This window comes from Miscanthus floridulus, chromosome 14, assembly GCF_019320115.1.
Source record: "Miscanthus floridulus cultivar M001 chromosome 14, ASM1932011v1, whole genome shotgun sequence".
Classification (NCBI taxonomy): Eukaryota; Viridiplantae; Streptophyta; class Magnoliopsida; order Poales; family Poaceae; genus Miscanthus; species Miscanthus floridulus.
In genome coordinates this window covers 73130393-73191340 of record NC_089593.1, presented here as the reverse complement: position 1 = coordinate 73191340, position 60948 = coordinate 73130393, and the positions used below count along the sequence as shown (strand labels likewise).

Sequence of the window (60948 nt, the reverse complement as noted above, 5' to 3'; positions counted from 1 at the left end):
AGACGATGTGAACCCACAGCAAGAAACCGCGCGAAGTTCGTTTTTAAGGCTTCTCCTATGTAGGCAAAAAATGGCTCCGGCTCTTGACTGGCTGCCCATGCAGAGCCCTTTCCAAAACAGATGTTTGGCACAGCTCCTGTAGGAGCCGGAGCCCTGATACTGACAAATCCCAAAGATTTGGTTCCCAAACCGTGGCCGGTGCTGATCACCAAACAGTCACCAGAACCTCACCTAAACCGCTCGTTTTATTCTAACAACAAAGCATCATGCCCAGCTCTTACTCTTTTCTTACCCGTAATCCAAACTCGTTTCATTTGATCAAACAAAGCAAGGAAGCCACACATCGGGCACCACCGCCCGGGTCATCTCCACTCTCCATCCTCCACCTCCGACCCTGGCATCTCGCCATGTGCGGTGGGTACTGCCGCCGCCAACGCGGCCCCGACGGGATGCCAGCCGTCGGTGGCCGGCGCCGGGGCTGCGGGACCGTGCTCGCTGTGCTGGCCCTGGCGGTGTCCGCGGCGGTCGCTTTCCTAGAGAGCACGGCTGGCGGGGTCTCCTATGTGGGGGACGGGTGGCTACACGAGTGTGCCAAGTGGGACGCCGAGGGCGGCCCACTACTACAGAATGGACTTGTTGTCCCAGGCGGTAACGGCCTTTAGTCCCGGTTACCGCGCCGGGACAACGATCCCGGGACTAAAGGTGCCACCTTTAGTCCCGGGTCATCGAGCCGGGACTAAAGAGGGACCTTTAGTCCCGGTTGGTGTTACCAACCAGGACTAAAGGCCCTCCAGCCGAGCAAACGTGGCCGCACCCTTTAGTCCCGGTTGGTAACCCTAACCGGGACTAAAGGTTCCTTTTCTTTTTCTTTTTTTTTTAATTTGTTTTCAGTTCAGTTACACATATTTGTTTAATATATAATATGTTTTTATATACATATTCTACGCTGCTAATATAAATACACGCACGCATATAATTACATCTAATTCTCATCTCGAGCATTATTATATTTGAATAAAGTATGAACATATATATATTATAGATATATATATGTATATATACAACACTTTCATAATCTTATTCTCGAAAATAACGATATCAATAAACATTTAATTTACATCATTTATTCCTTAGGATCAAAGTAGAACTCGCCGTTGGGATTTAGCACTTTTTCTAGAAGATATCCTACTATTGACTCTTGAACTGCTTTCAGATGGTCTTTTTGCATGACCCTTCGTTTCACCCATTCAGTCTTGCATTTGAAATAAAAGGAAAAGTATTAATACATATATATATATATTCATTTAAAAATAAATAAAAAATCGATATATACATACTCTGAGGACATCTTTAGGAGTTCTTCTTATGTGCGCAGTGATAAATTCACAAACGTAGTATACACACAAGTTATTACCTGGTTCCTGCCGCAAACACCACTGTACGAGAAGAAGATTATTCTCATCATCTCACACGTAAATTGAAGTACAATATAGTAATTAAACACATGGGGAAGTGTATATAGTACAACTTATTGGTATTTCAACTACATTAAGTGGTGCCTTGCAATCCTTGCGATGTTGCCGAATAAACTCTTTCCAAACCCTGTGCGACCAATAATGTACGATCGTTAATAAATTATAGCAAAGTCTATTCAATAATAGTTGTGCGTGAGAGATCGAAATTACCCCTAGATAATGTCTATCATATCTTGGTATAGTGCCCGCTCTTTTCTCAACGAGTCAAAGATTACTAACCGACTTGAGTTTAACTCAATGACAATGAGTATCCAGTGAAACCTGCATTGGTTTATACACACACGTACATGCATATAAGTTGTATTGATATTACATAAAATGTGTAGACTACATTATTATTAACACTTACTCAAAGTTGTACGGGAAAAGTATTGTTGTCTTGTCGTGCTGCTTCATGAAGAACATCATGATATTCTCCTGTGCTTCAGATACCCACTGCTCCTTGACAATAATACCAGTTTTAAATACGATATAAGGATCAATGAAGCCAACACTGGTGTCTTGTATTCTTTGGAGCTCTGACATCTGGAATCTGTATATAAATATAAGTTACATGTGAGGATAATTATATACACGTACGCATGGAAGTGAGTTTATTAAATAAAAGTAAGAATCACTTACAAACAAAAGGAGCTAATGATTGATTTGTCCAGAGCGTCAAGTGGAATAGTTGATGCAATTCTTCGAAACTAATATGTAAGATGTCATCGCCATGGAAGTAATGATGGTCTCTAAATCTGACAAAGATCAACTGCTCACCCCTGCCACACGCCTGCATGTACCACTTGTTGAGCAAGTACATTTGCGTACCCAATTCATTCAGAGCCACAGGGTTGTACAGACTTTTGCCATATTTATAAGTCTTCCAGGTATCAACTTCCAGGTTCTAGATTCGAGCTTTGCCCGTCAATTGATCCAAGGTTAAACCAGTATCTTTAAAAAAAGCATTAAGGGCTTGAACCAACACTTCTCCAGAGTTGTCTGGTCGATAGACTTCTATGTTGGAACCATATTCATTAGCAACAACAAGATTTTGCATTGGTTGCTTCTGTTGTCCGAGCTGTGGGACATCCTTCCCTGATGCTCTTTTCCTTTTCTTATCTGCATCATGTGACTTCACGAGGGAGCGGTCATAGTCTGATAGTGGCGAAGGCTTATGAAGTTCAATCATCTTTTTCTTGTGAGCATCGACCTTCTGCCTCAGCACCTCTCGTGGTAGGTAAAAGTACGGCTTCTCCTTAAGCTTCGCTTGACTCTTGTTTTTGGTATCTATAAAAAAATCTTTCACTTTTTTGTCTTCTTCAGCTGCTATTTGCTCATTAGTCTTTTCAGGAAGTATTTCTTGAGAAATAACTCTTTTTCTTGGGGTCTTCTTTGCCACTGGGACCTTAGACGGGACCTTAGATGTCTTTGTAGTGCGTCGCTGTGGAGGGGGTAGGGGCGGTGTTGGAGACCGGCGTGGAAGCGATGTGGCCGGTGTTGGTGGAGACTGGTGTGGAGGCATTGGAGATCGTTGTGGAGGCGGTGGGGCCGGTGTAGGAGTTGGAGATCGTTGTGGAGGCGATGGGGCCGGTGTAGGAGTTGGCGATCGCCGTGGGGATGAAGTCGTCTCGCCCCCCGTGATGCTGTGATGAGATGGGGAATGAATGATTAGGCTAGGCTAGGGGGAGACCCTGCTACAAAAACAAGTTGTGTGTCAATTATTTTTGAAGCCAATAGAAAATTAATGGAAAATAATATTTCATTCACTTTCATTCGTACCTAGGGTGAGGTAGGGGAAGCGGTGGCGCCCCAGGAATGATGATGAAGCGTTTGCGCCATTGAATAAATGTCTTCTCTGCTTCTCCTAGTGTCTTCTCCCCATCACCGCCTTCAATGTCAAGAGGAACATTGCTGTAACCTTTGAGCACTCTATCGACCGAGATGCTAGCATATCCAGGTTGAATAACTGACCCATGGATTCTTGGTGTCTTTGTTCGGTCTATTGGAGATACAACCCCGACAGCCACCATGATTGATGCATTATTACCATCTGGAATGTGCAGCTCACATGTTGTTAGAGGCTCGGTAATGTCATCAACAGGGAAGCGCAACCCAGCGTCGTCTTGAATAACTGGTATCTCCGTAGAAGCACAACTGCTTTTCATCTGACCAACGGGGCTAATGGTGACTCCCGGCGTTGATTGCAATTGCATTTGACTCATTGCTAGCTGCACTTGCCTCTTGATCTCCTCCTGCATTCTTGCCTCAAGAGATTTTTCTCGTTCACGTGATTCAAGCAATGCTTGTCGTGACTCATCAACAAATTGCTCTAATGCACGTATTTGTTCTGCCTCCTCATCCTTCTTTCTCTGGCGGCTTCTGTAGGTATCCTTATCTGCTGGGAATGCGTGTAGCCACGGAACCGCCCCATAGCCTCTTGTTTGACCACCATGTTTGGGATTCTCTAAGGCATATGTCAATTCATCCTTCTCTCTGTTGGGCTTGAAAACACCACTATCAGCTTCTTCCCTAGCATGAGCTAGTCTCTGTGTTGCTCTCTCAATTTTTTGGCCGAAAATTAGCTTGCCAGTGTCTGGGTCTAGGCTTCCCCCATGAGCGTAGAACCAATTCTTCGTGCGTTGAGGCCAGTTCTTCTTTATTGTTTCAGGTATGATTCCCTTGGCAGTAATCTCTGCTTCTAGGTTCTGCCACTTGGGAATAGCACTCCTATAACCACCTGATCCCATGCGATGATGGTATTGCTTCTGTCGGGCATTCTGCCGATTCCTCATCACACGTTCCTCACTGTCTTGAGATGTCTTGTATTCTATGAGGGCATCCCAATGGGACTCCAACTTGACAAACGCCTTAGCATTGAAATTCGACGTAGCATTCTTCAAGATAAACTTTTTATACAATGTCTTCTTCCAACTCTAGAATAATGTTGCCATCTTCTTCATTGTCCAATCCCTCACTAGCTCCTTCAAAGCATCATCTGCTTGTAATGTAAAATGCTGAGTGATATCTCTCCAAGCTAGGTTCTTGTCACGATCAGATACAAAACTAACATTAGGAGCGGATATCTTCTGCTTCCATTCACGAGCACTAACTGGGATCCTATCCCTTACAATGAACCCACATTGATTGACATATGTCTGAGCATGTGGTCCTAATGGTTTGTCGGTGTCGGTGTCGAATTCTGATATTATGAAACGGCCCTCTAATGGCTTTTTTGGCCCTCGGACTTTCCTACTTTTATCGGTGGTTGATGTAGATCCAGAGACCGGCTACATGAGTAGAAACACAACAATTAACAATAAATATACGTACGTATGCATCTATAAGAGATGATAGATAATCGAATATACCTCGCCAGTATTTTCTTGCGCGACAATTTGTTGATCTTCAACCACCGACATATTCAGGATATCCTCATAATCAGCAAAGTACTGACTCGTGTCATCTACATCCACATTGGTGCCAGCGTTGATAATATCCGCCATTATGTCATCACTCAAGTTATCATCCGGAGCAGCCATTTGTATCTTCAAGATAACACATAGATAGAATTACTATGGTACATAACATAAGTACATGTGATAACACATATAGAATTACTAAATCCAATTAAATATAATAACACATAATATTTCATAAGGATAAACAATAATAAGGTATAGGCTTGGAATCGAATCAAAAACACTTTCGATCCAAAAACATAGAAATAAGTACATGTATATATATACACATAGAATGATACAATATATTTTCTCTCTCTCTCAACACATAGAAATAAGTGCATATGTCTATATCTCTAGATATGCATGTGATACACATAGAATGTCTCTCTAGATACAATTTTCTCTCTCTCTCAACACATGAAAATAAGTACATCTATATATACATATAGAAATAATTAAGTACATATGTATACATATAGAATCTCTCTCTAGATATAATATATATAGAGAGATAGAATATATAATTACTAAATCTAATTAAATAAATCGAACATGAAATTAGATAAACTAGTAATAGATAATACATTTTAATCTAACATATATCAAAAACTATAATAAAAAACTATCTAAAAAAACTATCTAAATAAAATACTAATTAAATTTTAATACATTTAATCTAATATATAAAAAACTATCTAAAAAATAACTAAAAACTAACGATAAACTACTAATTAAAATTTAATACATTTTAATCTAACATACAGCCGAGACTTTGTAAAAAAAATCTAAAAAACATGGCCGATCGAGAGCATGCAGCAGATCAAGCAGAGTACTCGACGGAGGCCGTACGGTGGGCGTGCGGGAAGCGTCGGCGACGGAGGGTGGGGTCGGGTGCGGCGGCGGAGACAGGATGCGGCGTTGCGGGCCGGGAGAATGGCGCGACCGGGCGAGGGTAGACGACGGCGGCGCGGTAGAGACGAGCTCGACGACGGCGGATGGCGCGGCCGGGCGGGGCTGAGCGACGTAGGCGAGATCGAAGATGAACAGAACAGACGTTCGATATATATAGGCCGGGACCCTTTAGTCTCGGCTGGTAACACCAGCCGGGACTAAAGGACATTTAGTCCCGGCTGGTAAGACCAACCGGGACTAAAGGGTTGAACCTTTAGTCCCGGTTGGTCTTACCAGCCGGGACTAAATGTTAGTCCCGGCTGGTGTTACCAGCCGGGATTAAAGGTATTTTTAGGCGGGCACCGAAATTGCCGCCCACCCTTTAGTCCCAGTTCTTGATCTGGGCCGGGACTGAAGGCCTGAAAATTTTGGCAACCCACCAGCGTAATTGGAAAGGCCTGTGATTTTGATTTTGTTTAATACTAGGTTAATCAATTAATTCCATAGCAACTTCATTACTTTGCAATATTTATTTTAAAAAATAATATTGATTAACTAATTATTTATTGTAAATAGGAAAATTTTGTAACCTAAAGTTTTTAATTTCTTTTATGAATATAGAATATAAATGTTACTAATACTAAGTATTTTGTTAATGCAAAAATATATTTGTAACTTAAAATTAATAAAACTAATATTATTCGATAGGAAATTTATTATCACATTATTGTAACGTCAATGTTTCAATTTTGTCTCGGTTTTTAACCAAAATTGACAGGAATTTTTTGTTGAACCTATAAAAATAAAGAAAATATAGTATTTTTTGTTTTACAACTTTTTCAAATGAAAAAATGGCCTATATAAGGATTGTATATATTGATGAGCTTAACAAACTTGGTATTCAAAACTTTTCAATTTGAGACAATCTAGGGTTCCGAAAACTAGTTTGTAGGCGTGAAATTTAAAAATCACAAATTTGAACCATCTAAACTTTCTCAAATGGAAAGTTGACCAAAACAACAATTGTAGATCTTTTTGAGTTTAACAAACTTGGTATTCAAAACTTTTTAATTTGAAGTCATTTAGAGTTCATAATACTAGAGTCAAAGTGTTGTTTTTTCATTTGACCAAATTTGACTTGGTCAAACTTGCTCAAATGAGACACTAAATGACCTCAGATGAAAAAACTCTGAATACCAAGTTTGATCATCTCAACAAGATCTACAATTGTTACATAGCTCATTTTCCCATTTGAGAATTTTTTATCAAACACTAGTCACAACTTCTTGAATCTCATATAGACTTTCTAAAACTATGTCACACACTTGTGAAATTTGAACTATATTTTGTTCAAGCTTTCTCAAATGAAAAAATGGCCTATATAAGGATTGTAGATATTGATGAGCTTAACAAACTTGGTATTCAAAACTTTTCAATTTGAGACAATCTAGGGTCTCGAAAACTAGTTTGTAGGCGTCGAAATTTAAAAATCACAAATTTGAACCGTCCAAACTTTCTCAAATGGAAAGTTGACCAAAACAACAATTGTAGATCTTTTTGAGTTTAAAAAACTTGGTCAAACTTGCTCAAATGAGACACTAAATGACCTCAGATGAAAAAACAATTGTGAAGTCATAACATATTACATAATATCCGTCTCTAAAACATAATATATTAAACATGCATCGTTGTATCATGCGGGCACAACAGTGAATTTCTTCTTGACGTATGACCCTTGGTTATGATCTTGTCGTAACCATGGAGTGTCTTCATCATTTAACATGATGCTTGGATCTTTCTTCACTATGAAGGGTGGAATTCAGACATTTCTTTCGTAATCTTCTAACATGTCTGACTTGTCTTCAATTCCCACTATATTTATTTTCCCAGAAAGAACTATGTGACGCTTTGGCTCATTGATCATTGAGTTGATGTCTTTGTTTTTTTCCTCTCTTTGATTTTGTAGACATGTCTTTCACATAGAACACCTGACTCACATCGGCAGCAAGGACGAATGGTTTGTCTTTGTACCCAATATTGTTGAGGTCCACTGTTGTCATTCCATACTCTTTGTCGACTGTTACCCCTCCTCCGGTCAGCTTCACCCATTGGCACCGGAACAAAGGGACTTTAAAATTAGGTGCGTAGTCTAGTTCTCATATATCTTCTATGCGGCCATAATATGTTTGTATATTCTTATTTGGATCTGTGCCATCTATGCGAACACCACTATTTTGATTGGTGCTCCTTTTATCTTGGGCAACTGTGTAAAATGTATTCTCATTTATCTCGTACCCTTGGTATATGAGGATATGCCATGATGGTTGCCTAGCCAATAAATATAGTTGCTCATCAATATTGTCATCGCCTTGACATTCTTTTCGTAACCAACCACTGAAACTTTCCATGTGCTGACGCCTAATCCAAGCTTCAGTCTTCCCTGGAAACTTGGATCGTAAGAACTCCTTATGTATCTCGATGTACAGATGCACCAATGATGAGTTCTGAAGAACTGTGTAGTGTGCTTTATTGAAATAATCATCTTCCATGCTAATATATGTTTTCTTCCCTAAAGTTCCTTTACCACTGAGTCTCCCCTCGTGTCGTGATTTGGGAACGCCAATCGGGGCAAGGTTAGGAATAAAGTCAACACAGAACTCAATGACCTCCTCTGTTCCATAGCCCTGGGCGATGCTTCCTTCAGGCTTAGAATGGACTTTCACATATTTCTTCAAGACTCCCATAAACCTCTCGAAGGGGAACATGTTATGTAAGAATACGGGTCCAAGAATACTAATCTCCTTCACCAAATGAACTAGGAGGTGTGTCATGATATTAAAGAAGGATGGAGGAAACACCAACTCAAAGCTGATAAGACATTGAACCATATCATTTTGTAGAGTAGCTAGTTCCACTGGATTGATTGCCTTCTGAGAAATTACATTGAGGAATGCACATAGCTTCACGGTGGCTAGACGTACATGTGGAGGTAGAATTCCTCTTAAAGCAACTGGAAGCAATTACGTCATAAGCACATGGCAGTCGTGGGACTTTAAGTTTAGGAATTTCTTATCTGGCACATTTATTATACCCTTTATATTGGAGGAGAATCCCGATGGGACCTTGATGCTGCTTAGACATTCAAACATGCCGTCCCTCTCTTCTTTGCTAAGCGTGTAGCTAGCAGGACTTAAGTAATGACGTCCATCATCTGTCTTCTCTGGATGAAGGTTGTTTCGTTCTTTCATGCCCTGCAAGTCCTGGCGTGCTTCAAGTGAATCATTTGGCTTCCCGTACACACCCATGAATCCTAACAGGTTCACATAAAGATTCTTTGTCAGGTGCATCACATCGATTGCATTGTGGACCTCTAGGACTTGCCAATAGGGTAGCTCCCAAAAGATGGACTTCTTCTTCCACATGGGTGCGTGCCCCTTAGCATCTTTGGGAACAGATTTGCTGCCTTGTCCCTTTCTAAATACTACTTTCACATCCTTGACCATTGCGAGTACATCTTCCCCGGTTCGGTTATGAGGCTTCTTCCGGTGGTCTAGCTTACCTTTAAAATGCTTGCCTTTCTTTCTTACTTGGTGATTCAAAGGAAGGAATCGATGATGGCCAAGGTACATGATCTTTCGACATCTTTTCAAATATATACTGTCAAGGTCATCAAAACAATGTGTGCATGTATTATATCCTTTGTTTGTCTGACCTAAAAGATTACTTAAAGCAGGCCAATCATTGATTGTTACGAACAACATTGCTCGTAGGTCAAAGTGTTCTTGTTTGTACTCATCCTAGACACGTACACCTGGTTTGTTTCATAAAACTAGAAGTTCTTCAACTAATGGCTTCAGATAGATATCAATGTCGTTGCCAGGTTGCCTCGGACCTTGGATGAGGATCGGCATCATAATGAACTTCTGCTTCATGCATAACCATGGAAGAAGGTTGTAGATACATAGAGTAACTGGCCAAGTGCTATGACTAGTGCTCTACTCCCCAAAAGTATTCATACCATCTGTACTTAAGGCGAACCTTAAGTTTCTAGCCTCATTTGCAAACTCTGGAAATTCCCTGTCTAACGCTCTCCACTGGGACCCATCAGCTGGGTGACTCAGCATATTGTCTACCTTATGGTCTTCTTTATGCCACCGCAACAACTTTGCATGGTCTTTATTTCTGAATAAACGTTTTAAGCGTGGTATTATAGAAGCATACCACATAACCTTGGCAGGGATTTTCTTTCTAGGACGTTGTTCACCCTCGACGTCACCAGGATCATCGCGCCTGATCTTATACCGCGATGCTTTACATACCGGACATTCATCCAAATTCTCGTATTCATTGCCATGGTAGAGGATGCAGTCATTAGGACATGCATGTATCTTCTAGATTTTTAATCCCAATGGGCAGACAACCTTTTTTGCTTCGTACGTAGTAGTGGGCAATTCATTTGGCTTCGGAAGCATTTTCTTTATGAGGTTCAATAAATTCCCAAATGCCTTGTCGGATATACCATTCTTTGCCTTCCACTGTAGCAATTCCAGTGTTGTACCCAACTTTTTTTGCCCCTCTTCGACCGTCGGGTATAGCAACTTCCTATGATCCTCAAGCATGCGCTCGAACTTAACTTTCTCTTTTTCACTTTCCAATTCTTGTTGTGCATCACGAATGGCATCGCCAAGAGCATCACCGAGATCATCTTCTACCGCTACCTCTTCTTCATCTCCTCCCATTGTAGTATCATCAAAGGCACCATACTGAGCAATAATGTCATCAATATCTAAATCTTCTCTTTCACCTTCTTCCATCATTACCCCGCTTTCTCCATGCTTAGTCCAACATATATAGTTTGACATGAAACCTGACTTAAGCAAATGTGAATGAAGACTCATTGAGCTTGAATATTCCTTTAAATTCTTACATAGGGCACATGGACAGCACATGAAACCATCCCGCTTATTTGCCTCGGCCACACCTAAGAAATAGTGCAAGCCCTCAATAAAGTCTTGGGAGCGGCGATCGGCATTGTACATCCAATGGCGTGACATAATCTGTATTACACGACAAATTATGAAAACTTTGAACATAATTAAGTATTTTATTACACAACATAAATGACACATACACGGTTGATTAATTAACTAAGCCTGGCTACAACGTAAGCAATCCCAACTATCACTAAACAAACTAAAACTACAATGCACTTCAGTAACATAATTATTTCGTGATCGTACGCAACTAAAACAGACAAATCATTCTTCTGTTGAATATCAATAAGCTTCTCTTGCTGGCTCACTGACTCATCAGCAGCAGCCGCTACCTCAAGCGCACCCAAATTCTGCACGTATGTAGCATAATCTTCCTCCCAGTACCAACCATCGCATCCATTGCCCTCCCACTGAAATTAAAGTCAAAAAATATTTAGTCAAAAATATTCAAGAAAAGCAGGTCAATTAGCCATAATTATAAAATGCGTAAGAAACTCACATCGCGATCCGGGCACTTGTAGAAAACACGACCCTTGTTGGGTCCCTGTCTCTTGACTCGGTACTCCATCACAATCTTCTGCTTACACTTGCCGCAGATAATGAGAGGAAGTTCTGGCCTCAGTCGTTTCGCAACCGAACGAGAGGCCGAGGATCCGGTACCAGTTGTCATCTACTTTCTATACTTATTTTTGCAAACTAGTGTAAATTTCATATTTTTTAAAATGATATATTTAAATAAAACTAGTACGGATTTCACATGTTTCAATAAATAACCATCCGTACTAGTTGACCTTGCTTACGTGATCATCTTGGTCAGCATTTCTCCATCGGACGGCACCGTACTTGGTCAAGGAAGAGCTCTGATTCTACGAGAAAGGGAACACGGTCTTCCACGACCGTTGCCGCTCTCCCTCGTAGAATCAAAGTTCCTTCTTGACGTCCGTTACCGCTCGGCAGAGAACATGTTGGCCGAGCTGAACACGGTCCGCAAGTTCAACTAGTACGGATTTTCTATAATTTTCTAACTATATACTAAGTTTTCATTTCATGAAAAATTTAATTCTAAAAAAAGCATAATTTCTAAGTAGTTCATTTCATGGAAAAAATAATTCTAAGTGACCTGCTCGATATCGGCGAGCTCACGGACGTTTAGGTTGCCGAGAATAGTAACATTTGTAGATGACATTTATAGGTCTGAAGTTATCAAATATTCATCAAATTATAGCTCAAAAACATGTTTCAATAAATAACCATCCGTACTAGTTGACCTTGCTTACATGATCAACTCGGCGAGCATTTCTCCACCAGACGGCACCGTACTCGGCCAAGGAAGAGCCCCGATTCTACGAGAAATGGAACACGGTCTTCCACGACCGTTGCCGCTCTCCCTCGTAGAATCAAAGCTCCTCCTTGACGTCCGTTACCGCTCGGCAGAGAACATGCTTGTCGACCTGAACACGGTCCACAAGTTCAACTAGTACGGATTTTCTACAATTTTCTAACTATTTTCTAAGTTTTTCATTTCATGGAAAATTTAATTCTAAAAAATAAAAGGCATGATTTCTAAGTATTTCATTTCATGGAAAAAATAATTCTAAGTGACCTGCTCGATATCGGCGAGCTCGTGGGCGTTTAGGTTGTCGATGATAGTAATATTTATAGATGACATTTGTAGGTCTGAAGTTATCAAATATCCATCAAATTATAGCTCAAAAACATGTTTCAATAAACAACCATCCGTACTAGTTGACCTTGCTTACGTGATCATCTCGGCAAGCATTTCTTCACCGGACGGCACCGTATTTGGCCAAGGAAGAGCTCCGATTCTACGAGAAAGGGAATACGGTCTTCCACGACCGTTGCCGCTCTCCCTCGTAGAATCAAAGCTCCTCCTTGACATCCGTTACCGCTCGGCAGAGAAAATGCTCGCCGAGATGAGCACGGTCCGCAAGTTCAACTAGTACGGATTTTCTACAATTTTCTAACTATTTTCTAAGTTTTTCATTTCATGGAAAATTTAATTCTAAGATCACGTAAGCCACCGGGGACAAGGATAGCACGTGCTCCAGCGAGGACGAGCGAGGCGTGATTTTGATGAACTAATTTAACTTTTGTTTATCCAAACATATATGCAAATCATCATGTGATTTTGAGCTAAAAATGACATAAAATCATAATAAAGTCCAACATATAAAGTTACACATGCATCTACATCGCAAAATGAGATAAGCTACTGATAAAACATAAGAGGATTAAGTTTGTTACCTCCAAAATCGAAGAGCAACACCAATGGAGGGGGAGAGAGCAAGAACAACAGCAAGCTGAAGAACAGAGGCAGTGAGTTTGAATAGAATGGCTCGGGCTCGGGAAGGAAGAAATGAACTGAATTATAGGCCGTGATGATTAGTCCCGGTTAGGGGTTCAAACCGGGACTAAAGATTAATCTTTATTCCCGAGGCATCACCCAAACTAGGACTAAAAGCTTTAGTCCCGGTTGGTATTACCAACCGGGACTAAAGGGTCCTTTAGTTCCATGAGCAAAAAATGCCGAGGCTAATGCCAAAAAGTCTGTTCTCTAGTAGTGGCCGGTTCCTGGCGTCCACCTCCTTCGGCGGCGGTGTGGCGGAGGTGCGCGCCGGCGAGGCCGAGGAGCGGGTGGTCGTGGCGGACCCCGACGCGGCCGGCCGCGTCTCGCTGGGGCTCGCGATCGACGCGCCCAGGCGGCGCCTGCTCCTCGTCTACGCCCACCGACTGCCGCGCTTCGGCTATGCCGCGCTGGGCGCCTACGACCTCGGATCGTGGCGCCGCCTCTTCCTCACACGCCTCGACGTGCCAGGTGGGTCTCTCGGCCGCACGATTTCCCTCCCTGTTTGCTGATTACTGTAGGATCGCGTGCCCTGTTTGTTTGGCTAGAGGGAGCAGCCACCACCCACTGACGGGTGGGCCTCCGTCTGCGCCGCCGCCAGAATTCGTTCGGTTGGATCACAGATTTTATCCGGAATGTTTTATGGAAGGAATTAAATTTTGTCTAGACTTCCATGAATGTCACTTGTTCAATGCTGGACAGTACGTAAAAGAGAAAAACAAACAGCAACAGCAGAAATTTCTAGTGAAGTGAAACTCACGTATCAGTATAAATTTGGAAAGTTTTAAGAAATCATGTTAAAATTTTCGCAGAATGAGCGTTATTGTTCAGGACACATGAATTTTGTTTTTCAGTCGTTTTCACGTATCAGTGTACTGGTATTCTAGATTTTCTTCGGTGGACAAAAAGTCCAAGCACACATTCAGAAAGTTAGACCGCTCGAACGTCTCTCGTTTCCTGTAGATAAATCGTTTCGATTCCTCTGATATTTCGACAACGGACAACCTATCCTGTCATTTTGGTACTACTAGAGTGAAATTCGTAATTCCAAACGTGCAGACTAATTTGGTACTTTTTACGCATCAACTTCATCGAATTCCCTAGCATGTTCCTAGACTTCATGATGAGCGTATATAGTGCTAGTTTAAACCGTGCAGGAATGGTGTGATTACGCCATCATTCATCGAGGGAACGGACATCATCGTTTATGTGGTTGTCACAACGCTGCATATGCCTGCATGCTTTCTGTTCCCCTTTTCCTCCTGATCTTACACTCCCCTAATGAAAATTTGGTGGTTTCAGCCAGCACATACTTAAATTTTGTCCATAACTTGCGTACCTTCATGACCGATCCTGTTTGATTTGCAGGTGAATCTACATTCCCCGACGATGTCGCCGCCGACGATGACGGCAACGCCTACGTGACCGACGCCAAGGGAAGCAAGATCTGGAAGGTCAGTCCGGACGGCGTGCTGCTCGGCGTCATCAAGAACGCCACGTTCGTGCAGCGACCGGGGCTGCGGCACAACTTGGCCGGCCTCAACGGCATCATACACCACCCTAACGGCTACCTTCTCGTCGTCCACACCTCCGGCGGCGACCTCTTCAAGGTCGACCCGAAGACAGAGACCGTGCGCGTCGTCAAGGTGCGGGGGTCGCTGAGGCAAGGGGACGGGCTTGAGCTGCTCTCCCCGACGAGGCTGGTTGTCGCCGGCATGCCGAATCGGCTGGTGGAGAGCTCCGACGACTGGGAGACCGCGAGCGTCAGCGGGCAGTACGTCGGGCCGATCCACCGGGTCGGGTCGTCGGCGACGGTAAAGGACGGTGACGTGTACATCAACCACATTGTCGGGTTCGGGCTCGGCAAGAAGAAGACGCACGTCCTTGCGAGGGCGGTGTTCTCGCCGTTGGCCGCAGCGAGTTGACGGCCGGCGCCTCCGCGCGCGCTCCGTCGTGGGATAAGCAGTCGCTTTTTGCTTAAGCGGCAGTTCATAGTTCCATACAGTTGCAGACTATACGTACTTCAGTGTGATATAGAGATGCTCATACTTTTATTTTGACACGTTGCTCGAAGCTGCACGATTGTTCTGTTTGATGCATGCAAAACATGTACATGAATCCTTTCTTGGGTCAATTCAATTCTGAATTAGCTGCCGTGATATGTAATCGACGTCTTGGGTCTTGAAGATTGTTCAGCCCGCCGGACACCCAAAAGGGTGAATTGGGATGTGTAACTTGGGTCAGTGGCAACTGGTAAACATCCGCTGCAGGCATGCAGCAGTTCGAGTCAGTTCCCGAATTGCTTTATTTAGGTCCTGTTTAAATCCCTCCAATTTTTAAAAAATTGGTTTTCAAAAACTGAGTGGGATCCAAATAGGCTAATTTTTGTCTAGTTTCTTGTGTCAGTTTTTGACATATTCTTAAAAACTAAGAAGCTATTGATACCCAACTTTTGTCAGTTTCTTGTGGCATGTGAGCAATAAATGAAGTCAAATTTTTAAAAACTGAGGGATCCAAACACCCCCACTAATTTTTGCTCAGAATCTAGATTTTAGAAACCAGAGACAAAAACTAGTTTTTAAGAATCTAAAACTCATCCAAACATGCCCTTATGCTCAGTGTGCAAAATAGTAGGCTAAAGCGGCACTATATAACATATAGTAAAAGTTCGTATTCCACAAGAAATGCTATACAACACACATGTGTTTTAGCGCAAAAAACACATGAATTTTTATGTCTCTCTCTCCCTCTCTTTTCTTCTGTTTTCTGACTTGTCTGGTCGGAGAGAGATACGGATACGGATACGGACATACGGTCACGAGCGCTGCTGCAGGTAGAGGCAGGCGTGCACCCCATCCACTTTCCTGCCTTGTGGGCCCCGCGCACTCTGGAGTCTGGACGGCGTGGACGCGCTTCAGGGCCGCACGAACCCACCGGTCCTCTACGTATACGCGTGCGGCTGGACCCGATTTGTCCTTCTGTCCTTGCATAGAAAAAAATTTATTTCTTGTAATCTGTGGATCCGTGATCTTGTGATTTGTGATTGTCTGAAGGTAGAAGAAGGCTGGAGGTAGAAGGAAGCTATTGGATTTTAATTCTATAGTGCAAAAAAATTCATGTGTTGAAACTGCATAAAACACATGCAGCATGTTCGCTTGCTCGTATACGATCGTGGATTATAAGCTAAAATAGTATTTTTCTCTCACACCAAACCAGTCAACAGTAAATAATCCACGATCGTTTATGGCAAAACGAACAGGTTGGTTGTTGGGCAGAGAGACTCTTTATCCACTACATCAACCACGGCAGCTTTTGCAGCTAAACAAAGCTTCAGGGCGAATGAATTAAGCTTCACGGCAACTCATGCTACAGTGTTTGAGAGGAGGTGAAGAGCTTCGCAAATCGCCACTGTTGTGGCTGCAGCCTTAAGTGCAGCGTTAAATTGCATTCTTACTGTTGTGAATTGCGACTAGCTCCTGGGGAAAATATTGCTCAATTATTTAACGAACACATCTCTTATAAACCGTATTTTCACCTTGTTTTTTCGGTCAGAATAATATTTTTCTCTCACAACAAATCTGTTGGAATAGTGTTTCGACTTGTTTTTTCAGCGAAACGAACGGAGCATAATCGACGAGTTAGGCTTTGTTTAGTTCCTCCTAAAAGTTTATATCCTATCATATTAAATGTTTGAACACATGCATATAGTATTAAATATAGACTAAACATAACTAATTACACAGATTACGACTATTTTACGAGACGAATCTTTTAAACCTAATTAGTCCATAATTTAATAATAAAGTGTTACAGTAACACATGTACTGATGACGAATTAATTAGACTTAATAAATCCATCTCATGGCTTAGTGACGAATTATGTAACACGACACACCACATGATATTTGATATGACACCTCCGAGACTATAGATCTTAAGAAACTAAGGGCCTGTTTAGTTCCCAAAAATTTTCAACCTAAAATGTCATATCGAATCTTGCTGCACATGCATGGAGTACTAAATGTAGACGAAAAAAAAACTAATTACACAGTTAGGTGAGAAATCGCGAGACGAAACTTTCGAACCTAATTAGTCCATAATTAGATACTAATTACCAAATACAAACGAAATGCTACAGTATCCAAACAGTAGCCGAACAAAAAAATTTTTGCAACTAAACACGCCCTAAACAAGGCCTTGCTTTCCGTCACATATCCTTCCTGTCGTATGAACTGATCATGCTAACTCGCCAGCCGCCAGCGCAGCACCACAAGTCCACAAGCTCCCGTTCATCTGCCGTCACCGCAAGATCCACAGGCTCACGGCTCACTTCGGTCCCTCGCCAAGGCCCAAGAGTCGCCATTGCCGTGCAAGTGCAAGCAACTGCTTCCCCGTCCTGCCGTCCCCCAACCTTCCCAGCCGCCCGCAGTCCCGACCAATGGAGAGGCAGAGGAGCCCCTCCACCTGCTCCAGGTCGTACCACTGCCACCACCTGCTGAGCCCAAAGAGGCTCCTCCTCGTCTCCTTGGCCTCCTTATCCCTCCTCTTCTCCTTTCTATTGGCCTTCCACCACGGCCGCCCGCTCCGCCTTCCCATCGCGTTCGCCACAGCCCCAGCGCCGGTTCTCGTTGGTGGTGGGGGTTACTGGGGCGACCCAGCGGCGGTGGAGGTTGAAGAAGCGGTTCTCGGGCTCGGGAGAGAGGATTCGGTCGCGGGGGGAGCCCGCCCCGCTGTTCCCGGAGACTTGTCGGTGCAGGAAGCTGTTACTCCAAGACCAAGAGGGAATGGCACAGCACCCTCGAACGGTGAGGTTTTCAAAGGGCAAAAGATCGTGGATGCTGGAAACCACTCTTTTGGTTTTGGAGGCTTGGATTCGGCTGTGGAGGTGAAAGAAGCTGCTCCTGAAGGTGGTGGTGGTGGTGGCGAGAGGATGCCAAAAGATTCGATTTCAGAGGGACCAATCTTAGCAGAAGGCAAGAATCTTAGCAAAGAAACTCTTGGTTTGGCAACTGCATCAGCAGAGAAATTGGAGGGAACGGGGTCTGCGGGAGCTGTCAATTTCTCCATACAAGCTTCAGTTCCCGCAAAGGGGCCGAGAGACGAATTATTGCAGGATGGACATGCTGACGGTAGTCCTAATTCCTCTGTGCATGGAGCTTATGCTTCTGAACAAGGGGAACGATGGGAAAGCTCAGATCATTCAACAGTGAGGTACAAAGCAGCTCCAGCTCCAGTCAATCCAACTAAACAAGACCCTAATCTGAATCCAGAAATGCCCGCGAGCAAAATTGATTTTGGGCAAAGCAATGCTGTAAAGTGTGACGTTTCTGACGGGAGTTGGGTGTTCGACGAGAGCTATCCCCTCTATGCGAGCAATGCGTGCCCATTTATAGATGAAGGATTCAGCTGTGAAGCTAATGGGAGAATGGACCAGAGCTATATGAAGCTGAGGTGGCAACCTAAGCATTGCAGCATTCCAAGGTGTTGTTGCATTAGGGTATTTTTCTCGCTTCTTTGGTTGCTTATTAGGAATTTAGGTATTACTAGAAGTTTGCCATTCACTGACTTATGTGATAATTTTAGGTTTGATGCTAGGAAATTGCTTGAGATGCTGCGAGGAAAGCGACTAGTGTTTGTCGGAGATTCCATTAACAGGAACCAATGGGAATCCATGATGTGCTTGCTGAGTATGGAAATCTCAGATCCTGCAAGGATTCATGAAACTCGTGGCCGCAAGATTAAGAAAGAGAAAGGATATTACAACTTCGAGTTCTTGGTTCGTATGCTCTGTAGCTGATGCAGAACTAGTCTGCTCAGTGTCTTGACTAGTGCATAATAGCCATCTTGGTGTCATTGTTGCAGGACTATAATTGCAGTGTGGAGTATCATGCCACACATTTCTTGGTGCATGAAACCAAGGCAAGAATGGGCCAGAAGGGCACAATGACGCTACGGATCGATACCATAGATCGGAGCTCATCAAGATGGAAAGGTGCTGATGTGCTTGTGTTCAACTCTGCTCATTGGTGGTCACGTCACAAAACAAATGATGGGTGAGGGTTGACTAATGTGAAGCAATGAATATAGTCCTTGATCAAAATGAAATAAAATGCATTCTTCAATATTCTTGTTTCCTGTAACCTTGCAGAGAAACCCTAGCACCTGATGATTACATATCTGTTGCAGAGTGAATTTCTATCAAGAAGGAGATCATGTTCATCCATATCTTGATGCCTCCACTGCTTTCCAAAGAGTACTAATGACGTGGGCATCGTGGGTCGACCACTACATCAATCCACGGCAAACTCGAGTGTTCTTTAGAAGCACATCCCCATCGCATTTCAGGTTTGCTCTTCTACTGTTCAATCTGACAGGAACAACTTGAGAATTGCTGCTGTCTCCTTTATGGAGCATTTGGTTGTAAGATTTACCATTGATTTCAGCGGAGGAGAGTGGAATTCAGGGGGACACTGCAGAGAGAGCACACTAGGCCCTAATGACAGCCGTGTATGGCCAATGCCTGAGATAAACGTGATGCTGGAACAAGTCTCAAAGCAAATGAAGAATCCTGTGACAATTCTGAACATCACTGATCTATCCAGGCTAAGAATGGATGGTCACCCATCTGTTTATCGACGGAAGGGAGTAGATTTAACAGCTTCGAGTGCCCAGGACTGCAGCCATTGGTGCCTTCCTGGAGTCCCAGACACATGGAATGAGCTGCTGTTCTACCATCTAGTGTCCTCACGAGAATAGGATGCAGTAACAAGGGGGTGACCACTGTCTTTTTCCTTTTCTGGATAAGCCCTTATATGTTTTTTCCTCGGTAAATGTTAAGTTGATTCACTGATTGTGAAAAGATAGCAATTGGTCAGAGATTCAGATGTCAGTTGTAATTGTAAATGTAAGTTTATTCATTGACTGTAAAAAGAGAGCAGTTGGTTGGATGCCATATAGAATTCAGAGATTCATTGACTGTAAAAAGAGTGCAACTGGTTGGATGCCTTTTAGAATTCAGAGGTTTGTTACAACGTTTATGATCCTCTCCTCCTCTCTTCTCTTTAAGTACTCTATCATATACTAGTATATTGTCCGTGCTAACGCTACAGTGATATCAGGTAATACAAATCAAATTACTAAATGTGCTATATATGTTTTGCTACTCAAACATGGAATGAGATTGACTTGTGATTCAAAAAATGATACGAAGACAACAACAACAAAAAAAAGTCAAGCCAAGCCTCATAACTATCCAAGCATGTAGACAGACTCAGAGATAGAAGCTCGAGATGCCAAGCTTGTCCATAGAAGCTAGAGATGCCAAGCTTGGACAAGGTCGTTTACAGGCATGTTTCATAGAGGATTTAAACAGCAACAACATCTTTTGTTTCACAGACTTGGGAAACCAAGGCAATGATCCCAAATATACAGGAAAGCAGATCTTTGAGAAAGCATGCTTAGGAGTCGGAATTGTTTGACAATGGATTAAAGGCCACCTGGTCACCACAATCCAAGTTATCTCCATAGTAGCAGGACAATCATAGTAGCACCAAAGCCAGGATATCTCTTGGACAAGTGTCATTCTTGGTGGGGTTTCCAATTATCACAAAAACATTGCTTCCTCCAAATAGTTGCTTCAAATGCTAGGGTGACATTTAGTTCCAGTAACTCTGGGTGGTTCAACGTATCCTGTTTGAAACTCTTACTGATGATACCATAGTTGTAGTTCCTGGGTAACATAAACAAGCAAATTCAAAAATCGTCAATCACATAACCTGCTGAACTCTTAACTGAAACTATCTTTGCTACTGCTACTGTGCAATCCAGTGATCCAACAACATAACTTCTATACTTAAAGAGATATATATTCAAAGATATACGTGTAAGATGGAGGCAGAAAGATGGAGAGCTAGACTGTCAAGGAAAAAGAAGCCAATAGCAGATAAATGGTGTTCGGTTTTTCACCAGGCATTGCACACTTAGTTGTTCTGGCTGCGTATACTTATAAAGAAACGGTGTTCAGATGGACACCAGCAACAATAACCTTTTTTAGCAGAAGAGTAACCAACAAACACACATTTAGGGCTTGTTTGGCAGGGCTCCTCTCCGGCTCCGGCTCCGGCTCCTCCAGAGGAGCCCTGCCAAACGTTTTCTTGGAGGAGCCGTTTTTCAGTAAAAAACAGAGGAGCCGGAGCCGTTTTGGAGGAGCCACAATTTGTGGCTCCTCCAAAACGGCTCCGGCTCCTCCGGAGGAGCCCCTCGGGAGGAGCCGTGCCAAACAAGCCCTTAACAGCACAAGGGTCAAGTTTTCTAATATTATTTATGTAGTCATCAATAAAAGTCACAAACCATCTGTCGGGTTCATAAACCCGGGTGAACATAGCGAGACTCTTTTAACAGCACAAGAGCCAATCGGCGATTTCTAATATTATTTATGTAGTCATCAATAAAAGTCACAAAGCCATCAATAAAAGTCACAAACCATCTGTCGGGTTCATAAACCCGGGGTCCCTCGGGGACCGGCTTTCACGCCAAGGCTTGGCCCAAGAGTCTAAAACAACAGACCAGAAGGGCGGCCCAGCCACCGACCGGAAGGACCGGCCGAAGAGGAACAACGCCCTCTCGTCACGCTGCTTCGGCCCACCTCTCCGACCGGAGCGTTCGCTTCGACTCCAGCCGCCACTGGATGGCCTCTCCAATCGGAAGGCCTGGTCCAAAACACTACTTCCGGCTCCAACCCCGCGTCTCCGACCGGGGGATCGCAGGAACCCTGCTCACCGCTCTTCTTCGACCGGCGCACTCAGAGCCGACTGGAGCCATCCGACCGGAGACGCCCACTCGGTAAGAATCAGAAGACGTGCGGAGAAAGGCAAGGCAAGGCTCACAAGTCAAAACCACTGTACCAGGGACCATACCCTACATGGAACAGTACTCTGTAGCCACCCTGACACAAACAGTATTGTAGGCGCCGACATCTCCCTCTACAGTATTGTAGAGGCCGCTAAAACTCCCATACGGTAAGGCCCCCCGCGTGCCTCTGGACATCGATAGCGGTATGGGCACCAAGATTTACCATACCGGGTGAACATAGCGAGACTTCTCACATGCCTCTAGGCATCAAATAGTATTTGCAGGTACCGACGTCCACCATCCCTGAAAAAGGCAGCACGACCTCTCTGTCATTCTACAGTAACATCAACAATGTTGTAAGCGCCTACCATTATCTTGTACCCACCAGTGTGGGCAACAAGGCTCAATAGGCGTGGGCAACAAGGCTCGGTAACATACGCACCCTTTCCTTCTCACTTGTAAAGCCGTCCCCTTCATCTATAAAAGGGGGTGCGCTTCCTCCAACAAAGAGAGACCAATTCTAGTTGATCAGAGTTCCTTAGATTGATAGCTCACAACCACAGAACCGCCAGGTTCGGACCTCAAGCACCCGCTTGAACACTTAGCTCATAGCGAAGTTCCTATCACTCTCGGCCCTTCCGACCTGAGCCGACCGGACCTCTTGTACACCCCATCTTTCTCCTTCTTGTTTGTAACCCCACTGCAAACTTCGAGCACCTGGGCTCAGGAATAAAGTCACCGACCGAAACTTCGAGCACCTGGGCTCAGGAATAAAGTCACCGACCGACCCCGACTGGACGTAGGGCATGTTGCCTGAACCAGTATAAATCATGTGTCATTGAGTGCTAGGCCATCTTCGATCACAACATACAGCAAAACTACAAATATTCACTAGTTGGTCATTTTCTGCATCGACAGTTGGCGCCGTCCGTGGGGAAGACGCTGTGCGTTCAACACTTTTTGGTCATCGGATGGCCCATTTTTCCACCACCCTTGCCGTGGCGGGCTCGGACGATACGATTCGCTTCGGCTCGCTGGAGTTTCCCGCACTCTCACCCATTGGGATGCAGGTTCCACCCGTCTTCGAGCCATCCTAGGCCTTCCTCTTTGGAAGCCTGAACATCGTCGTCGACCGGCTCGGCGTGCTACATCTCCGCGAGGAGGCTCACGACCTGGCACCCGTCGGAGGGACGTCCTCCATTGACTTCAGGACGCGCGGCTTCAACGACGCGGCATCTACGCTTCTTTCCGAGCAAACTCTCTGCTCAAACCCCGCTGTAAGCAATATGCGTACTGTTATTTACTCTTTGCTTACTGCCTCCCACCGATCACCCGGAGGGACTGTATCACCCACACCACAAACACTGTACGATCGATTCTCCAACGGCCTCGTGTCCTCCGCGGATGCGTACGCTCAGGGGCTCTGAGGGATGCTGGCGTCATCCCCCCTCGCATCCGAATTCTTGGAAATGGCAGGCTATGCTCCTGCCGAACTCCCAGATGGCGAGGGCGAAAGCGACGGTTCTAGCATCGGTGACGTGGCACCCCGCCACCATCCGTCCTGGGAGTGCGCTATGGCGGATGCTCCGGGACAACTGCCGGTGGTTATGGAGTCCGCGTAGACTCACACCCCTCCAGACCTGCGTGCGGGGGCCCTCACGTCTGTGCAAGCGCACGCCAAGGAATTACGACAACGGTGACAGAGCTAGCTGCCGCCTGCGCCGACACAGTCAGTGCAGCACGTTGCGCCCCATGCGCGTGGCCCGGCGGGTGGCGTTCGTGGTCGCGCCCGTCAGGTCCAACACGACATCGTGAATGAGGGGAACGATCTCCCCCAATTCGCCCGGGCGGGCCAGAACATCGCTGCTGCGATAATGCTTCTGCGCGGCGTTCTCGAGCCCGTCGACCCTCGGGAGCGCGCAGTCCACCGGAACCTCTGGGTTCTAGTAGAAGCCGTTGCCGTCCAACAGGCGGAAAGCTCTACGTCACGACTCCGACCCGTACCCTCTCTCCCCACCGGGTGAACAGGGACGCGCCAGACGGATCGCTCCATTCGCTCGCTGCTACAGCCGTCAGGCACGGCTCGAGGGACGGTAGCCCCGCCACGGTCCGGCCTAGCGCCTGCCCCACACCAACCGCCGGTACCCGAGCGGCCCGATCCGCACCAGGACGCACGTAGAATCGTCAGCAACCGGCATCAGCCTCGACACGATCATGACGTCCACCGTATGGCGGCAGGCGACACGGATCCCGGCCGAACCCTCGAGGGGAGCGGTGAAACGTGCCCCAGGCGCGGTCGCCGGCCAGATGACCGGAGCCCCAGCCCTGAGGGCCTGGGAACACGGGCCTTCAGCCGGCATATCCGGAGAGCACCGTTCCCACAACGATTTCGGCCACCCACCAACATAGCCAAATACACCGGGGAGACAAACCCAGGCATTTGGCTCGAAGACTTCCGGCTCGCCTGTCAGGCCGGAGGAGTGGATGATGACTATTTCATCATTAAGTATCTTCCCATCTGCGTGGGGGAACATGTTCAGGCATGGCTTGAATTCCTTCCGCACGATAGCGTCTGCAACTGGGCGGATCTCAAGAGGGTTTTCATTGGGAATTTCTAGGGGACGTATGTCCGTCCTAGGAACTCCTGGGACCTCAAGAGCTGTCAGCAGGAGCCCAGTGAGTCCCTATGGGATTACATCCGTAGGTTCTCCCAACGATGCAATTCCCTCCCTGATGTCGTCGACGCAGACGTCATCAGCGCCTTCCTCTCCGGGATGAACTACGAGTCCTTGATCCACAAGCTTGGCTGCCTAAAACCCCGTACCACCCGTGACCTGCTCGACGTCGCCACTAACCACGCCTCTGGCGAGGAGGCGGTCGGAGCAGTTTTCGACAGAGGCCGGGACAAAGGCAAGGCTAAGCGCGTAGACCCAGACGAGGGCCCCTCCACACAGAGGGGCAAGAAGAACAAAAAGGATCGACGTCGATCGGACAACACCATGATGGTAGCCACGGCTGATCACACGGGCAAGCAGCCCCAACAAGGGCTACCTGACCACTTCAACAAACTCATGGACAACCCGTGCACCAACCACGCCTACCCCGTCAAACACCTCTACAAGAACTACGAGCTCCTTAAACGTTTCCTCCGACAGACCAGCGGGCCAAAAGGAGGGAGACGGCAAGGAGACGATGGCCAAGAAAGGAGGCATGACAGGCAAGGACAGGGATGTTTTCCCCGACCCAGACAAATGCATCATGATCTTCGACGGGTCCGACGCCATCTGGTCCAAGCGACAGCACAAGGTTCGCTATATAGAGGCATGCGCCGTCGAGACGGCCATCCCCTCCTTCCTCAGCTGGTCAGAATCTCCGATCACCTTTGATCAGAGGGATCATCCCCCCCATGTCGCAAGACCAGGATGCTACTCGCTCGTCGTCGACCCCATCATCCGCAAAGAAGCGCCTTACCAAGGTGCTGATGGACGGAGGCAGTGGCCTCAACATCCTATACGTCGACACCCTCGATGCCATGCGCATCCCACGGTACTGACAACATAGAAAACCCCCCAAACAGTTCTGCTCGAACCACCCAGGGGCTCAGGGGCTACACCCGTGGGTGCGCTCGCACGCACCCGCCGGCAAGACAAAAATCCCCCGGACGATTCTACCCGAATCACCCGAGGGCTCGGGGGCTCCTGTCGGGTTCATAAACTCGAGGTCCCTCGGGGACCGGCTTCCACGCTAAGGCTTGGCCCAAGGGTCTAAAACAATAGACCGGAAGGGCGGCCCAGCCACCGACCGGAAGGACTGGCCGAAGAGGAACAACGCCCTCTCGTTGTGTTGCTTCGGCCCACCTCTCCGACTGGAGCGTTCGCTTCGACTCCAGCCGCCACCGGACGACCTCTCCAATTGAAAGGCCTGGCCCAAAACACTACTTCCGGCTCCAACCCCGCGTCTCCGACCGGGGGATCGCAGGAACCCTGCTCAACGCTCTTCTCCGACCGGCGCACTCAGAGCCGACTGGAGCTATCCGATCGGGGACGCCCGCTCGGTAAGAACCAGAAGACGTGCGGAGAAAGGCAAGGCAAGGCTCACAAGTCAAAACCACTGTACCAGGGACCATACCGTGCATGGAACAGTACTCTATAGCCACCCTGACACAAACAGTATCATAGGCGCCGACATCTCCCTCTACAGTATTGTAGGGGCCGCTAAAACTCCCATACGGTAAGGCCCCCCATGTGCCTCTAGACATCAATAGCGGTATGGGCACCAGGATTTACCGTACCGGGTGAACATAGTGAGACTCCTCACATGCCTCTTGGCATCAAACAATATTTGTAGGTACCGACGTCCACCATCCCTGAAAAAGGAAGCACGACCTCTCTGCCATTCTACAGTAACATCAATAGTGTTGTAGGCGCCTACCATTATCTTGTACCCACTAGTGTGGGCAATAAGGCTCGGTAGGCATGGGCAACAAGGCTCGGTAACATACGCACTCTTTCCTTCTCACTTGTAAAGTCGTCCCCTTCATCTATAAAAGGGGGTGCGCTTCCTCCAACAAAGAGAGACCAATTCTAGTTGATCAGAGTTCCTTAGATCGATAGCTCACAACCACAGAACTGCCAAGTTCGGACCTCAAGCATCCGCTTGAACACTTAGCTCATAGCGAAGTTCCTGTCACTCTTAGCCCTTCCGACCAGAGCTGACCAGACCTCTTGTACACCCCATCTTTCTCCTTCTCGTTTGTAACCCCACTGCAAACTTCGAGCACCTGGGCTCAGGAATAAAGTTACCGATCAACCCTGACTGGACATAGGGCACGTTGCCTGAATCAGTATAAATCATGTGTCATTGAGTGGTAGGCCACCTCCGATCACAACGTACAGCAAAACTACAAATATTCACTAGTTGGTCACTTTCTACACCGACACCATCTATGTCGAGAAATAGAGTACACCTCACATGGTCCCCAAACATCGGAATGAATCACATCAAACGGTTTGTTACTTCTTAATCCCAAACTCGGATAGGGAACTCTTTTATGTTTAGCAAACTCACATGCATCACATATAAGAGATTCCCTAGGACATGCATTAAAAAGCGAAGGATAACTACGAGACATAGCAGCAAAAGAGGGGTGTCCAAGCCTGCGGTGAAGTAATAATAATTCTTGACATGGAGACATCTTGGATGCAAAAGCGACTTCATCACTTCCTTCATCAAGATAATAGAGTCCATTATGCACGGTCCTAGTCCTAAGAATTCTCCCTGTCCCTAGCTCCTGAAAAGCACAATGAGAAGGATCAAACCAACTTCTACAATTGAGGGATTTTGTGATAGAACTAACAGATAATAAGTTAATAGGGAAATCAGGAACGTGCAAAACTAGTGATAAGGATAGGGTTTTGGTGCACCGTATAGATCCACGTCCTGTTATAGGAACCATGGATCCATCAGCTACACGCACATTATCCTTACCTAAACAAGGAATATAGGAAGTGAAAAGATTGGATGCTCCTGTCATATGGTTAGTTGCTCCAGAATCAATAATCCAAGGTTTATTCGTATAGGCTTGAACATGTTTTATACATTGGGAAGTAGCATGGTAACTGGAATTAGTAGAGGAACCTTGAGTGGAAGATGAGCCTTCAGAGAGCTTGAGCTTAGAGTTGTATTTCTCAAGAGCTTGAGCATCTACCACTGGAAGCTCCTTTTCAGATGCTATATGATTAGCCCGATTCCAGTTAGCACCTCGAACTCCCCCTGGTTGAGATTTCCCCCCTTTTTCCACCCAGGTGGAAAACCATGCAACTTAAAACACTTCTCTATGGTATGCCCCTTATCTCCACAATGATCACAAATCACCTTGCTAGATGGAAAACCATGCAGTTTAAAGCACCTCTCTATGGTGTGCCCCTTATCACCACAATGATCACAAACCACCTTATTTTTTTCTTGGTCCCCTTGGGGAACAGAAATGCGGCCCTTCTTTATAGATAGGGCAGCACTAACATCAACTGCTTTATAATCATCCACTTTGGGATGTGATAGTCTAGTTTCCTCTTCTATGATGCTGGAAATTATCTCATCAAGAGTAGGCCATTCAGACTTAGAGAATATAAGCTGCCGACGAAGATCAAATTCTTGATTCAAACCATCAAGAAATAGCTTGCTCACAAAAGATTGGAACCAGGTATGATGAATAGCCAAATCCTTTTTGTCAACCGCCTCAAATGGATGATAATAGTGTAGGTCTCTGTACTATTTTTTTACCTCACCAGCATATTCTACTACAGACCTTGAGCCTTGCTTTAAATGAGTCAACTCATGCATGATTCGAGTAGCTTGCATTTTGTTTGATTTTCCTGCAAATTGTCGCTCCAATTCCGACCACACCTCTGCAGGCGTAGTTAAGGTTTCAACTTGTTCTCTGATAATTGGTCCTATACTGCTTAACGTCCATACTAGTACTCTATCACTTATTTGCTTGCTTGTTGTATCAACCTCCCTTGTTTCTTTATCAGAATCGACAAGTAAACACCCATATCCATGGGAGCTTAGAATTAACTTACAATGACGGGCCCAACTGACATAGTTCTCTGGTCCAGATAATTTTACTGGATTAGACTCGAGTGTGTATTTGAGAATATCAGAAGTAACCACCTTAGGCAGCTCCATCAATTTGCTAAATATTTCATAAAGTTTTTCCACGTGATCTACTGATTTCTCTCCACTAGTTTCAGCCATGAGCAGCAGATTCGGTATTTAGCAGCAAAAAAACAACAACCAAGAATCAGCTCCTCCTTGATACAGGAAACAAGCAAGCAAATCACGGTCACCAGCAAGCACGCAACTTTTCTCTCCGCCGCCGGCAAGCAACCAAGCAAGCACCCGTACCTTGCAGGAATTAGTAGCTCAGTCTTCGTATTGGCATAGGCTGTGGCCACAACATTTGCCACAGAGCTGCTTCTAGTCTGGGCGACGACGACTCCTGTACAAGGATGGTGACGACTACGGTGTCTCCACCACCTTTGCCCCCAATCAATTAACGAAAATGAGATGGACACGACAGGATTAACCCGCTCTTGATACCATGTTGTAGATTAATGGGTGGATTTAAGAGGAATTTTGGATATGAGAGAAGAAGTGGAAGAACAGTGAAGTTGAAAACACTGACCGGATCGATCTTCTCGATCCTTCTCAGGTACTCCATCTTATCTCTTTCCTATTTTACTTTTTAGTCCCCAATTCTAATTATATTTACAACTCACACCAACAGAAGCATTACTAATTCAACTGATTTTGCAATGGTCACTACTAATTCATCCAATCTTTGTATATAAATTGATCGGAACAATGTGGGAAAACATGTCTTCTTATCTTACAGTAGGAGTATTATCACATCATCATTGTGATTACAGTATTTTGCGTGAGTCTACTAGTCGGGGGATCCATCATTCTTTTTTTTTTTTTACTGAATCCGCGCGAGGCTGCCAGGCTGGGACCCCGGATAGGTGAAAGTGAGCAGCGAAGTCGCCGATTGGCTCGGCGATGAGCAGAGCAAAGCGCGAACTGCCCGTTTTGTCGTTTTGGCACCCGGCGCCCTGTGCGGGGCAGCAGCCGGGGCGTGAAACGCCGTACCCGTACGGGAAAGCTGCGCCTGCCTGTGCGGGGGCAGCCGCGCAGCGCTGCGGCGTGGTGGTGATTCGGAGGACGCCACGCACCACACAAGCAGTGGTAGTGGTAGCGACCACGCAGGCAAGCAGCAAACTCCTCTCGATCGCCGGCGCAATGGATCGGTCAGGAACTCAACTCGGAAGGGACGGGACCAACCAACGTTACGAATTCCTACTTTTTAGATACTTTTTTTACTCCCTCTATCAGAAAAGAATGCAACTACGGATTATATGCCAGTATAAGTGGTTCACATTTGAACAAAGTTCTAGTAAATACTATTCGTATTTAGGGCTCTAAAATAATTTACTATAAAAATATATTTCGTAATTAATCTAATGATATTTATTTCATATTATAAATATTGATACCGTGTACTGCCCTAGCTTTCTCCTTATGTACGGTAGGTCTCTACGTACTCGACTCCTCGAGTTCGTGAGCGCATCTCTACATGATCACTTGTCAACTGTCATCTGGTCAGCAATATAGAAAAATGCTGCCGTCTCAAACATAGGAGCGTACGTAACGTGTGGGCCGGGACGCAAGAGCGCTACAGGATGCGCGTCGGTAGCTACTAGCAACGTAAAACCACCGCAGGAGATCAACAAATATTGTCATATACAGTTCATAGAGATCATGTTCTTACGACAGTAACCAATGATACAGAGTTTCCACTACTAAAGATCACAACGAATTATATATTATTATTGTCAGCCAGGAATTTCCTTAGCATCCAAAATGATACCTCCAACGAATATGCACTTCCCATTGACACGTGTATGCTCTCTAATATTATGCCACAATTTATCTCATAATGCCACTATAGCATGGTCCGTTTTGCAAAACATGACTCCACAATACACCCGTAGATGACAATTCTCACCTTAACTTCTTGTGACAAAGGCCCTGTTCGCTTGTTGGTTTCAACCAGCCCAAACCAGCCAACCAACAGTGTTTTCCCCTCACAACAAACCAGCACCAACCAGCCCAAATCAGCTCAGAAACCAACCAGCGAACAGGCCGAAAGTCCAAATGGCACTATTTTTGAGGTCGGGAGAGTATCTAAGAAATTAGGGCTCAAGAAGCCACTCTTCCTACAACAAAATAAGAAAACTCGTAGCCTAAAATAACTCTCCTGGCATATGAGGCCCATTTGTTAGTATTCCATTTTTTCCGCTTCTTCTCCAACTACCCCGCCGCTCGCCGCCAGCACCTCCTTCGCCGACGCATCACCTACACCCCCACCAATGTCCTATCATGCCTCGCTTGCAAGTCGCATCTCTGCTGCCAGCCTCGCTGCAGCTTGCCACTGCAGGAGAGGGCGTCGGTTGCCTATGATGGCTTGTGTTGGTAGACGTAAATAGTACAATATATAATTGTTTCAAATTTAAGGACTAGCTAGAACGAAAATAATTATTTCCTAACTTACAGGAAAGACTTAAAGGAACGAGGGCTTAAAGAAAATCGAGCCGACAGGCCGGAGACGTCCCGCCTCCAACCTTGGGCTTGCAGGAGAGCACGGCGCCGCCACACCACGTTTTCATACAATACGTCGGCATGGTGACCTTGACGTCCACCGACGAGCTCAACGGCGAGCTGGTCCCTGAGGAGTCGCCCCACGCCTTGGCTGCCATGCGCCTGCTCGTACGCTTCTCTCCGGCACAGGGTGTCCATATGCCCGGACGCTTTCCTTGGTGGACCACGACGCCAGCCCAAATATCCCCCATATCTGCTCGTCACCACATTTTCTAAAGGAAAAAAAATCACCGAAGCGGAGCGCACGCTCCACCCGCGGAGCTCACGGCGGCTGGCCAGGGCGGAGGCCACCCGCGAGATGTTGCGCTGAAACCACATGTTACAAACGTATATTTCATGTGTTTCAAAGGTATGTTGCAAGTATTTCATATGGATGTTGCAAAAGTAGATCAAGATGTTTCACATGTTGCAATGGTTGTAAACGTATGTTGCAAGCGCATGTTCCAAATGTTTAATCTATTTTTTCAGACATATGTAGCAAGTGTGTTTATTTGGATGTTGTATATGTTTCACACATATATTGCAAGTGCTTTATCTAGATATTGCATATATTTTGCAATGGCTTTTTCAAATGTTTTCATGTATTTTTTGAAGTATTTCGAACGCATGTTTTAAGTATTTTATCTGTCTTTAGACGCATGTTGCAAATGTTTCGTTTGGATGTTTCAAAAGTAGATCGGACGTTGCATCTTCCTCCTCGCTTTATGCTGCCTCGTCTCGACGTCTCCTCCTCCTCCCAGTGCCGGCTGAGCATCCGCCACCCTCTCCCCCTCTTTCTTGATGCTGGCAACATTCGGGGTGGCGTAGGCCGCGTGAACAGCTGCAGGCATGGACATCGGGGCGCGAGCAAGCCGGTAAACTTAGGGATTGATTTGTCAGGGTGATTAAGAACCACGTGCGCAATGCAATGGAGACAAAACGGAGGCCTGCGCGCGGCGTGTGTGAGAGGACGACGCGCGCCAGAGAAGGCCAGGTCGGGCGGTGATTCACAATCACAACTAGGGATGAAAACGGTACGGATATTTTGTGACCGTATTCGAAACCGAATCCGTTTAGAGGGGTTAAGATCTGTCCGTATCCGAGTCCGGATATCCAACATCCGATATCGTATCCGTATCCGAATACTCAAATCGCATATTTATGATGTCGATATCCAATCGTATCCTATCCGACATAGTTGACACTATCCGTATTCGAATCCGAATCCGGACAGAAATATGAAAACAAATATAATATCGGTGATATCTGTCCGTATCCGATCCATTTTCATCCCTAATCACAACTCATCGCCTGGCCTGCCTAACACTTGATCGAGGACGGAAGGTGCTTGGAGTTGGAGGGGAGCTAGCTCCGTCCGTACTGCGTCTGCGTGGTGGATCGAGCCGGCTCTAGCCCAGGCCTGTGGTAATGCCGACGAAATTGTGCACGCGGCACGCCTTGCTAGAGATCAGCTATGCTGGGCCGTCGCTTTGGCCTGGGCTTTGAGCTCAGTTCGGACTCTGCTTGGATGGGAAAAGTAAGAGAGCAGGAGCTGGGAAACGCATCGATTATTCAGAAGATAATAATATACATCTCCCTGTACTCCTTCCTCCTACGACCTCTGCCTCTCTGTACCTACCTCCAGTCCCTTCTAGAACCTTCTCGTACCTGATAGAAAATAGTACCTCTAAAATCATACATCAGGGGATAAACTTGACTTAGATGAGAAAACTTGGTGATGTACCTCGCCCTAGGGCAGTTGCGGCCATGGCGTGACAACAACGTGGCCGCCGGTGTCGTAGCAGCGTAGGCATGGTGGAGTCCCGAGGACTGCGACGCGTCCGGCGGTGCTTCCCGTCACTGCAGCGCGTCCGCGATCGGATGGGACCTTCTAGGATTTCTTTGGTGGGTTAGTGGCGGCGGTGAACCTTGTCTCGCATGCTCTGGCCCCAACCTTCCTCTTTACTTATAGCGTTGTGTGACAGGGGCCCGCCGACCAGTGATCGGTTAAGCGTCCCCGATCAGGACGCGGTCAAGGGGTCCGATTGGCCGTTGGACCAATCGTTGGAGATCAAACTAACATTCTCCTCCTTGATCTCACCTTATGACTTAAACTTAACTTACTTACTTTATCTTGTTCCCATTCTATCACATATTGATGCATAGAGCGTGCCTCATTGTCAAGGTCAGTTGTCATTAGATTTAACAGCTACAATTGTCGACAAAAGATGCTCGGCGGTCCTCCGAGGAGTATGCCACGAAGGTAGATTGATCGGTGGAGGTGCACGTGATAGAAACCGGATGGTGACACAAGGCGCAGAGACAACGATTTAGACAGGTTCAGACCATCTGATCGATGTAATACCCTATATTCTGTGTCTTTGTTGTATTGTATTGAATATGAGATGTATGTATCTGTCGACTAGGGTACCCCTGCCTCTCCTTATATACTCTAGAGGGGTAGAGTTACAAGAAAAGTATCCTATTTGGTACTATACAATATCTTGCGATGCACGTCGACCAGTGTCGTGTACGCCTTGATCTTGTGGGCTAGGCCACCTCTGATGGTGCAGCCCATGTCTTGTCTTATGGATATCGGGGGTCATATCCCCCACAGCTAGTCCCCGAGCGCCTTGTATCTTTTGAGCAACGCTGTCTTGAACAAGTCTGAACACTTTGACGTGAAGCCAATCACTTTAACTAGTGACCTGGACGCTGAAAGTCAATGCCGACCAGTTTAACTGGTTAGGAGACCTCGGACTTAGCCAAGTAAGGCTTGCTAGAAGGATGTAAGGGGCTAAAGATGAAATTTGAAAATTCTTCCACTTAGGGGAAGTGTAGCCACTTAGACTCCGTCAATAAGGAGGGTGAATCAAGAAATAAACACTACATTCACCGCCAGGTGAAGTGTAGCCACTTAGTCCCCGAGCCTGCTGGAAGATGAAGAATGAATCTTGTAGCAGGGTCAAAGAAAAAAAGTCTAAAAGCTTGCCGATGTTATCTGACATACGTGTATCAAGACCTCATACGTGCTACCCAAGATCAGCACCCTGATCCGAACAGCATGGAGCAGCTTGATAGCACACCGGTGAGACGTAGCAAGATCCGACCACCAAGGGAGTTCTCAGCTTAGCTAGCGATGCTTGCGCGAAGAATCCGAACACCGAGAAGTCCCCGGCGTAGCTGGCGATGTCCGAGCACCGAGGAGTCCCTAGCGTAACTGGCGATGTCCGAGCACCGAGGAGTCCCCGGCGTAGCTGGCGATGTCCAAGCACCATGAAGTCCCCAGCGTAGCTGGTGATGTCCGAGCACCGAGGAGTCCCCGGCGTAGCTGGCGATGTCCGAGCATCGAGGAGTCCCCGTGCGTAGCTGGCGATGTCCGAGCACCGAGGAGTACCCCGCGTAGCTGGCGATGTCCGAGCACTGAGGAGTCCCCGACGTAGCTGGCGATGTCTGAGCACCGAGGAGTCCCCGGCGTAGCTGGCGATGTCCGAGCACCGAGGAGTCCCCGACGTAGCTAGCGATGTCCGAGCACCGAGGAGCACTGAGGAATCCCCAGCGTAGCTGGTAAGCCCCTGGCGTAGCTAGCGATGAAGCACGAGCGATGAACAGTCCGGTCAACTGGTTGGCAGTGAAGTGAGCATTGAGTAGAAGCGATCGACGAATAGTCCGATCAACTGGTCGGCGACGAAGTCCATGAATCTAGCGGTTCGACTAGTTGATCGGTGGAGAAGTCCGAGCACCAAGTGGTCCGATCACCTGGATGATGATCATGTAATACAAATATGTAGAACGGGTAGTACATACGTAAAAATATATGAACTCCGGAGAAAAATCAGTAATGGTGATGAAATAGCGTATGCAGCTCGGCGATCAGTTGGTGTAAACACTTAGTGTTATTATAAAGATGTATTTATATTCAATATAAACCACATAACCAGTTAGTGTGTAGCTGAGTCTCTAGCCCTAGCTAGCTCGTTAACCATAACACGGAGCGCGGAGCCCGTGTGCGTGTAGGAAGAACAAAGCGTCGCTAAGGAGCCACTGCCGACCACCCATAACGCAGAGAGCAGACACTCGTGCACATGTAGGGAGGAGCCGAATATTGGGCCGTCTTTGGGGACATCCGAGCATCAACATGATTGTTCAGGGATTTGCCTTAGGCTTAGCTGTATGTCATCTTTAAGATGGTATACATGAAAGAAAATTGTTTGGAGAGCAAACATGGAGAAAATAGCTCGGATAAACATTATGGCGATATACGAAGATTGGAGAATATTTAGAAAAATATTAAAGCGTGACTTAGATAGAACGTCTGGTCAGCGGCGTATGGCGTTATCTGGTCGGCGACGTGAGCAACTCCCTTAGCGGCTCGCTTGACGGTTGGAACGAAGTTGATCTCGTGTTGGAGTAGGACGGATGTAGTTAGAGCTTGTCGGTGTCAATTCGCGTACGAAGATGTGTGTCGTGGTTGTCGAAGGATGCCAACGCGATCAGCCTTTGCCGCAAAGGATGTTGATCTTGAGTTTCGCCATTTGGTTCGCCAGGGATCAGCATGCACGAGCCCCACGGTGGGCGCCAACTGTGGACAAAAGATGCTCGGTAGTCCTCGAAGGGGTATCCCACGAAGGTAGATTAATCGGTGGAGGTGCGCGTAATAGGAACCGGATGGTGACACAAGGAGCAGAGACAACGATTTAGATAGGTTCGGGCCGTCTGATCGACGTAATACCCTACGTCATGTGTCTTTGTTGTATTGTATTGAATATGGGATGTATGTATCTGTCGACTAGGGTACCCCTGCCTCTCCTTATATACTCTGGAGGGGTAGGGTTAGAAGAAAAGTATCCTATTTGGTACTATACAATATCTTGCGGTGCACGTCGACCAGTGTCGTGCATGCCTTGATCTTATGGGTTGGGCCACCTCTAATGGTGCGGCCCATGTCTTGTCTTATGGATACCGGGGGTCATATCCCCCATAACAATATACCTCTCTATTTTGAAACAGATAATTAATTAGGCCCTTAATATCTAAAAATCATAGGCTTTCCCATAACCCATATCGACTGTGTGTTCTCTAAACGCACTGGGGGTTAGCCTTTGGTAAGCGGATCTGCAAGTACTTACTCGGTACTTATGTGCTCTATGCTTTCAAAATGATTCTGGATTTTCTCCTTTACAACATATGCCTTAGTGTCAATGTATTTGGCAGCACACTTGACTTGTTGTCTTAGGAGTTAACATACTTTAAATGGTTATTGCTATTGTCTACTATTGTTAAATTCGGGTACAAATTCCCTTAACCTCCTTTTGCCTGTTCGTTAAGCCTCATGACAAGCTATACTATGGTATGCATCACTGATGACACCACAACTGTTTCTTTATAGCTTTTCCACAATAATACTCCAACTGCGAGCGTTAGCAACTACTATGGATTTCACTACACATCTCGCCAAGACTTAACCTTTTGTACCCTTAACTATTTGAGAGTATTTATTCTTTCTTACTCAGCATGAGGCCTATGATACTTTACAGAATTGCAAGACATTCTTAACTCAATTCCAGTGATCTATATCTGAACTGGACTTCTGCCAAAATATCCCGGATATATAAACTACGTTAGGGTAAGTTCTTACTTGTACTTGTACACACATCAAGCTTCCAATAGATGAAGCATATGGAACCATATTCTTTTGATCGATCTCATATCGGTTTCTGGAACACTTAAAGTTCCCAAAACTATTACCCTTGACTATAGGAGCAGGCGTAGGTTTACTCACATGCATACTTTACTTCTTTAAAATATTTTCTAAGTATGCCTTTGCGATAGTCCTAATACCTTATTTTCTTCTATCTCGGTGAATTTCGATTCCTCGAACCAATGACGCTTCACCAAGATCATTCACATTGAAACTTGAGGACAAAACTTCTTCTTCTCCAATGACAGATTAACATCACTACTAATGAGTAGAATGTCATCTATTCATAGGATGTGGAAAGTGAATTTTCCATTCTTAAGCTTTGCATAAACGCTATTGTCCTTCTCATTTTCTTTAAAACCTAAACTTTCTTATCGTTTCATCAACTTCAAATACTACTGTCTAGAGACTTACTTTTAAACCATAAATGGATTTCTACAAGCGACATCCCATATGTTCTTTTCTTCCACGACAAAACCTTTTGGGTTGTTCCATGTAATCGTTTTCATATAAATCCCCATTGAGGAATGTCGTCTTTACATCCATCTGCTGTAACTCTAAATCATAATATGCCATTAACACCATTATGATTCTAAAAGAATCCTTACATAAGACTGAAGAGAAAACTCTTATTGTAATCTATTCATTCTCTTTGCTTAAAGCATATTGCCACAAGTCGTGCTTTATATCTTTCTACATTCTCTTTGGAGTCACATTTTGTCTTATAGACCCATTAACAGCCTACTATTTTGGCTCCATTAGAAATTACTTCTAAGTCCCAAACATCGTTGGTACTCATCGAATTCATTTCAACTTTATATAGCTTCTTGCCATTTAAACGAGTAAATGCTTCTCATGGCTTCTTTAAATGGGGGTGTAATCATCCTCCATTTGAATTTCTTTACTAACATAGACTTCATAGTCGTTAGAAAACTGATTTACTAATTCTTTGAGACCTTCTAGGGCCTCAGCTACTGGCACTTTCATATGGGCTATTGTTGCTCTTCATTGCCAAGAGACAATTAATTCTATAGACTCCTGCATCACAAGAACCTTGTTTACATCATTCATCATCTTCGAAAAGCCAATAACATGTGTTGTATAAGTCATACAACATCAACAGGTATTGAGAAATTCGTTGTTTTTGAATCACTGAAGTGGGCATACAGTCCTACTTCTCTTCAAGTCTTAGGTCTCTACATACCTCTACATATCATGCTCCCCCAGATCTTCCCATCTTTTCTAAAGATAGTGTATTTTAAAATATCTTATTTTTGGTTTAATCCGTTAAAATCTCATATGGCGCTTTAAGCACCACCTTAACATCTTTGAGACTAAATACGCTATTTTCTGTCGGAACTTTAAAAGGTCCAGAAATTTAGCTATTTCTTTGCTTAGGGGTATCATTGTTGTAACCGTTGTACTCCTCCAACGGTCTTTATCTCACTCTTAATGAAGAGTATCTTTCTTAATTGATCTTTATCTCACTCTTAATGAAGAGTATTTTTCTTAATTGATCTTAATATTCTCCCCCTTGAAATATGACATGAACTTTACTGTCGTAATTTCGATAACTATTTAGAAAGCCTGTAAACGAGGAGACATTTATAACTTACTTCATTCGCTTGATTGTGTCATGTAAACAAAGTTATTTCTTGATCCGTTTAGGAGTACACTTTCGTTAATTCACTTTAAGAACTCAACGAGGTCTTTCATTAGCAGTACTTTTGCAAGTCATGCTTGTATCTTTTTCTTATCCTTTGATTAGTATTGACTATGACGATGCATTTCTATTGTGCCATGGTCAATACTAGGATAGCATAAGAGCTACCCCAACTTCTCTCGCTTTGCGGGACACAAAAACATATGAGTCATCACAAAACTTCTCCCGCTATGCTGGATGGACTAGCATAATTACTATGCCAAAACTTCTCCCCATGCGGGATACATCTATACGAAAACTTAGTCAAGACGACTAAAACATTCACTTATACTTTATTTTCCAATTAAATCTTCCCGTTGGTTCTAATTTAATCAGAAAATTAGTAAACTAACAAAAAACTATCCTGAACTGGCTTGACTCAAGCCTTTTCATTCACATACCCCAGCATTGCAGCCCGTTGGCATGCAGCCGAGTGATCTCGTCGGTTAAAAAAACACACAAGATGCTTCTGCATCAATTCTATATCACCGTTGGGCAGAAAATAGAATTAATGCATAAAACTCATAAATCAACTTGAAATACATATAAGTACTCTTCAAAATTAAATTCTTCCGTTGGTTCGAATTTAATTAGAAGATAATGAACACTTCATTGCAGCAGAAATATGTTAATAAAATACATTCTATTAGTTCAGGAGCATTTCTTAGTCCTTATCTACTCTTCGAAAAATTGACCACGTTGTGTAAAATTTATCAGAGATTTAAACTTCAACCTTAAATTCATTATAATATTGTCATCATCAACGTTGTTTAGAAAATGACAATACTATAATCTTACTTAAACAAAAACTGGACTACTCATCTAATTTAAATTTTCCCGTTGGTTCCAATTTAATTAGAGGATAAACTCAATCATAGTTTTCTAAATATAACTGCTCTTGAAATTAAATTCTCCCGTTGGTTCGAATTTAATTAGAAAATAATAAACATTAAACTTTGCAGCAGAAACATAAACATAATTGGTGAATTTTACCCATAGGAAAAACTCCTCAAAACTAATTTTATTTGAGCCAATAATCAATTTCCAGGAAAAAATTAAATTCACTGGAAAAAGAAAAAAGGAAAAGGCTCAATCCTTCACTATTTACTCGGCCCGACCGCGGAGATGGCCTGGCCCAGCTCGCGCGCTTGCCTGCGGCGCCCTCCCAGGCCACAACCCGGGCCTAGGCCAGGAAAGCGGCCTCCTGCATGGGCTGAATCCGGCCTAGCATTTCCTGGCCGTTCATCACGATGGACGGCTCCGTGTTGATCTCGCGCGAGCAAAACCGCTTGGCGCCGGCTCCTCCCGTAACCCTAGGGCAATCTCTCTCACTCCTCTCTCTCTCTCTCTCTCTCTCTTGGCCGCAGAAGCGACATCGACGGTGGCCTGGTGGCCGACGGCGCCTGTGAGAAGTAGTGCCGCCGGAGCTGATCTGGCTCCCCTTCCATTTCGCCTTTCTCTTCCCCTTCCCCTTCTCTTCCTCAGCGCAGCAGTCAGAGACAACCACGACGCGATGGTAGCCCGTGGTGGCCGGAGAAAAGGAAGGTGGCGGCGCCGCTGTAGGGCCCCTCGCCGGCGTGTGCGCTCGCCCAAGGCTGAGCGCGTCGCCGTCGAGTGGCCTTGTGGCTGCACCCTTGACCCCGAAGCCCGAGGGGGAGGCCACGCGGTGGCGTGACCTCCCGGCCGGCGGCTTGGGTGGTTCTTCCCGCGCAACATCGGAGCAACGCCGGCGGTGGTGACAACGGCAGGTGAGCCCTAGGTAGGCCCCTGTCCCGTCCGTCCGGTTTCTTGGAGTTAGGGTTAGGGTTAGGGTTAAACCCGATTTGCATTCTTTCAATTTGTCCATCTTCTTTCTCAAATCATCCTTTTTTTCTACCCCAACACTCGATCTACACACTAGATGGCCTGGCTCTGGTACCATTGATAGAAAATAGTACCTCTAAAATCGTATATCAGGGGATAAACTTGACTTAGATGGGGAAACTTGGTGATGTACCTCGCCCTAGGGCAATTGCGGCCATGGCGTGACAGCGACATGGCCGCCGGTGTCATAGTAGCGTAGGCACGGTGGAGTCCTGAGGACGGCGACGCGTCCGGCGCTGCTTCCCGTCACTGCAGCACGCCCGCGATCGGATGGGGCCTTCTAGGGTTTCTTTGGTGGGTTAGTGGCGGCGGTGAACCTTGTCTCACGTGCCCTGGCCCCCACCTTTCTCTTTACTTATAGCGCTGTATGACAGGGGCCTACCGACCAGTGGTCGGTTAAGCGTCCCCGATCAAGACGTGGTCAAGGGGTCTGATTAGCCGTTGGACCAATCGTTGGAGATCAAACTAACAGTACCTTCCTCCTAGCCTCGATTCCCCAGCTTGCTGATTCCGACCTCCCTTCCCCTGAGGTTGCTGAATCGAGTTATCTGTGAACCGATATCCTTAGGGTTGCTAACACGCCTGCATTCAAACAGCGGTCCATATCTGTGACTTGGTTTTTTGTTTTTTTGACTGGCGGCACACGTACACTCCAGTTCTTTGCCCTAACTTTCTCCAGTAATACGTACGTCTATACTCTCTTCTTCGAGTTCGTGAACTCACCTACATGGTCACTTCTTGTCAATATCTACTCGATCCAGTCTAGAACAGAAACAATGTCATCTCAAATATACGAATATGAGCGTACGTAATTGGTGGGACGCAAGAGCGTTGCAGATGCGCATCGATAGCTAGTAGCAATAATGTAAAACCATTGTCATAGTTCACAGAGATCATGTCCTTGTGATAGTAACAAGTGACATAGAGTTTCCACTACTAAAAAAACGAACTATATTATAGGCAGCGCCTGGAATTTCCTTGGCGTCCAAAATGGTACCGCCAACGAATATGCAGTTTTCATTAACATTTATGCTCTCCAGTCCAATACCAATATGCCATGTCGTAATTTCTCTCGTAATGCCACTAATACTAAGGTGTGTTTTGCTAAACACTGCTCGACAACATCCGCAAGATGTCAATATTTCCTTTGTCTCGCTTCTCTAAACATTCTATCCCTCACCTTAATTTCTTGTGCCAAATTAAGTCCAAATGAAGCTATATTTGGGGTCTCGGGAGGGTAAAAGCATCTCCAGCAGATGGAGAATGCCTCAAACGCCCCTCATCCCTCCCTCCACCCCCCCCCCCCCCCCCCCACCCCACCACCACCACACAAAAAAAACGTTATTTGGGGAGCCTTAGAAAACTTTTCTATGTTCAAGAGACTACTCTTAATTTACTTTCCCCTTGCTTCTATAGGAAAATGAGAAAACTCTCACCATAAAGTAACTCGCTTGGCGTATGGAGCCCATCTGGCATGAGTGTGCCCTTTTTCCCACTTACTCCATCCGTTCCAAATTATAAGTAGCTTTGATTTTTTTTTGTTACATCTATTTTGCTATGCACGTAGATAAATAATATGTCTAGATACATAGCAAAATGGATGAATCAAAAAGTCAAAGCGACTTATAATTTAGAACGGATTGATTATTCTCTTACAATGCTCGCCCCCGCATACGCCACTGCCTCGCCTACACCTCCTCTGTCGTTGTCATTCCTCTCCTCCTAAACTGCCTTTGCCATCTTGTCATTCCTCTCCTCCTAAACTGCCTTTGCCATCGCTATGTCGTGGCCCACTAGAGCCTCCTCTCTGTCGGCACCCCTCTCCTCCTTCTCACCTTTGCCACCCTGTCGTGCCTCATCCACATCTCCTCGGTCAGCCTACCGATGGCATGCCACTGTCAAAGGGGTCACCAGTTGCCCATGGTGGCTCGTGTCACTTCCCCTTCCCTCCCACCCTCTAATCCACATCGCTCTAATCCACATCGCGCGGACTTCTTCCTCGATGATTGAGGAACGCCACAATATTGCCTTCCTCGACAATCGACGACCGCCACAAGAGTACGAAGGACTACTGGAGCACTTGAATCTTCAAAAAAAAAATCGCACTTGGGTTGGGATGCCCACAATCACATCACAATTTGGGCATAATAACAACATTGTTTTAAAAGAAAAGACTAGGATGAATATTTATAACGGGTAAATAGTACAATTGCATTAAATCGAAGGACTAGCTAGAAAACAAATAACTGTTGTAGTATCGTCATCCTAACTTACAGGAAAGATCGAGGGATAGCTTAAATGAAATCCAGCCAACAGGCCGGAGACGTCCCGCCTCCGATCTTGGGCTTGCAGGAGAGCACGGCGCCGCCGCACCAGGCTTTCCCACTGTACGTCGGCATGGTCACCTTGACGTCCACCGACGCGTCACCCGCGGCGAGCTGGTCCCTGAGGAACCGTGGCACCGCGACGTTCTCGCCCCACGCCCTGGCCATCACGGGGTCGCTCCGGCGCTTCTCCCCGGCGCAGAAGGGCGGCACGGAGCCGCCGGCGAGGAAGGCGTCCCCGTACGAGACGTCCGCCCTGGAGACGCCCGGGAAGCACGCCTTGTAGTACGCGTTGCGCGTGTTGTCGATCTGGAACGTGAGGTTGAACACCGGGGAGAGCGGCGTCGTCGGGGGCGGTGGGCTGCTGCCAGCCGCCAGCGAGGGCGGCGGGTCGACGTCCCGCGCCGGGTCTAGGCCGGTGACGCCCGTGATGGCCACCGTGAACACGGGGTCCTTCAAGTGAGGCCGGTGATCACGGCCGCGCCGAGGAGGACCAGAACGACCACGGCGCGTGCTTTTTCCCCGCAGGTGGGGTCGTTCCTCCATGCTCGACGCTGCCTCCCGCCGCCGCCGTCGTGCCTTGACGGGGGACAGTCGATTAGTAGGACGTGCGGCGGCTTAGCGGCCATTGTTTTGGTTTCTCCTGCTGCTAGGTCTTTTTTTTTCTCTTTCGATCTCCAATTGATTTATGGTGTCTCTCTCTCTCTCTCTCTCTCTCTCTCTCTCTCTCTCTCTCTCTCTCTCTCTCTCTCTCTCTCTCTCTCTCTCTCTATATATATATATATATATATATATATATATATATATATATATATATATATATACGCGCGCCCGTGCGCGTGCGTATCAGGACGTGGAAATTGTATCCGAACTAATGTTTCGGCGGGTGAGGTGTTGCAACCGACATCCGATATATTTACGTTAGTAATGATCTCTATTTCTTCTCTTCTCTCTATCTCTACCCCTGAAAAGACTAACTTCATCATCTACCGGTAATACCAAACTCTATCTCAACTCACGTATTCGCGTCCGATACGAATCATATATCTTCCACTCCACTACTAAAAAAACATTTCTATGGGCGGCTGGTAACTCTTTATAGGGGGCGGTTTGCCCAGCCACCTCTACTCAAGAGTCTCTACAAATCATGCATTTGTAGGGGCGGTTCCCAGGCTGCCCCTACAAATCAATTTGTAGGGGCGGCTCCCCTACAAATCGATTTGCAGGGACGGCTGTAGTACCAGCAGCCCCTACAAACATGTATTTGTAGGGGCGGTTCAATCTAGAACTGCCCCTACAGTATGTTTTCCCGTAAAAAAAAATCAAATTTACAATTCAAAATCGCGTTGCCGAACGTCCCACGACCAACGTTCCGAACCGCGTTCGCGTTGCCGAACGCCCCGCGACTAACATTCCGAACCGCGTTCGCGTTGCCGAACGCCCCGCGACCAACGTTCCAAACCGCGTTCGCGTTGCCGAACGCCCCGCGACCAACGTTCGCGTTGCCGAACACCCCGCGACCGCGACTACAAGCATAAGAGTATTCTATCAACTACAATTACAAGTCCAATTCATAAGAATATATACAATCCATCATTAAATATACAAATTCTATACACATTGTTATCAACGTCCTAGAGCTAGCCTTTCAGTCTCACGAAGGTGTTGGCACTGAGGATTTGTACCTAACTCAGACTCTCGGTCATGGTAGGCGCCTCTGACGTGTACAATCTGGTCTAATATGAAGTTGCAAAGGTCGCCAACGAGCTCTAAGAGTTGGTCATTCTTGTATGGGTCTCTTTTCATTCCTTTCTTTTCTCTCCACTACAAGAAACCCAAGTTTCGGTTTAGTATTTCATACCATTTACGAAGTTTTTATACTACAGGTGAAGAGGTTCAAACTTACCCTTAAGGGGTGTCTCCTGTAGGCAGCGGTGTTACCTATTATAGAACATATATAGTATCCACAATGTACACTCCAGGCTTCTGCTTGGGGCACTTTTGCATCAAAGACCCATGCCATGCTCCTTCCGACATCGACGGCTATACAAATCTTGTGGTTGCAGCATGGATTTAATCATAGAACTAGATAAGCCCTTTTGCATCGAATAAAATATATCGAACAAAGCTTTAAGTATAGAGTTGAGCTTACTCGAAGTTGTATGATAGCCATATAGTAGAGTGGTGTTGGAGATTTTTGAAAGCCAAGGCAATGTATGCCGCAACCTTAAGGGACTCTTCCCTTAGCTTCGCACTACGGATGCGCTCTTTCTCCCGAAGAGTCTTTGCAGCTGCTAGCTCTTTGGCATCCAGTGTCCACCGTTTAGGGTAATTAAAATTTGTTTGGGCTATAGCTTGAGGGTCTACATACCCGGCTTTCACACTTGGCATTTGTTTGACAATGTGCACTTGCATTCTACAAATCACGGCGTGGGTTAGTTACAACAAAATTCAAAGATTACATTCATATCATATCAGGAGGACAAGGACTTACAGGCACTACGTGCGAATTAGATTCATCTCCATTTCTCCCAGGTGAAAGCATGTGTGCATGTCATTGAAGTCAAAGATAATTTTCCCGGCTGGGCTTCCAAATGTGCCGGTGGGAAAGCATGCTTGTATGATATCTATGCTTGTTGGGACAACACGCAAGTACCAATCATGGAACCTTCTCATTCCAAGTGGTAGGCGCTGGATGTCCCGGTTTGGTAGAAAGGGCTTGCCTCTTTCACGCAAGTACATACTAGTAGGAAGGACAGCTTAAGTAGTTGTTAAGTATTAGTAGCAGCAGTACTAAGGATTTGATATTGACGACCACTGCTAGTAAGCATCAAGACAGTGACAACCATTGCTAGTAAGCATCAAGATAGTGACAACCACTAGCATGTGCCAATCAAAACCAAACACAAAACATAGAACAAAATATCCTCCGGCTTCTATGTCAAACATGATAAGTACTTGTGTTGTTTTTAGGATGCTGGAGAAATTTAAAAATGATGTGGAGAAGCAACAAGTAGAGCAAATGACGGATTGGCAAACAAAGCTTGTTATGATGGACTCCAAGGAACGACAGTATATCCTCCAAGTCTCAAATTATAAGGTGAATAGCATTTTGTATTATTTATATTAGGAGTTGGCTTTTGCTTGTGCGTCCAGTTCTTGATTTTGACATGCTAGGTGTGGACGACAATCACCTAAATCGAAACTGTCAACTAATACAGTCAAGGAAGTATCATAGTCCAGCAAGTAATACAACTTTACTATCATAGTCCAGCAAGTAGCACAAGTTTTCATAAAAAAATACAGTCAAGCCAGCATGCTAGAACAATGCAGCAATATTTTGACAAGCAATCTAGCACATCTCATTACGCTGAAGTCAAACTGATAACTCAACAATGAAAACTAAATTCTTCTCTGCAACGTCATGTATGAATCCAACCACAGTTCAAATGCATAACACAAGCATTCTTAATTTCTAATCCGTTGACAAATTGATATCCCGATACCTAAATTTTTGAAACTGCCACTCTAAAAAAACTTCAATCCTAAACCTGTGTATAAGCAAACACAAGCATACTAATTTTTGAAACTGCTTATATCATGTTCAATTTCATTCCCTTCAGTTCTGGACTTACGACAAATCTCATACTAATTGAAGCAAACACAAGCATACTAATCTTACGACAAGTCTGAAGGTGAAGGCATAGAATTGCATAAGCAATATAATTAAGAAGAGCAAATAGAATTGCGAGGATTCTTCAGCCTCTGTTCAAGATGGGGATGAACATCAGAGAAAGGGAGAGGAGGAACATACATGTGTCGTCGGTGCGCGGGGGCAGGGGGGCGGGCGCAGGACGCCAGGAGCGTGCGTCATCGGCGTGCGGGGGCGGGACGCCGGGGGCATGGCACCTGGGGCTGGGTGCGGGCGCGGGACCGGCGGCGTGGCCGGTAGCGGAAACCCTAGGCGCGCAGGGGCGGGCGCCGGGGGCCGGGTGCGGGACGCCGAGGGCCGAGCGCCTGGGGCCGGGTACGGGCGTGGGACCGGCGGTGGAAACCCTAGGCGCGCAGGGGCGGGCACCAGGGGCCGGGTGCGGGACGCCGGGGGCCGGGCGCCTAGGGCCGGGTGCGGGCGTGGGACCGGCGGCGTGACCGGCGGCGGAAACCCTAGGCGCGCAGGGGCGGGCGCCGGGGGCCGGGTGCGGGACGCCGGGGGCTAGGCGCCTGGGGCCGGGTGCGGGCGTAGGACCGACGGCGTGGCCAACGGTGGAAACCCTAGGCGCGCAGGGGCGGGCGCCAGGGGCCGGGTGCGGGACGCCGGGGGTCGGGTGTGGGCGGGCGCAGGCGTGGGACCGACGGCGGGGGTGGCGGCGAAAACCCTAGGCGCGCGGGCAGCCTGACGACGTCGTCGGTGGAAGAAGACAGCGCCCAGACGACATCACTCCCGTGCGCCGTCCTATTAATACTCCCTCCTATTTCTAGGGGCGGTTCCTGATCCAGCCGCCCCTACAAATAGTTTCTATTTTTTAAATTATAAATTCTATATTTTTTATATCATAAAAACACAAAGTAATATAAAAAAATTATGTATATGCACAAATATAATATTTTGTATTATTCTATATATGAATAAATATATATATATAAACAATTGTAGTCAAAACAATATAGAAAACAAAAATTAAAAATTTAAATTTTAAAACTTCGACTACAATTTTATGACATTAAATGAAATAAAATAAAAATGTTGTAATAAATGAAAATAGAGTGGATGTTCAAATAGAGTCATCTGGATGTTGCAAAGGGTAGTCTCACACACATGCATAAAATGTAGTCTCACACACATACAAAAATATGTAGTCTTACACACATACATAAATATATAGTCTCGCACGCATGCATAAATGAAGTCTTACAAACACACACTTACACAAACACTCCACGTTCAACAACTAGCTAGCCCGCTGTAACGACTTTCCCCTTGGCACCTTTTGTTCCCATGACATTATGTCTTTGGTGAGGTTCTTTTCGACAACACTGATCTTCTTAGGAAAGTCTGTGAATAGCGGCATCTCATCATAGTTATTGTAAGCTTCAACATTGTCCATGCCATCAACTCCAATAATGTGTTGTTTCCCGGAGGCAACCATGTGCTTTGTCTTCTTCTTTGGGGGGAGGTTACTTTGTGGGTTAGACATATAAAAAACTTGTGCGACACGTGAAGTGAGCACCCAAGGGTCATCTTGGTAGCCTAGATTCTCGAGGTCTAGAACTCTCAATCCGATCTCGTTCAGTTGGTATTGTTTGATCTAGCGGCATCGAAACAGGGCCACCGTTATATCCCTTCCATAGTCAAGTTCCCATATCTCTTCAATGATGCCAAAGTATTGGATCTTTCGCCCTAATCCATCGAGAGCCTCTATTCGAACGCCATTATTTTGGTTCACATATTTACTATCCTTTGCGTGGGTATAGTACGTATACCCATTGATGTCATAAGCATTCCAAGATGTCACTTATCTCGATAGCCCCTCCGCCAACCTACTGATGGTAATAGAGTCTATGGTTTCTCCAAGCGGTATGTTTTGGTCCTTCAACCATATAGTTAGTCATTGCTTGTGCTGTTTCATGACCGAATCATCCGAACGGCTATTTCTCTCTGCCATAATGATAGCCAAGTGTTCATCAATATATGGTTACATCAGTTGTGTACTCTGTAAGACACTGTAATGCACCCAACTCACCTCTTTGTAATCATGGTCGATGAACACTTTTCTACCACTGGTGCCCTTCCCAGCCAGCCTACCCTTGTGACGAGAATCGGGTTTACCAATCCCTTTCTGTACTTTTAGGTACTCTTGACAACATTCAACGACTTCTTCAGTACTGTAACCCTCTATCATAGAGCCCTCTGGGTATGCTCGATTATGCACGTATCGACTTAAAACTGACATGAACCGCTCATAGGACCACATTTCATGCAAGTAACAAGGCCAAGTGCCTGTATCTGATGAACCATGTGAATCATGAGATGTGGCATTATATCAAAAAAAGCAGGAGGTAAACACATCTCCAGTTGGTTTTGTATCTCCACCACAAATTCATGTAGGTCACTCATCTCTTCCTTGCCAATCGTCTTCTATGAGATCTTCGAAAAGAAGTAGCACATGCGGGTGATGGCCATTTTCAAGAACTCTAGCTTTATAGCCCTGATTGTAATAGGTAGAAACACTGTCAGCATCACATGGCAATCGTGAGCCTTGTAGTGTGTTATTGACAAGTCATTCATCGACACTAGCTTCTTCACATTTGCTGAAAACCCAGTCGGGACTTTGATCCCCCTCAAGAAAGTGCATATAGCCCTCTTCTCGTCTGGTGTTAGGTTGAAGCACGCCACGGGCAGAGTGTATTTTCCATTAGCCTCAGGTACCGGGTGAAGCTATGGCATCATGTTTAGCTGCACCATGTCTTTCCATGCTTTCAGACAATCCTTTGACTTGCCTGTGTCCATCAAGGTAGCAATGAGACTCTCAAAGACATTCTTCTGCACGTGCATAGCATCAATGGCATAGGGGACCTCCAAGTTTGGCCAATAAGGCAGATACTGAAAGAAGATCGATTGTTTCTTAAAAGGTACGCCTTCGATAGGTGGTGTGCTTCTATCTCTGTTCGTGCCATCCAGATTCTTCTTTCCATAGACAACGCGTATGTCTTTCACCATTCTGTACACATGTTTTCCGTTATGACGTCTCTCCGGGGCATTGTCATAAAATCTAAAGAACAATTTGCTGCGGTACTTGTGACTTGTCTTTAAGAAGCGTCGGTTCCTTAGGTAAACTATCTTCTTAGATGCATCCAGGTACACCCATGTAGTACCATCCAAGCAAACCAAGCATCCCGTCTTCCCTTTGATCTGTCTAGACAAAGCAAACAACGCGGGATAATCATTGGTAGTAACAAATATTATTGCTCTACATATAAAGTCCTCCTTTCAGAACGCATCGTACATTTGCTCCCCATGCCTCCATAGCCTCTCCATTTCTTGCATCAAGGGCTCGAGGAACACGTCTATATCAATGCCTGGTTGTTTAGGGCCAGAAATAAGAATAGTGAGGAGAAGGTACTTTCTCTTCTGACACAACCATGTTGGGATGTTGTACATGGTCAAGATCACTAGCCATGTGCTGTGGTTGCTCATCCTCTCATTGAAGGGATACATTCCATCGATGCTCAAGCCAAACCGTTTATTCTTTGGGTCATCGTTGAATTCTTTGTGCTTCTCATCAAACCTTTGCCACTGACTACAATCAGCCTGGTGTGCAATCTTATCATCATCCACCTTGCGCTCATCATCCCACCATGTCATGAGTGCGGCTTCTTTAGGGTTTAGGAACATACGTCTCAAGCGGTCGGTCACTGGCAGGTACCACATTACCAGGGCAGGAATTCTTCTCTGCTTTACATCGTTGCCTAATGGAGTGTCCTCTAGGGCTGAGATTCTTGTACCACCTTTTTTATACCCTTCTTATTCCTCTTTTTCCCCGTGGAGGGTTCGTCCCCACCATAAAGGTCATTGTTCTTGTACCGGCTGGCCCCACACCGGGGACATTTATCAGTGACTTGAACGTTTTGCCACGAAAAAGTATACAGTGGTTGGGGCATGCATGTATTTTTTCAACCCCCATTGTCAATGGACTTATGACCTTCTTCGCTTGGTATGTGTTGGTGGGAACTGAGTTTGGTTGTGGTAGCACCCATGACAGAAGATGCAATAGATCATTGAAACTACAGTCTGACCAGCCGTTCTTAGCCTTCAGGATGAGCAGCTCAAGCATGAAACATAGCAATGTCCAATGTGTCGGATAACCCTTTTCAACACCATACACAGTCTCCTTCGATGCTTTTATCACTCTTTCCAAATTTTCTAGACCTTTCGGGCTATTTAGTAAAATCTCTGGTTCAAGGGTTCGAATCATGTCCTCTAAATCATCATCATCTCCGACGCGTGCTCCACCATCATTATTGGCACCACCTTCGTTGTTACCATCCCAACCACCAGCATCACCACCTTGTTCATTACCAAACTCGAAATCCATTCGTGCATCAAGCTCTACTGAATATTGGGACAGGGATTCTATGGTTTCGTCGTCGTATTCCTCCTCATCCTTGTTGTTAACAATAACCGTTTCACCAAGATGAATCCACACTATGTAGTCCTCAACAAATCCTCGCATAATCAAATGTGATCTGATGATAGTCACATCTGTCCATGCCATACGGTTCTTGTAATCTTTACAGGGGCAAATAATTGTATCCTTATTCTCTTTCAATGTCGTTGCATGCTTCGTTGCGGCTTCAATAAATTTATCCACCTCTTCACGGAAACCTGCCTTGAACCTTAATGAACCATACATCCAAGAGTTCATATACTCCATCTTTTACAACAACAACAAAACAAACATTAAAGGACTACTTATTCAGATATATAAAAATGAATCAAAGTAATAATTATTTGAGAATAATTGTATATACTTCAGATATATATGAATATAAATCTAATATAATTACATGAAGCATACAAACACACCATGGTAAAGGAAAATTAATTAATGACCCATTTATCCATAAATAATTAAAATACATATTTATTGATTACAATAAACAATTTCAAAGACAACAATTAGCAATAATTATACTTTACCCAATATCTTTCATACAAACCCTAGTCCAATTTCATCAAACATAAATTTACAAAAATTAAATTAATAAAAAAACCAAACCCTAGATCTAGATCACATGCACATGAAACATCCATAAAACTAACTAATTGTTCGCTAAAATCAAGAAACATGGACCAAATAAGGGTATGATCTTATTCCCCTCCCTAATTTACCCTAGTACATTTAAAAGTTGGGTCTAATTTGCTCATAAATAGCTCAAGCACCATACAAGAGAGAGAGAAACAAAACTCTAATTACTCACTAACCAACCATTAAAACTTCAAAAAAAGTGTGGAATAGTATTTTCTTACCTTCTACAACCTCTCCACCAAAGGATTTGAGATCAAAACCTTCCCCCCTTAGTAGAGCAATTTTTGGAAGGTGCCCAAGGCCTCCCCACCTTTCTTTCATGGGTTGGAGTGAGTGACCCGAGGTGGAAAAAAGTGCTGCATCTGTTTTATATGGGGGGCATTTATAGGGGCGGCTGGTGATTGAGCTGCCTCTACAAATCGGAGCTATAAATACGGGGCCATTTGTAGGGGCGGCTCAATCACCAGCTGCCCCTACAAATATCATTTCTAGGGGCGGCTGGTGATTGAGCTGCCTCTACAAATCAGACCCCATTTGTAGGGGCGGCTCGTAACACCAGCCGCCCCTACTGTTCCATTTGTTGGGGCGGCTGGTGTCTGGGCACCCGAGCACGCCACTGTAGGGGCGGCTGCATCACCAGTCGCCCCTACAAAAAAATCAAACCGTTGCTAAAAATCGTTTTCTACGTAGTGTCATGGTTCTACGTCCACGTCCTACCCGCTTCAATACGAAGACTAAGTGTTGTGGCAGAATCGTCCGAAATAACGCACTTACAGAGGCGTTTGTCTTTCACTAGACACTAAGCAACTCGAGAGCGAGCTACATCCGATGGATTCCGTCGAGCACACCCCAAGGGAGAGCCCAAATAATCCATATTTTTACCCTCAGGATAAAATAGATCCGCTTATTTTTTTCATCCGGAACAGTGTTTTTCTCTCACAAATTCCTCCAGCATTCCTCCAAACCATCCAGATTCCTTCAGAATTCAGACAAGCGAATTGGGCATGTTCGCTTGTCTGAATTCTGGAGGAATCTAGATGGTTTGGAGGAATGCTGGAGGAATTTGTGAGAGAAAAACACTGTTCTGGATGAAAAAATAAGCGGATCAAGCCGGGTTTAAGGGCACACGAATGAGGTCAGAACGAGTTTACATTACTTAATCCATTTCATACATCTAGAGTTCTTATAAATACATTATTACAGTACCAAATTCAGAGTGCGGAAATTAAACAGCGGAATGAAAAGAAACATCTATTTATAATATACAAGGATCCATGTATGCCCACCAGAAGAATCCTTCACACAACGGCTACTCCTTAAGCTGCACCTGTAACAGGGGTAAATAAAACCTGAGTACATAATGTACTCGCAAGACTTATCTGACTAGTTGGAATAATTTTTCGACTCCAAGGGATATGATAAGCTTAATGGTTTGTTGGGTTCCTTTTTGCAGAAAGCAATAATAATAGTGAATACTTATGTATGTTAATTTTTAGCATTCATGATTAGTTCATTATCTAACTATTCTATGTAAGCACCTATTCTACTTTCAAGCAAGAGTTGAGCAAACAGTTCCATTTCATCACTTTCCATCTTTCAGTTTTTACTACGGTGCTAGACTGTAGACAAGCCATACCGGATCGTCGGCAATTCATGAATCAATGTGCCCAGCTAGGTACCCTGAAACACACACCCCGCTTGTACCCCAAGCACAAGCAGGACCAACCCACCACTCTCTTGTCATGGGGTCCAGGTCCTCGAACAAACTTGGACTCCAAGGCCCCGCTCTTGAGTCCCGGACTCAGTGCGGTGCTTAGACCTCCGCCATCTCCGACTCCAACCAGTTGGTCCAAAAAGAGCCAGAACCCACGACAAGAGAGCAACAAGCCTTCCCTACGCCCATACACAAGTATGTGTTTGGGATAATATGTCTGTGACTTGCCTAGAACCCAATGCAACGGTCGGTCCTTAACCGACACAGACAGGGAAACAGTGTAACCAAGCTATGCCCCATTGGCCATAGGACACAACCTCTTACACCCACCAATACCCAAACCATATCCCTGTCTGGTCTCCATTTTTCTTTCACCATTTTTATCATGAGTGATAATAATAATCACCTATTGTGAGTAACGGTAGGTTACTCACGCTACCAAAATCCTGAGCATAGCAACTACTCGACCTATGCTAGTAGGACTCATGGGTAGGTATATTTATGCATGTAGTTTTCATAAAATGCCTGTAACGTAAATGCACATCATATATATATATATATATATATATATATATATATATATATATAATTCAAAATAAGGGTTATGCACCGGGGCTTGCCTTTGGCAGGCGGGGTGTCAACAAAGTCAGCAACTAATGGCTCTGGGGCTCCCTCTTGTACGAGAATCTCCTCCTTGTACTCCTCGATGATCTCCTCGCACTCCTGCTCGCCCGCAGGCACGAACTCTGCCAACTCGTTATCTACATGCATGAAATGATGATGTAACACTTAATAATACGGCAACAACAACTCTTAAAATAAGAAAGATCTATCAAGCTACTAAGCTAGTTCTATCGACCAAGACGCTAAGTTACCTATTACTACCACTAAACGGGTATGAAATACTGCATGTATTATCTTAGCAACTAACAACATCCCTATTCTTATTATCAATTTACTATATATATAATAAAACAAGGAGTACTAGCTACCATATTTCTCAATATATTCTAAGGCTACCAAATTTACAGTGAGTACCTAATAATGTCATGAGTCTACTATAAAATTTTCAGAGCTAGCACTTCTACCATTTCATCACGAAAATTCATTCTCTAAATAATCATAATAACAACAAGCATTTGAAAACAAATAAAGTAACCCAAAGGATACCATAGAACTGTATGAACTAAATACACTAAAAGATAGATCATGAATTTATGAACCTAACAAAATTTACTTCACAATTTTAGGACACTTACATAATTTTATATTAATTATGAAAGATCTGTTCACAATTTAAATTAGAAAAGCATCAACTAACTCATTAGAAAAGAAAAAGGGTGAAACAGCCCAGCGTGGCCCATCACAGCTCGGCCCACGCCTGCGCAGCGCGCACGCGTGACCCACCGGTGCGGCCACCCTGCGGCGGCGGCAGCCGTGTTCCCGTGAGCCAAGGCACAACCAAAGTGAAAGAACCAAAGGATGGGCATCAGCAACTCACCCTGAATCTACCTGTGGTGATGGCTTGATCGAGGACGGACCGGGTGCGTTCGGCCACGAGCACACGTCAAGCACAGCGACAGACCACGGTGGCACGTCCGTGTCAGCGGCACCGGGAAGGCAGTGATGGTGAAAGTGGGGTGTGCACGTTGAGAAGGACTGCGAGGTGGGGCTAGGGGTGCAACCAATTTGGCTCAGGATGACCAGGTCGGTAATGCCCACGACAACGGTGGCTTAGGCTTTAATGGCGCGACGACAGACGTCCAGCTCCAAATTAGAGCTTGCCAAGGTGCGATTGGACAGGGTGCGGGGTCGGTTGGCTAGCAGGCTCGAAGACAGAGTTGGGGGCGCACCGAATTGAATGGACATGACCCATTCATGCCGAATTGATGACACGGCCTGGCTGGCCCGGGCAGCAGAGGAGGGAGGGGAAAGAAGGGGATGGGTCCGGCTACTTGCCCGAGCCTTGGCGGGACGCGACGAGCACACACATGCAAGCGTCGCAAGCCAACACAGCCAGGAGAGGAAATGTGCACACGTGCAGCGGTGGCAGCGTAGCAGGGCGGCCGTGGTGATGTTAATGGTGAAACGACACGCGAGCGGCCTCGGCAAGCCCACGTGCGCGAAGTCGGGACGAGCAACGACGCAGAGGCACAGTCGGACGTGATGTAACGCTGTGGCGCGGCGGTGACAACACAGTGCAGTGAGCTAGCGTGCAGCGCGGTGACAGGACATCGGTGGTGCAGTAGCGCAGGCAGACGCGATGCAAGCGGTGTGGGCGCACGCGGGCGACCCAGCAAGCGCGACCGCAATCGGCAGTGAGGCGAGACAGCTGCCAGCCAGGGCTCGGCCAGACACGCGCAAGCGCGTGGTCGGCGCGCCGACAATGGCACAGGAGCGCGGTGACCGCGCCAACGCGAGGAGCCCGACCCAAATGTGCTAGGCATGCTTTTTAAAACGTCCTAAAAATCTCATTCGTTAATTCAAACGCCAAACCACCTATGCTGTACTTAAGACGACATGTTAGGCTACTAAAACAAGCCCTAATACCCCATCACTGCTCAACCCAATTACTCTACAAAAATTGCCAAACTTAGCCTTGTCAAACCATTTTCCGACTTAAGAAATTTGACTAAGTCTTGATCGGATTCGCGTCAAATTTGATTTCCAAGCTATTAGGTATGTTAGCTAGTGAATTCATTTTTCGACCGTAGGTATTTCATCGTCATTTACAAAGTTTGTACTTCAAACTGTATTAAAGTTCTGTATATGCATTCTATTGCATTTTTGCTTAATAAAAATTGGTTTCAAACCCTAAGTGATATTACGTGACAATGGATGTAACTTTCGTTTCGCGTTTCTGTTGATCGTTTTAAGTTACGGAAATTGATCTACACTCTATATTACATACACTAACACATAAACACGATGCTCATGCAGTGTTTCAGTAAACGATTTACAGTGTAACACTGAGGGTGTTACACGTGTTCACGTCCGATATGAAGTGCTCGGAGCTCATATGTCTGTGTCCAATTGCTTTCAGTCCAAAAAATTGTTAAAAATTGTGGTCCCGGTGCAACACACGGGGCATATATATAGTTGTTTATTATGGTATATTCCCTGTAATTTTATTTTTGTTAGCATCAAAAGGTTGTTTTAAACTGAGCGCATCGAAGAACATAACAGCACAGCATAGCTTATTAGACACCGGGGAAGTTGGGATCCATACATCGACGACGTGGTATATTGTTAGGGTCGGCCTACTCCATCCTGGCCAGTGACCATGCGTACACGATGACAGAGGACAGACCATGTAACTGCCTAGTACTCCCGCAAAGCGCTCGTTCGGCGACCATGGACAATGACGACGACGCGTTCACGACGGCGAAGGTCGATCGTCCTCCTACAGGAGGGCTAGCTTGTGTGCCATGGCATACGCGCCACTACCGCATCGTGCGCACTACTACAGAATCAATTTTTAGGGGCGCTCGTAACCATTTGTAGGGGCGGTTTGGCTAGCCGCCCCTACCGAACTGTCTCTACAAATCATGCATTTGTAGGGGCGGTTCCCAGGCCGCCCCTACAGATCAATTTGTGGGGGCGGCTCGTATTACCAGCCGCCCCTACACATCGATCTGTAGGGGCGGCTGTAGTACCAGCCGCCCCTACAAATCGATCTGTAGGGGCGGTTCAATCTAGAACCGCCCCTACAGTATGTTTTTCTGTAAAAAAAATTCAAATTTACAATTCAAAATCTCGTTGCTGAACGTCCCGCGACCAACGTTCCGAACCGCGTTCGCGGTGCCGAACGCCCCGCGACCAACGTTCCGAACCGCGTTCACGTTGCCGAATGCCCCGCGACCAACGTTCCAAACCACGTTCGCGTTGCTGAACGCCCCGCGACCGTGACTACAAGCACAAGAGTATTCTATAAACTACAATTACAAGTCCAATTCATAAGAATATATACAACCCATCATTAAATATACAAATTCCATACAAATTCTTATCAACATCCTAGAGCTAGCCTTTCAGTCTCACGAAGGTGTTGTTACTGAGGATTTGTACCTAACTCAGACTCTCGGTCATGGTAGGCGCCTCTGACGTGTACAATCTGATCCAATATGAAGTTGCAAAGGTCGCCGACGAGCTCTAAGAGTTGGTCATCCTTGTATGGGTCTCTTTTCATTCCTTTCTCTTCTCTCCACTATAAAAGAACAAGTTTTGGTTTAGCATTTGATACAATGTACAAAGTTTTTATACTACAGGTGAAGAGGTTCAAACTTACCCTTAAGGGGTGTCTCCTGTAGGCACCGGTGTTACTCATCATAGAACATATATAGTATCCATAATGTACACTCCCAGGCCTCTGCTTGGGGCACTGTGTGTTTTGCATATGAAAATGTTAAGTAATGCTTTTGACAGCCATGTAACGGAATGCTGAAGAAGTAAGTTACACTTACCGCACATAGTGTTTTTATAGCCAGCTTTTCCTTTCTTACTGGATCATGCCTTCCATGATGATTAGTGACATAGAACCTAAATGCCCTATTCGAATTATTTTAGCAAATACAACTTGTTAGTATCCAAAAGTGAACGTTATAAGTATGTATACAAACATATAAGCTAATGAGGATTGTTGATTTGTATACGTCTTGAGAATCGATATAAAGTCTTTGTATGTCACCGTGTCCCTATCTAATGAATCAAAGACCCATGCCATGCTCCTCCCGACATCGACGGCTATACAAATCTAGTGGTTGATGCATGAATTTAATCATAGAACTAGATAAGCTCTTTTGCATCGAATAAAATATATCGAACAAAGCTTTAAGTATAGAGTTAAACTTACTCGAAGTTGTATGGTAGCCATATAGTAGAGTGTTGTTGGAGATTTTTGAAAGCCAGGGCAATGTATGCCGCAACCTTAAGGGACTCTTCCCTTAGTTTCACCATACAGATGCGCTCTTTCTCCTGAAGAGTCTTTGCAGCAGCTAGCTCTTTGGCATCCAGTGTCCACTGTTTAGGGTAATTAAAATTTATTTGGGCTATAGCTTGAGGGTCTACATACCTGGCTTTCACACTTGGCATTTGTTTGACAATGTGCACTTGCATTCTACAAATCACGGCGTAAGTTAGTTACAACAAAATTCAAAGATTACATTCATATCATATCGGGAGGACAAGGACTTACAGGCACCACGTGCGAATTAGATTCATCTCCATTTCTCCCAGGTGAAAGCATGTGTGCATGTCATTAAAGTCAAAGATAATTTTCCTGGCTGGATTTCCAAATGTGCCGGTGGGAAAGCATGCTTGTATGAGATCTATGCTTGTTGGGAGAACACGCAAGTACCAATCATAGAACCTTCTCATTCCAAGTGGTAGGCGCTATGATGTGACCACACCAGCGTCAGGGACCTCGACGACCTCTCCGTCCACCTCGGCGATCTCTCCGACCACCTCGGCAACCTCTCCGACCACCTCGGCGACCTCTCCAACCACTTCACCGACCTTAGTGACCTCTCCAACCACCTCACCAGCTGATATACCAGTCCAAGTCCCTACTGGACCAATCACCCGTAGCCGCGCCCAAAAGATACAGCAAGAGGTGCACGCGCTACTTTGTGAATTTCAATTAAACATTGATGGTAATTTCGAGCTACCTAAGTCATGCATGTTGTTATTATTTAGGTTCTCTGAGGAGGAAGACAAGGATACATCAAGGATGGATCAGAAAGAAGAGCTACGTTTGAGTCAACCTAGCATGACAGAACCATCCAGATGAAACAGTCATATCTTTTGTCTCCCAAAAGCTATGAAGGTGAATGAGCACTTGTTGGAAAGATCTTGAAGCCTAGTTTCCAATGCTGTCATGCCCGACCAGTTTGGAGTATCCAGCGTGGTGTCCGACCAGTTTTAGTGAAGACTGCTCCGAAGCTCAATAGTCTGTATGAAGCTAAAGATCCCGTGCAAAACTATACCATTCTACAATAATTCGTGGTGCATAGCATACATGGTTGGAAAGATGATGAAGTTAGCTTTCCAACACATCCAACGGTTCATCATTTGGACTTCCCAGGAAGGAGTTATGACCAAAATATTGAAGACTACACAGAAGCCCAGAAGACGCGCGGGAACTGAAGACCACCTCGTAAAAGCTCTAGCCTGTTGACCTTCCACCTCCCAACAGGGGTTCTTCAGTTCATATCTATCTTAGAGACTTCTCATAGTATAAATACCACCTCTAGGCTACTAGAAAAGAACTTTTTGATGATTTGATAATTCCAGCGATATTGCAGCCGAGCTGCCGAGTGCTTACTCAAACCCTTGTTCTTCCTTGTTCTTCCTGGACTTGTGAAGAGATCCCTCTGGGATCCACTAGTTCGTGCTTTACGGGTTCCAGTACGGCTACCCCGCCTCATGTGGATTAGCTCTGGTTGTGGTTCTATAGTCATTTGGAGATCGAGTCGAAGTCTTTGTGGTTTCGGTGTCTCTCTCCCCATCGCTTGGTCGCATCCAACCTTGGCCAGGTATAAAGCTAGTTATTCCGCTGTTCTTCAACAAGTTACCCTTTTTTGCTGCCTTGTTGCAAGATATCTTGATCGTGACCTACTGTCATGAAGATCGGGTCAACTCCTGTACTGAAATAGTTCAGTACCTATCATCTGGTATCAGAGCTTCGGATTGACACCGTAGGTCTTGCCATCATCCACATCGTTATCCTTGTTTAATCTACTTCATATATTTGTGTTTATTCATATCCTATAGTGCAAAGCCACACAAAAAATACCTATAACCATTTCATGGTACTGTTACATTGTGTTTTGTGTTCATCAAGTTGCTAGTCACCACCGTTTATATAAAAATTGAGTTATGTCGTTCGTTACCGCTGTCGGTGTTATAAAAAATAGATCAAAAAAAAGGAAGAAAGAAAGATTAGTTTCAAAAAAAAGAGAGAGAGAAGTGAAAAGAATTTGAAGGATCTATGTTGCGGTGTATTGCTGAAAATTTCAGTTTACATATTTGAGTTGGTGGTGATCTTGTTAGCAGCAACGCCATATCTTTGAGCACATCAAACCACTCGGTTGGTAGTACTGTAGCCCTCCTTGTTAGCCACCTATAGCTCCACCAAAAACCTGAACTGGGACGTTTGATTCATAATCCTTACGACCTCTCTACCACCTCCGTTGAAGCTGCCACACTAGCACCGTCACGGTCTTTGAGATCATGAAAGAACTTGGGTAAGTAAGAGGTGAGATTGTGTGTTACCACAAATTTACCTATTCCACTTTTTTTCTTGCAACTGGCCTAACATGGTAGGATCTAATTCGAGTGTTCATGGTGGGAACCACGGAGATGAAGAACCCCCTGTTGCACGGGCAGAGCTACGCCAAATGGCCAACTCGCTCTTGGAATCGATGAAGAGGATGTTCAATGAACGTCTCCCTACAGCGGGTGGTCGAGGTCCACAACATCAACATGAAGACAATCACCGTGAAGAATTTGGTGATGAAAATTCTGGTTTGGGTGCTAGATTTCATGGCCGCGATGGCAATGG

General features: G+C 45.4%; 4 protein-coding genes and 1 pseudogene across 5 annotated transcripts; 3 read left to right on the top strand and 2 right to left on the bottom strand.

Annotated features, from left to right (window-relative positions):
- Window positions 1-407: 407 nt before the first annotated feature.
- LOC136506090 (uncharacterized) lies at window positions 408-15275 on the top strand. Its single transcript, XM_066501219.1, has 3 exons — window positions 408-609; window positions 13445-13699; window positions 14597-15275. The coding sequence occupies exons 1-3, from the start codon at window positions 408-410 to the stop codon at window positions 15151-15153; spliced, it is 1014 nt and encodes a 337-aa protein (XP_066357316.1). The 3' UTR covers window positions 15154-15275.
- A 2263-nt stretch (window positions 15276-17538) lies between these two features.
- On the top strand, window positions 17539-20250 carry LOC136504470 (protein trichome birefringence-like 6). Of its 2 annotated transcripts, none has more exons than XM_066499409.1 (5): window positions 17539-18709; window positions 18824-19004; window positions 19091-19281; window positions 19415-19573; window positions 19672-20250. In XM_066499409.1, exons 1-5 carry the CDS (start codon window positions 17667-17669, stop codon window positions 19982-19984), a joined length of 1887 nt encoding a protein of 628 aa, XP_066355506.1. In that variant the 5' UTR covers window positions 17539-17666; the 3' UTR covers window positions 19985-20250. The 2 variants fall into 2 exon arrangements, with proteins under 2 accessions (XP_066355506.1, XP_066355505.1); XM_066499408.1 differs by having other exon boundaries at window positions 18812-19004.
- Window positions 20251-21496: 1246 nt separating this feature from the next.
- LOC136504472 (uncharacterized) lies at window positions 21497-28995 on the bottom strand (annotated as a pseudogene).
- Window positions 28996-42542: 13547 nt separating this feature from the next.
- Window positions 42543-43572, bottom strand: LOC136502570 (uncharacterized). Its single transcript, XM_066497829.1, has 2 exons — window positions 42817-43572; window positions 42543-42647 (listed from the first exon to the last, which is right to left on the bottom strand). The coding sequence occupies exon 1, from the start codon at window positions 43410-43412 to the stop codon at window positions 42837-42839; it is 576 nt and encodes a 191-aa protein (XP_066353926.1). The 5' UTR covers window positions 43413-43572; the 3' UTR covers window positions 42543-42647; window positions 42817-42836.
- A 3196-nt stretch (window positions 43573-46768) lies between these two features.
- Window positions 46769-47083, top strand: LOC136503742 (glycine-rich protein DOT1-like). The gene has a single exon (XM_066498726.1). The coding sequence runs from the start codon at window positions 46769-46771 to the stop codon at window positions 47081-47083; it is 315 nt and encodes a 104-aa protein (XP_066354823.1).
- Window positions 47084-60948: the final 13865 nt, after the last annotated feature.

Excerpts from the sequence above, each read along its gene's own strand:
- LOC136504470 (XM_066499408.1), top strand. The coding sequence starts at position 17,667 with ATGGAGAGGCAGAGGAGCCCCTCCACCTGCTCCAGGTCGTACCACTGC. Across the intron at positions 18,710-18,811 it reads AAGCATTGCAGCATTCCAAG|GTTTGATGCTAGGAAATTGC; the intron begins GTGTTGTTGCAT and ends TGATAATTTTAG. Across the intron at positions 19,574-19,671 it reads ACATCCCCATCGCATTTCAG|CGGAGGAGAGTGGAATTCAG; the intron begins GTTTGCTCTTCT and ends CATTGATTTCAG.
- LOC136506090 (XM_066501219.1), top strand. The coding sequence starts at position 408 with ATGTGCGGTGGGTACTGCCGCCGCCAACGCGGCCCCGACGGGATGCCA. Across the intron at positions 610-13,444 it reads TGCCAAGTGGGACGCCGAGG|GTGGCCGGTTCCTGGCGTCC; the intron begins GCGGCCCACTAC and ends TGTTCTCTAGTA. Across the intron at positions 13,700-14,596 it reads CACACGCCTCGACGTGCCAG|GTGAATCTACATTCCCCGAC; the intron begins GTGGGTCTCTCG and ends TTTGATTTGCAG.
- LOC136502570 (XM_066497829.1), bottom strand. The coding sequence starts at position 43,412 with ATGGAGGAACGACCCCACCTGCGGGGAAAAAGCACGCGCCGTGGTCGT.
- LOC136503742 (XM_066498726.1), top strand. The coding sequence starts at position 46,769 with ATGGCACCTGGGGCTGGGTGCGGGCGCGGGACCGGCGGCGTGGCCGGT.